Source organism: Phaseolus vulgaris, chromosome 2 (assembly GCF_051622355.1).
Source record: "Phaseolus vulgaris cultivar YP4 chromosome 2, ASM5162235v1, whole genome shotgun sequence".
NCBI classification, from domain to species: Eukaryota; Viridiplantae; Streptophyta; class Magnoliopsida; order Fabales; family Fabaceae; genus Phaseolus; species Phaseolus vulgaris.
Window position 1 is genome coordinate 47612469 of NC_143499.1, and position 71413 is coordinate 47683881.

General features: G+C 33.9%; 7 protein-coding genes across 12 annotated transcripts in view; 2 read left to right on the forward strand and 5 right to left on the reverse strand.

Moving 5' to 3' along the window:
* Nucleotides 1–7816, reverse strand: part of HEN2 (RNA helicase, ATP-dependent, SK12/DOB1 protein) — a 10125-nt gene extending 2309 nt beyond the window's left edge. For 2 of the 4 annotated variants that reach the window (XR_016518880.1, XM_068614963.2), the window contains exons 1-14: nucleotides 6629–7816; nucleotides 5499–5813; nucleotides 5318–5422; nucleotides 5161–5229; nucleotides 3482–3649; nucleotides 3324–3395; nucleotides 3115–3231; nucleotides 2683–2865; nucleotides 2414–2572; nucleotides 965–1054; nucleotides 774–866; nucleotides 318–471; nucleotides 79–227; nucleotides 1–2 (exon numbers count right to left, since the gene is read on the reverse strand). The exon at nucleotides 1–2 is cut by the window's left edge and continues 94 nt beyond it. Coding sequence is in view for 1 of the 4 variants with exons in the window: in XM_068614963.2 (XP_068471064.1) it covers nucleotides 1–2; nucleotides 79–227; nucleotides 318–471; nucleotides 774–866; nucleotides 965–1054; nucleotides 2414–2572; nucleotides 2683–2865; nucleotides 3115–3231; nucleotides 3324–3395; nucleotides 3482–3649; nucleotides 5161–5229; nucleotides 5318–5422; nucleotides 5499–5813; nucleotides 6629–7603 (2651 nt within the window). In the remaining 3 variants the exon portion in view is untranslated. The remainder of the gene's footprint in view (nucleotides 3–78; nucleotides 228–317; nucleotides 472–773; nucleotides 867–964; nucleotides 1055–2413; nucleotides 2573–2682; nucleotides 2866–3114; nucleotides 3232–3323; nucleotides 3396–3481; nucleotides 3650–5160; nucleotides 5230–5317; nucleotides 5423–5498; nucleotides 5814–6628) is intronic. The other 2 variants (XR_016518881.1, XR_016518882.1) reach the window with 2 other exon arrangements.
* Nucleotides 7817–23974: 16158 nt separating this feature from the next.
* Nucleotides 23975–24462, reverse strand: LOC137812769 (Mitochondrial outer membrane translocase complex, subunit Tom7). The gene has a single exon (XM_068614964.1). It carries the CDS (start codon nucleotides 24375–24377, stop codon nucleotides 24159–24161), a length of 219 nt encoding a protein of 72 aa, XP_068471065.1. The 5' UTR covers nucleotides 24378–24462; the 3' UTR covers nucleotides 23975–24158.
* A 4306-nt stretch (nucleotides 24463–28768) lies between these two features.
* LOC137812777 (Homeodomain-like transcriptional regulator) lies at nucleotides 28769–38755 on the forward strand. Its single transcript, XM_068614973.1, has 17 exons — nucleotides 28769–28941; nucleotides 29170–29493; nucleotides 30197–30255; nucleotides 30337–30567; nucleotides 30684–30761; nucleotides 30839–31055; nucleotides 31181–31281; nucleotides 32482–32568; nucleotides 32681–32812; nucleotides 32968–33108; nucleotides 34771–34893; nucleotides 34988–35440; nucleotides 35656–36024; nucleotides 36199–36816; nucleotides 37220–37324; nucleotides 37427–37628; nucleotides 38249–38755. Exons 2-17 carry the CDS (start codon nucleotides 29196–29198, stop codon nucleotides 38269–38271), a joined length of 3237 nt encoding a protein of 1078 aa, XP_068471074.1. The 5' UTR covers nucleotides 28769–28941; nucleotides 29170–29195; the 3' UTR covers nucleotides 38272–38755.
* Nucleotides 38756–40634: 1879 nt separating this feature from the next.
* On the reverse strand, nucleotides 40635–44980 carry NAP7 (non-intrinsic ABC protein 7). The gene is given in 7 exon segments (XM_090299161.1): nucleotides 40635–40924; nucleotides 41522–41670; nucleotides 42366–42469; nucleotides 43846–43936; nucleotides 43939–44145; nucleotides 44309–44530; nucleotides 44622–44980. Coding segments are annotated over 4 exon segments (744 nt in total). The 5' UTR covers nucleotides 44889–44980; the 3' UTR covers nucleotides 40635–40924; nucleotides 41522–41670; nucleotides 42366–42469; nucleotides 43846–43888.
* Nucleotides 44981–48969: 3989 nt separating this feature from the next.
* Nucleotides 48970–53232, forward strand: LOC137812778 (ethanolamine-phosphate cytidylyltransferase). Of its 2 annotated transcripts, none has more exons than XM_068614974.2 (10): nucleotides 48970–49347; nucleotides 49840–50267; nucleotides 50375–50610; nucleotides 50852–51003; nucleotides 51277–51348; nucleotides 51479–51546; nucleotides 51627–51747; nucleotides 52041–52100; nucleotides 52189–52311; nucleotides 52792–53232. In XM_068614974.2, exons 2-10 carry the CDS (start codon nucleotides 49909–49911, stop codon nucleotides 52861–52863), a joined length of 1263 nt encoding a protein of 420 aa, XP_068471075.1. In that variant the 5' UTR covers nucleotides 48970–49347; nucleotides 49840–49908; the 3' UTR covers nucleotides 52864–53232. The 2 variants fall into 2 exon arrangements, with proteins under 2 accessions (XP_068471075.1, XP_068471076.1); XM_068614975.2 differs by having other exon boundaries at nucleotides 49311–49482.
* A 2015-nt stretch (nucleotides 53233–55247) lies between these two features.
* On the reverse strand, nucleotides 55248–56945 carry LOC137812781 (DBH-like monooxygenase). Its single transcript, XM_068614978.2, has 3 exons — nucleotides 56646–56945; nucleotides 56396–56558; nucleotides 55248–55860 (listed from the first exon to the last, which is right to left on the reverse strand). Exons 1-3 carry the CDS (start codon nucleotides 56730–56732, stop codon nucleotides 55499–55501), a joined length of 612 nt encoding a protein of 203 aa, XP_068471079.1. The 5' UTR covers nucleotides 56733–56945; the 3' UTR covers nucleotides 55248–55498.
* A 1423-nt stretch (nucleotides 56946–58368) lies between these two features.
* Nucleotides 58369–70063, reverse strand: ISA1 (isoamylase 1). 2 transcript variants are annotated; one of them, XM_068614980.2, is made up of 18 exons: nucleotides 69327–70063; nucleotides 68798–68980; nucleotides 68543–68635; nucleotides 68299–68451; nucleotides 67733–67824; nucleotides 66910–67051; nucleotides 66710–66817; nucleotides 65812–65897; nucleotides 65427–65498; nucleotides 65215–65341; nucleotides 63195–63281; nucleotides 62277–62369; nucleotides 61794–61952; nucleotides 60498–60581; nucleotides 60055–60135; nucleotides 59893–59975; nucleotides 59697–59814; nucleotides 58369–59039 (listed from the first exon to the last, which is right to left on the reverse strand). In XM_068614980.2, exons 1-18 carry the CDS (start codon nucleotides 69675–69677, stop codon nucleotides 58776–58778), a joined length of 2376 nt encoding a protein of 791 aa, XP_068471081.1. In that variant the 5' UTR covers nucleotides 69678–70063; the 3' UTR covers nucleotides 58369–58775. The 2 variants fall into 2 exon arrangements, with proteins under 2 accessions (XP_068471081.1, XP_090155288.1); XM_090299162.1 differs by having other exon boundaries at nucleotides 68543–68676; nucleotides 69327–69865.
* Nucleotides 70064–71413: the final 1350 nt, after the last annotated feature.

The window sequence follows — 71413 nt, forward strand, 5'->3', positions numbered from 1 at the left end:
ATCTGACAAATGGTAATCCGATTTATATGTTAATTCAGAATTGCCAAAAGATTTAAGTAAAGTGATAAAAACACCTACTTCTGCTATCCTTCTTGCACTATCTTGAAGTTGTTGCAAAGGCCTTGCAAGCTCGGTTCTTAGTTGTATCTGCTCATTTGATTTATCTCCCGGGATGAAACAACTTGCAAGGGCAGCAACTTGATGGTGGTCAAGGTCATTAAAAGTACCTAATGGGGGCAAAGAAGAAAAACGCATTACAAAAATAATGAACTGCAAATTATACAGAAAGCAGAATGAGAAAACAAATATTAATTCACCATTAAACATCAATTCAGTGACAAGGAGTTCATCTCCAGTGTCAACCAAGCATGCTGCCCGTCCCTTCAACTGAACTACACCATCAGTATCAATATGACCAAGCTTCCTTAAGACTCGCGAGCGATTTTTTAATTCTTCACGAAATTTTTGTAGCTGAAAATTTAACAATTTTATTTCTATAAGCATTGAACCCATCAAAACAACAACCAAATCATGCAAAAGGAGATTCAAAAAAGTAAATGAAGGAATGTAGTTATCAGATATATTGCACTCTATTTGTCATCAATAAAATCTGCACATTAACAATCCACCCACTGATAAGTTGTTAATATGCATGGAGCCTCGTGGATATACACACAAAAATGCATAGCAGACACAGTTGAGTAGATTCACATTCAGTTCCAAACTTCTAAGATGTGATCTGGATTAATAAGTAAATCCAGCAAAGTCAATACCTGAGAATCCCGCATTTTTGTCTTCAATTGCTGAATTTCATGATTCACTTCTGCTTTCCTCTCAAAGCATTTAATTTGATCCACATCTTGGTGCTACTTGTAACAATACATTAAGGTAACATTAAAATCAAAGTCAAGGAAAATCATATTTATAACATAAAAGAAAGAGAAAATGGAGTTCATGAACAAACCTTATGCATAGGATGAGCAAACATTTTCTTCTCAATTTCCTCTATTTGATTGACTACTTCAACTATCTCAGAGTCTCGTACGTCCATGTCCTGAAAAATTTATTTTAAAGAATATGCAACATAAATAATGTTTGATTCAGTAGTAGAGTTAAACATCACTGAAGCTCAATAGTTTTCTGACTTGGTCTCTATAATAGTTGGAAAATAATGCGCCCATCAAATCTTTTGACCAGATATTACAAAAAAGAAAGATTTTATATTTTAATAGTAATCATGACATTAAATAATCTTAACCATTCAGAAGGAGAATGAAATAGAGAAGTTACAAGGTAAATGCAATGAAGGAGAATATTAAGCATGAACTTAGCTATTATGTGTATGTATAATTGTAGCATGTAGTCAGAGCTGTTGTGCACAGCTACCTCATGTAACCTTTTCAGTAAAGGCAATTTGCTATCTCTTGTGTTTCAAGTAGTTAGCTATAAATACTAAAGTCTACTTCTACTTTCAACAAATTAATAGAATGAATACCATTTAGTTTGTTAAACATCTCTCTCTTGTTTGATTCTTTAAACATGGTATCTAGAGCCATTTTTCTGAAGTCTCTTCCTCTTCCCATCCAAGGTTCCCTTTGCGCCATTCGCCATGGCTTCCACCTCAAACTCCTTTCCAACCTCCATTACTGAGAAGCTGGATGATTCAATTTATCTCCATTGGAGCCAATATGTTGAACTGGTCATCAAATCGCATAAGTTCCAGCTATTTGTTGTTAATTCTCACTGTAGAGGATCATGCATTTGATTGTCTTAATCCTGAATATGGGACGTGGGAAGTGCAATATCAGACATTACTTGTCTGGCTTTAGTCTACTCTTTCTAAATTGGTTCTCTCTGGTGTTCTTGGATTGACTCACTCCTATGAAGTTTGGGAGAAAATTCACAAATATTTGGTGCTGCACACTGTTTGTCTAGATTCTATGGGAGAATATCTTCTCAAGATCAAGAGTTTTGTTGATGAACTCGTGGGCATTGGGGATAATAATTATCCAGCTAGACGAGGAGTTTTATAATTATAGAAAAATTACCAGATCCAATATAATCAAGAATAACTAGAATATATATGTATTATTAGGAGCTTTTTTATTTATTCTTGTATCATATCTTTAGTATTTGGGGATATCAAATCTCTATGTATTGTATTGATTCTTTTTCTCAATATAAATCAAGCACTTATATTGTCTTGGAAACATACTGTTTCAACTCAATGTCTCTTTCTTCTCTATATCTTGACATTAATAAAAGCTTCTATCACACGTAAATAGCATGATTCTATTACCAAGTGAATAATTTTGATGACCAAAGTTGAATTATTTTACTATTTTAACTCTTGATAAAAACAAAACAATAACATACAACCAACTAGCTACATCTGTGTGTGGAAAATAATTACCTTTACAGGGTTAAGTTTTGGAATACCTCCTGGAAAACGATTTATCAGCTCATGTAGAGCTAGCAGTACACTCTGCCTTGCTTCCAGGGGTCGAAGATCAGAAGGTATAGATACCCTCAGTTTACCAAGAGTAGATATTAATGGTAATTGAACAGGGACCTATTACAAAAGGAGCAGCCAAGAAAAAAATAACAAGTTTTCAGATAAAGGGAAAGTTCCATAAGAAGACACTAAAAAAAATCATGTAACAGTTTGAAATATCGACTTACCACATGCATTTCACCTTTCTCTCCAGGGCGGGGTGGATATGGTTTTGGCCGTGAATTGTTTTCAGATGAACAAGGTGAACATTGAAGTAAAGTATCAACTATATAACCACCACCAGAAGGTTTCTTAACAACATTAACTACAACACCCCAGCCCCAATCAGTTCCACCTTCTCTGACTTTGATCTGAAAAGGTTACAAAGTGCATTCTAACTCAGTAAAGCAAAAGATAAGGAAAAGGTGTACAAGACAAAGTAAACAATAACATAAAAATTGAAAAAATGTAGACAGAGATTAAAGGGGTGCAAAAAAACCAAATAGATATATAATATATCTACAAATCAATATTTGCGCTGTTGCTAAAGAAAACTATATAAGCACAACATAATTCAAAATCATTTGCAAGCTGATTCATAATAATACAGTATCGCATACCAATCGACCAGGAACAAGAAAATAAAGGATTATTTCTGGCCGAATTATTTTTGCCATCATCTTCTTCTCCAACTGTGCTATTTCCAATTTTAACTTATGATACTCAGACACTTCAGCCTGCACAAATTATAATAAAACAAATGCCAATATCAACAAAATACCACACATAAATAAGAAAACTACACTACGTAACTAGGAACAAATATTACCTCCCCTGAAGCATCAAGCAAGGTTACCTCCTGCTCCAGATTTGACACCCTTTTCTCTATATCTGGTAAGGCCTGAACAAGAATAAGATGCTAATAAGATATAGATCTCGGTGCAACAAAAATTAATAAGATTTTGAAGGAAATGGTTCAGTATAAACCTTTTCATATTGAAATTGATGAAATGAATTTCGTATCACGTGTTCAGCAGTGAACTGACCCTCTGCACGGCTCATCAAATTTAAAATTGAGTAGTAGCTAAGCCTGAAAGTACTAACTAAAGGAGCAGGTTTACCCAAAACCATGTCTTTGAGGTTATTCATTTCCATCTACATAAAATAATCAGATAAAATGTATGTTGTGAATATAAAACTAACTAGTTTTCAAATAAGGAACTGTTGTATAGATAGCAGATAAGAAAAAATGAACACGATACACAGCAACAAACTTATAGTCTCATTGACATGCCATATGAGTGAGTTATAAACAAAACAGAAAAAAAAATATATAAATAATAGATTTCCACAGCACAAATAAACAGTTTAATTTGCTATCCTAAATGTAAGAAAGGAAAATAGAAGAGAAACAAATAAATACATTTCACAACAAACCAACCCAGAAACTTCATTGTTCATTTGGCGTGACAAATAATACAAATAAATAGTACCATGTGTCTCACTAACAAATTAACACTAATTAAACTACTTGTCTCAAATTAGATTTAAATGATTTACTCCAAAAAGAAAACTCCAACCAGTGGCATGATTTAATCAAAATACTTTATTAGTTAATTAGTTTCTGAGAAGAACTCTTTCACATTTACCAATTTAATCTCATTTTTGCTTTAAACACTCAATTGAAAGCTGGTTCAAAACGAACTAAACCTTATGCATTGAATCTACACCTGACCAACTTAATAGATTGAATTGTTTACCTTCTTGCATATTCATTTGTAATCAAAAAGTTTCCTAAACAAAATGCATTGGATCTTTCAGTGTGCAGTATTTTTTTGATACAGGTACGGGTACACAGTACATTACTCTGTCCGATGTGTGATATTTGGGGGTATGCATAAAAATACTATTAGGTTTGGGCCAATACTTAATATAAATTAAAAAAAAAGTTCAACTTAATTCCAGTTTAAATATTATGATTATATAAAAACACTACACAATATTTTTAGTCAAACTCAAATTGTCATTTTGAATATGTTAATGTTTAAACAAATCCTATTCTAGTGGTAAGAAAGACATTCAATGGTGTTCATAATTTCATTTTATTTTTTTTATTCTCAGAAGACATACAAAACGTGATATTATGTAAAAAAGTGATTACAATACTTGAACGGCATATACACACACACAAAAACTTCAATTGGTACCACAGAATGGCGGGACTATGTGACGAGATGGCTATCCAAGATTTAAAACATTGACGAGTACACATGTCCCAGCTCAGAGGTGAGTCAATCAACGTACCACAGAATCTTACACAATGTCCTTATTTTGTAAACCTTTTCCTCTTACATAACATCATTCTTTTTTAAACCTTTTCCAAGGAAACAAAAGAAAGGACTCTGAATACCAAGAATATATTTGAAATAAGCCAACTTATGTGAAACATAAGAGAATAGATCTGTATGATTTATATGTTGATGGAAGAGCAGGAATTAGTCTAATCTTTTAGTTAGGACACCAACAAAAACAAAAGCCTTACCCACACAAGTTGATAGAACACCACACAACAAGGCTAAGAAAAGATAGAGATCTAATTGTGGAATCTCATGAAAAAGCTCTCAAATTTATGCAACAGAAAACAAATTTGACCACCAATATCTCACCTGTTCATCAATCATTATGATACAGATTCCCCGCTCATCTTTGCCACGACGCCCAGCCCTTCCACTCATCTGAAGGCAGCAAATCAATAATATTAATGTGGGCACCAGAATGAATATTTTAACAACCACCATCACCCAAAAATATATCATCTCTCACCTGTATATATTCACCAGATCCAATATATCGGTGACTATCACCATCCCACTTCTTAACAGCAGTGAATACAACTGTTTTCGCTGGCATATTCAAACCCATGGCAAACTGAAAAAAAAATGTATCCGAGACTCAATCTAGAAGTAACAGAAAAAAAGAAATCAGAAGCTGGACAAAATCTTACTGTTTCAGTGGCAAATAGGGCTTTTACAAGACCTTCCTGGAAAAGAAGCTCAACCAATTCTTTGATAACAGGAAGAAGTCCAGAATGATGGACAGCAATCCCTCGCTGAAGAAGAGGCAACATCAGCTCAATAGCAGGTAAGCACCTGTCTTCTTCATTCAAACATAGCACTGCATTTCGAAAAACCTGCTCCACGTTTTCCTTTTCTTCTGGGGTGTTGAAGTCAAGCTTAGACATAGACATTGCATGTTGTTCACACTCTCTTCTACTGAAGCTAAAGATGATAACAGGTTGGAATTTCCGTTCCATTATCATCTGAAAAATAAGCAACACACTAGCTCAAATAAAGACTAAGCACAAGTTTTTTCAATAGAGTAGTTTATTGAGACAAGAAAAATAGGGAAATGAGGATAGGAAGTCCTCCTTAAGAAACGCAAATGTAGAAAATAGACCCCATCATAGTAAAGCTACTCAATCTCTTAACATTATTGTGAAGGACAATCATTTGAAAAGGCCATGTGCTTTACACCATATGGCAGGAAGCCAAACGCTTAAATCACTTCCATGTTTTTGGTTAGTTTATTTAAAAATCAAAGTGCTTTTACTGTTACACTGTTGTAAGAGAAATTTGAAAATAAAAAACAATTATTTACACTAAAAAAGGCTTTCTCAAAAATGCAATAAATTTTAAAGGCAGCTTTAGACTTCCAAAATTAATAAGGCAGACCAAACTACAAAAGACTTTAGAATAAAAGTTAAAAGAAAATGCAAGAAAACATCCCAAAGGGAACAAGAGACTTGGAAGGACTATGAATACATTTATGACTAATCTAAAAACAATGTAGATTCCCAACTTTTGAATTCTAGACGGGGAGTTCCAACACATCGTTTTACCTTATATTTATAAGTTGTTCATAACTTTCTATAATGCAGAACTTATACAAACAGGGCTCTAGACAAGTAATTATAAGATAAACCCAAATAAGTCGTAAGCGATCTCTCCCAGAGTCACCCTAAATAAATTAATTAATAAAAGCTATGAAAACTTAACAGAAGATATCAAGACTTAACATACTACTCATTTATGGTTAATAAAACTGACATGCTGAATAACATAGTGTCAAACTAACCTTAACAATCTTGTAAATGTCAGAACCACCAGAAGAAGCATTGCCACCTCTTCCACCTCTTCCACCGCTTTTCCCACCTCTCCTCCCATCAGCCAAATTCTGTTTCACGAAAGTATCATGCAGCTTCAGAAAATTGTCCTCCCTGAACTGTTCATTCTCATCCACAACCAAATACAACCCACTCCCTCCAATAGGAAACGCATAGTGCTGTAGCGGGGTAGGCCTAAAATCAGTGTACACAACGTGACAAGGCTGCTTGTGGATATTACAAATCCACTCCGCAAATTCCGTCGCATTCGACATAGTAGCGGAGAGAAACACCATCTTAATCGCCGGAGGCAGAAAGACTATACTCTCTTCCCATACAACGCCTCGTTCGCGATCCTTCATGTAGTGAATTTCATCGAATATAACCCACGCTACTTCTTTCAGGACTTCGGAGCCTCGGTAGAGCATTCCGCGGAGAATCTCGGTGGTCATGACGAGACACGTGGCATTCGGTGAGAGTGTGACGTCGCCGGTCATGAGCCCGACGTCGGTGAACTCCTGGCTGAGCTCACGGTACTTCTGGTTGCTGAGGGCCTTGAGCGGGGACGTGTAGATGACGCGCTGCCGGTCTCGGAAGGACATGGCAATGGCGTATTCGGCCACGGCGGTTTTGCCGGCAGAGGTGTGGGCGGAGACGAGAACAGACTCGTTGCGCTCCAAACACGCTATAGAGACCTGTTGGAAGGGGTCGAGGGCGAAGGGATAGGACTTCGCCATGGCACCATTGTGGAGAGGGTTCGAGAGAGTTCCGTGGAGCTCGGAGTCCTTGTTCGAGACGTAACCGCTCGGAACGGCGACTTCGTGCACGCACGTGCGCTCTGCGCTGCGAGCTCGTTTCGGCTTCGAAGCGGTGTCTGGGACTGCAGCTGGGAGTTCAGGTTCTCTTCGCTTTCCCAGCGACGGTGATTCCTTCTTCTCGTTCTCCATTTCCTTCGAGCTTCTGCGAGTGCTGCTACTGCCAAAGTTTGAATCTAACGGTGAACACGCGGGGAGTGTAACCTTGTTTGATTTTCAGGCCAAAACCCTAACTTGTGCGCGTGTCCACAATTTTGTTATTTTCAGTGCCTGTTCAGTTTACTAGCCTTCGAGCTTCGAGCTTGCTTCTTTGTGATTGTGGGCTTGGAGTGGAATGACAGGCCCAAAAAAATGATAAAATAATGTAATAAATATAAGACTACGGCAATTGCTTCCTGCACCATATCACTACCCAATCACAGGAAAAAAGCCGAAAATACCCTTAAAAAAATGGGGTACATATAAAATTACATTCCGGACTTCCTTTTCCAGAACACAACAATCTCTTCTAGATAATTTTTTTCGGAATGTATTATTTTTAGTTCTGGATTTTTTTATCCAAAATGGAATTTTGATTTTCTTTTTTTGGATTTTTATATCCAAAACACAAAAATCTCTTCCAGATTTATTTTTCCGGAATGTATTATTTTCAATTACGAATTTTTATTTCTGAAATAAAAGATATTTACGAAATTTTTGAAATTATGTTGGGTGCAGGTTCAAAAGTGTTGGGTGCAGAAAAAGAATTGGCCTAAATAAAGATGGATGTGATAAAGTTATAATAAATAAATTCTAACTAGTTTTATTTTATGTAATTCTCCATTTTCAGGATACTTTTTTTTTCTTTTATCAACAATGAATAAATAAAATTAAAGGGTATACTTCAGGGGTATCCTAACTCATATACATTAACCAGAAGTGGACTTCCTAAATTATCCACAAAAGAAACTCTCCTTTATGGTTGGAGCAGCACAACCTTAAAGTGAGAAAACCACACATGGAGCTCGTCGTTTCATCGATCGGCGATCATGTTCACCTTTGCATAACTTCGACGACCACCGACTACGCACGCATGGAGATCGTCGTTTCATTGACCGGCGATCATATTGGCTTTGGATAACTTCGGCGACCACCGACTACACACATACGGAAAACGTCGCTTTATCGATCGACGATCATGTTGACCTATGGAGAACGCCGCTTCATCGACCGGCGATCATGTTGACCTTTGCATACCTTCGACGACCACCGACTACGCACGCATGGAGATCTTCGTTTCATCGACCGGCGATCATGTTGGCCTTGCATAACTTCGGCGACCACCGACTACACACACCTTCGACGACCACCGACTACGCACGCATGGAGATCTCCGTTTCATCGACCGGCGATCATGTTGGCCTTGCATAACTTCGGCGACCACCGACTACACACACATGGAGAACGCCGCTTCATCGATCGGCGATCATGTTGACCTTTGCATACCTTCGACGACCACCGACTACGCACGCATGGAGATCTCCGTTTCATCGACTTGCGATCATGATAGCCTTGCATAACTTCGGCGACCACCGACTACACACATATGAAGAGCGCCACTTCATCGACCGGCGATCATGACATCCTTCCCAAATCTTTGGCTCTTGATGATAGCTTCGGTGATGTCCTCTGCCTTTCTCATTTGCAGCTGGTGATGCACACCAGAGGATTCATCATTCATTCAGCAAAAGAGCAATTGAATTGTTGTGCCTTATTTTTCAGCCATAACCACGATTTGAGTTGGGCATTGTGAAACACTTCTTCCGCATCAGCTAGTCCTTGATTGAACACCACTTGGTTTCTCTGCTCCTATAAACACCATATTATGGTTGCCCACACACCTTTCCAAACCTCGTTTTGTACCTTGCTGCTCTGCATTAAATGGAAACTCACAAAGTGGGCCATAATGTCATTATGTTGGACAAACACTATTCCACTCCATCTGAAGCATAAAGCCCATACATGTATTGCAATCTTACATTCCAAGAACAGATGCTGGCATGATTCCTCCTTTGTTTGGCACATCGGACACACTAGTGTGCTTAACACAACTCCTCTCCTGCCCAAAGACACCCTAGTTGGCATTCTGCCCATCAAAACCCTCCATGTTGTGGTTAACACGTTAGGGAACGCCTTAGCCTTCCATAAATACTTAAAGGCATCATAGTGTGGTCCCCTATCAATTTTATCAAGGCAAGCATAAGCAAAACTTGTAAGAAATTATGTAAATTAATTTCTATAAAGTGACTCACATGACTTAGAGTTTGGGCTTTGGGCCCAAATATGATTTAATAATAATAATAGAATTAAAGGCCCATTGGTTAATGTGAGAAATATATATCTGATGATATACCTAATGAAAACCTACATCTGATGGAGATTGGGTACTAAATGTTATAGGGTTTTGTCTCTGCAATTAATAGTTGTCTCACTGTTAACCATCACGAAAGTGTGTGACAAGAACGGAATTGCAAGAGATAGATTGAGATAAAGGAGATAAAGTAACTGCTCAATTAGGATCACTCATGGATCAAGGTAAGTGTCTATTCCTTATTCATTGTATGTTTTGTGTGAGAATCATGATATGATAAGATTTATTTGTGAACATAATTGTATGTGTTCAATTTACGTTTATTAATGTTTTGACTTACATGTGGTATCAGAGCCTTGTTGCTCATTTTTGTGATTCTCCATTAATGTTTTTCCAAAATTCAAAGAACCCTAATTTTAAAATATTTTCAATTTAAGAACACTAATTTTAAAATTAGGATTTATAGATTAAGGTTTCCATTCCTCTATAATAGATCCCTAATTGTCCTAAACCATCAAAATTAAAGAACCCTAATTTTAATTAATCCCAATTGAAGAACCCTAATTTTTAAAATTAAGGTTTATGGATCAACGCCATTAACGGCGTAAAACCTTTTGAACCCAAACGCAAGAAAGTGGCTGCTGCTGCTGCGGCACGGTGACTCATTGTGAGAGGGGTGGTTAACGGCATCCCTGCAGCTTAAGAAATTTTGCTTCATGAAAAAGAAGCAAATTTGATTTACTGTGCCTTAGGTTATCAATTTTATTAATATTATATTATAATATAATAAAATGCATGAAAAGAATCCAATTAGTGAATCTATGTATGAATTATTCACTGTCATCATGAAATGCATGAATTCTTTGTTGCACCCCATATTAAAGTTTAATCAATTGTTACTTTTCTGTAATTTAAGTTATGTTATAATGTAATTAAATTTACATTTAAATTAAACTTTAATTAATTAATTAAAAGTGAGTAACGAAAAATTATTTTTTGTTTTATGTATCATGTTTTAATGTAATTTTATTTGCATTAAATTAAAGTTTAATTAAAGTTTTAATGAAATTTTATTATGTTTTAATGTAATTTTATTTGCATTAAATTAAAGTTTAATTAAAATTTTAATAAAATTTTATTATGTTCATTAAATTAAAGTTTAATTAATTGACTGAAAGTGAGGAATGGAAAATTAATTTTCCGCTTTATGTATTTAATTTTAAATTGAAATTTTGGAATTACTTGTATGATGGATTTGTAATCACCAAAGTGATCAAATCTTTAAGTTTTATTTAATTCCAAATTATGGATGAAATTTTATTTCAATTAATGATATTATTTATGGAATTATTTGTATGATAGATTTGTAATCACCAAAGTGATCAAATCTTTATGTTTTATTTAATTCCAAATTATGGATGATGAAATTTTATTTCAATTAATGATATTATTTATGGAATTATTTGTATGATAGATTTGTAATCACCAAAGTGATCAAATCTTTAAGTTTTATTTAATTCCAGATTACTGATAAATTTTATTCCAATTACCTATAGAATGGATGCTAAGTTATTTATATATATGGGTAAATGGAAATTCATTATTATAGGGCATTATGGATCACCCAAAGGTTGATTAGTTGTCCTTATAATTAATGGATATGATTGTTGGTAGTGAGTATGTGTTATTAGTTTTGCTTGTATATCCAAAGATAACAAGTGTTTCTAGTTAATGCATACATCTTGCCAAATAAAGTTAATACTATTAGCATCATTATGTTTTTTGTATTAATGAATATCCCAAAGGAGAACATTAGTATACATAAAATGTTTTCTGAATCTGTATAGTATGTTTAGTTTATGACTCAAAGTATTAATGTTAAGCATGTGTGATCAAGTATTGTTCCTGTATCTTTATGCGAATGAGCATAGCAAGTAATATTAAGTCTGATCTTCCCAAAACTGATGGTGCAAAAGAATTTATGAAATTTGTGGAAGAGCGCTCCCAAACTACTGATAAGTCTCTTGTTGGGACATTAATGAGTATATTAACCACCATGGAATTTGATGGTTCTCGTAATATGCACGAACATGTCATTGAAATGACTAATATTGCGGCAAGACTTAAGTCTATTGGATCTGGTACTCTTTATGATGGATTATATAGATTGAATCTCGATAAACTATATGTTGAAACTCTTATGACCTCGCATCATAATGTTGGCACTAAACGAAGTTTGGTGAATGAATGTTCTACTTTCTTGTGGCACAAACGTTTGGGACATATTTCCAAGGAAAGAATGGAGAGATTGGTAAAGTATGAAATACTTCCAAGTTTTGGATTTTAATGATCTAAATGTATGTGTGGATTGTATTAAAGGCAAACAAACAAAACACACAAAGAAGGGAGCCACAAAAAGTACTTAGCTTCTTGAAATTATACACACTAATATATGTGGACCTTTTGATGCAAGTTCTTTCAATAAAGAAAGGTATTTTATCACCTTCATTGATGATTTTTCACGTTATGGTTATGTCTATGTACTGCATGAAAAATCGCAAGCGGTGAATGCCTTGGAAGTTTATATAAATGAAGGAAAGACAATTAGACAGAAAGGTGAAAATTGTCAGGTCAGATAGAGGTGGTGAATATTATGGAAAATATGATGAAAGTGGACAACACCCTGGTCCGTTTGCTAAGTTCCTTGAGAGACGTGGTATTTGTGCTCAATACACAATGCCAGGTACACCACAACAAAATGGTATTTCAGAAAGGCGTAATCGAACCTTAATGGATATGGTTAGGAGCATGTTAAGTGAGTCAACTGTACCTGTTTCATTGTGGATGTATGCTTTAAAAACTGTCATGTATCTATTGAACAGGGTTCCTAGTAAGGCAGTTCAAAAGACACCTTTTGAATTATGGAGAGGAAGGAAACCCAGTTTGAGACACTTGCATGTTTGGGGATGTCAGGCAGAAGTCAGAATATACAATCCGCAAGAGAAGAAATTGGATGCAAGAACAATCAGTGGATATTTCATTGGTTATCCAGCAAAGTCAAAAGGGTATATGTTTTACTGTCCTACCCATAACACAAGAATTGTTGAATCTGGAAATGCACGGTTCATTGAAAATGGTGAAACCAGTGGGAGTAATACTTCACAAAACGTGGAGATTAAGGAAGTTAGAGTACAAGTTCCTTTAACTAATACCTTTACTTCAAGTATTGTTGTTCCTAATGTAGCTGAGTCACTCAACGATGAAGAAGAACAACAAATTAATGATCATGAAGAAAACAATGAACCTGTAGTAGAACAACCACAAGAAATAGTATTAAGAAGATCTCAAAGAGAAAGAAAGTATGCTATTTCGAATGATTATGTGGTTTATCTACAAGAGTCAGAAAATGACTTAAGTATTGATAATGATCCAGTTTCATTTTCAGACGCCGTCAATGATGATAATTCTGATAAGTGGTTAGATGCCATGAAAGATGAGCTTAAATCAATGGCACAGAATGATGTATCGGACCTTATAGAATTGCCAGAAGGATGCAAGAGAGTCGGGTGTAAATGGGTCTTTAAGACTAAATGTGACTCTCATGGCAATATCGAACGTTACAAGGCCCGACTTGTTGCCAAAGGTTTTACTCAAAAGGATGGCATTGATTATAAGGAGACATTTTCACCTGTTTTTAAGAAAGATTCCTTTAGAATTATCATGGCATTAGTAGCTCATTACGATCTTGAGTTGCATCAGATGGATGTCAAAACTGCTTTTCTGAATGGGGATTTAGAAGAGGATGTTTATATGGACCAACCAGTGGGGTTCATTGAAGAAGGAAAGGAACACATGGTGTGTAAACTTAAGAAATCAATATACGGGCTTAAACAGGCTTCTAGGCAATGGTATCTTAAGTTCAATAATACTATTGTGTCCTTTGGGTTTAAGGAAAACATCGTTGATAGGTGTATATACCTGAAGGTCAGTGGGAGCAAGTTTATATTCTTGATTCTGTATGTTGATGATATCTTGCTTGCAACTAATGATCTTGGTCTATTAAGTGAGACTAAGAAGTTTCTCTCTAATAACTTTGAAATGAAAGATATGGGTGAGGCATACTATGTGATAGGAATTGAAATATTCCGTGACAGATCACAATGACTGTTAGGTTTGTCTCATAAAGCATATATTAATAAAGTTTTAGAGAGATTCAGAATGGATAAATGTTCGACATCTCCTGTTCCAATACAGAAAGGAGACAAATTTAGTCTCATTCAATGTCCAAAGAATGACTTGGAACGGAAACAGATGGAGAATATACCTTATGCATCTATTGTTGGGAGTTTAATGTATGCTCAAACTTGTACACAACCAGATATTAGTTTTGCAGTTGGTATGCTTGGTAGATACCAGAGTAATCCAGGATTGGATCATTGGAAAGCTGCAAAGAAAGTTTTAAGATACTTGCAAGGAACGAAGGATCACATGCTTACTTATAAAAGATCTGATCATCTTGAGGTGATTGGATATACAGATTCAGATTTTGCTGGCTGTGTGGATACACGAAAGTCTACATTTGGTTATGTGTATCTTTTAGCCGGAGGAGAGATTTCATGGAAAAGTGCGAAGCAGTCAGTCATCGCTGCGTCCACTATGGAGGTTGAATTTGTGGCATGCTTTGAGGCCACAGTTCAAGCTAATTGGTTGCGGAATTTTATTTTAGGACTTGGAATTGTTGACAGTATTGCCAAGCCGCTGAAAATTTATTGTGATAACTCCGCAGCAGTCTTCTTTTCTAAAAACGACAAGTATTCCAAAGGTGCTAAACATATGTAATTGAAATACTTTGCCGTTAAAGAAGAAGTTCAGAAACATAAAGTGTCAATATAACATATTAGCACTGATCTTATGATTGCTGACCCTTTAACAAAAGGGTTACCGCCCAAAACATTTACTGGTCATGTTGTAAATATGGGCATTATGTCTATTAGTGAATTATGAATGTTGTTAATGCTTATTTGACACTCTGAGCTCATTGATAAATAAAGTTTCTGAAATTTATGTTGTTTTCTACTTTATGTATATGCATGCAAATTATGTTATTATGGTGTGGAAAACAAATTATGTTGTTATTGATGACAATGACATTATGTTTGAACCTATTATGGATTTCTCACTATAAAGTCATATTAAGGAGAAAGAATGATATAGTAGTACATGGAAGGAAATGTGTTGATTCAAATGACATGTAACCGCCATGACTCTTATTATTTCTGTATTCTTGATTATGAATAATGATAGAACCAATTTATGTAAGGCCTTTTAAATGCGCATTTATGTAATTATTAAATCATGAAAGTATTATAACTCATATGAGTCAAGTGGGAGAATGTAAGAAATTATGTAAATTAATTTCTATAAAGTGACTCACATGACTTAGAGTTTGGGCTTTGGGCCCAAATATGATTTAATAATAATAATAATAGAATTAAAGGCTCATTGGTTAATGTGAGAAATATATATATGATGATATACCTAATGAAAACCTACATTTGATGGAGATTAGGTACTAAAGGTTATAGGGTTCTGTCTCTACAAATAATAGTTGTCTCACTGTTAACCATCACGAAAGTGTGTGACAAGAACGGAATTGCAAGAGATAGATTGGGATAAAGGAGATAAAGTAACTGCTCAATTAGGATCACTCATGGATCAAGGTAAATGCCTATTCCTTCTTCATTGTATGTTTTGTGTGAGAATCATGATATGATAAGATCTATTTGTGAACATAATTGTATGTGTTCAATTTACGTTTATTCATGTTTTGACTAACAAAACTGACATTATAACATCCAGATTCATCACCTGACCATACCTGTATATCCTTTACATCCTTAATGATGATGGATCTAGTTAAGAGTATACCGAGCTCCTCTTCCATCGGGATTTCCCACTCAAATCTTGCACGCCTCCATCTTAAACACCACCTCCACCTCGCGTCATCCCACATACCTACCTCCTCCACCTTTTGGCCTTGGTTCAACGACACAGAATACAATCTAGGGAACAATGTCTTTAAGTTGACATTTCCTAACCATACATCCTCCCAAAACCTTGCTTTATCACCCCTTCCTACTTTCCACCCCACAGCTTCTTGAAACCACCCATCTCCGTCGCCCTCCCCACAAACCTTCCCAAGGTCTTTCCACCACCAGGATTGTAGTCTCATAGATGTATGATTACCACCATGTTTCAGATCATACTTAGAGTCCAGGCATTCTTTCCATTTTCCTTTCTCACTCGAAATACACCGCCATCTCCACTTGGCTATAAGTGCTACATTAAACTTCCGAATATCTCTTATACCTAGACCACCTTCCTCCCTCGGTGTACATATAATTTTCCAGCTTACCCATGATATCGGTATCTTCTCCTTGCCCCATCCCCAGAGAAACCTTATTTGGATGCTGATGATACTTTTGCATACCGAGTCCGGTGCTTTGAAAAGAGACAGATAGTAGAGCGATATAGCCGTGATAACAGATTTTATTAAGCATATTCTACCAGCCATAGACAGAAAACGCCCTTTCCATACACTAAGCCTTGATTTCAGCTTGTTCAGAACCGGCTCCCAAAACTTCTTCTTCCTTGGGTTACCCCCCACTTCTAATCCCAAATAAGTAAACGAGATTCCCATTTGATCACAATTCAGAGTCTTTGCGTAACACTCCAAATCACATTAGGGGACATTGATACCAGCTATCTTCGACTTATGGAAATTGATCTTCAGGCCAGATGCCAGCTCAAATCCCCTAAGGATAGCTTTGAGAGTGACTATATTGGCATAAGAATTCTCACATAGGAACAATGTGTCATCTGCAAACTGGAGAAGACTCAATTCAACCTCCTTTCTTCCGATCTTAAGGCCCTTTAATAACTCAGCCTTCACAGCTTGCCTTACTAGCCCTGCCATGCCTTCAGCAACCACTAAAAAGAGAAATGGAGCTAAAGGGTCACCTTGCCTTAGCCCCCTTGATGGTTTAAATTCTTCCGTAGGACTCCCATTTACGAGTACTGACACCGTTGCACTTTCCATACAACCCTGAACCCACATAATCCACCTCTTGTGGAACCCCAACCTCTGTAACATATCATACAGGAACTCCCATCTTACTGAATCATACGCTTTTTCAAAGTCCACTTTTAAACACAGACCGCTCCTCCCTCCCCTCTTTAGATCCTCCACTGTTTCATTGGCCAAAAGGACACTGCCAAGAATTCCTCTGTTCTTTAAGAAAGCCGACTGACTTTCATCGATAACAGCCGGTAGCACTTTCTTAATCCTTTCCGCCATCACCTTTGCTATGATCTTATATACAGCTCCCACCAGAGAAATTGGCCTATATTGCTCAAAAGTGAACGGATCCCTTACTTTAGGAATCAAAGCTATGAAAGAAGCGTTACAGCCCTTCGGTATACACCCTTTCTCATGAAAAAGACACACCGCTGCCACAATGTCTTCTTTAATGAAATTCCAGCTTTTCTTAAGGAAATTAAAATTGAACCCATCAGGGCCTGGACTCTTTGTGCCTTCGCACTGCCACACTGCATTCCTTATTTCTTCCTCAGTAAAACTAGCCATCAGACTCGCATTGTCTTCCTCTGAGAGGGATTTAAACTCAACCCCATCAAGACGTACTCCAAAATCTTTAGTTGCTTTAAACCTCTTCTCAAAGATCTTCTTGGCTTCCAGACGAACTGTACTAGGTTCTTCACACCATTGATCCCCTACCTCCACACCTTTTACTTCATTCCTCAGACGTCTCCACCTCAAAGTTGAGTAGTAGAACTTAGTACATGAGTCCCCATACTTAAGCCAGTTTACTCTAGCCTTTTGACACATGATAGACTCCAGCTTCTTGTCAATATCCCTCAGACAACCAATCAACTCACACCTCTTAGCCCTATCACTTTCCGTGAGGTTACTGAGACAGTCTTGGTTATCAAAATTCGCAATTGCCTGCAATATCTCCCTCTTCTTGGAATGAATATTACCAAAGACATCTCTATTCCATGCTTTTAGATCACCCTTCATCCGCTTCAACTTCTCTTTACACTTAACGAATTCACACCCCTGTACATCGTAAGAGGACCACTTTTCCTTTAACATCTCACTAAAACCTTTTTCCAGCATCCAGGCATCGATTGTTCGGAAAGGCTTAGGCCCCCAATCTTTAACCATAGATTTGACCACAATAACACAATGGTCAGATACTTCCCTTTGTTGAACATATTGCTTGCTCATAGGCTAATGATCCAACCACTCTTCCGTAACAAGCACCCTATCTAGTCTGCTTTTCGCCGAGCCATTGGCTTTGAACCATGTGAATTTTTTACCCACAATAGGTATATCAAGCAGCAGGTTTGTATCAATGAACCTGTTGAACCCATCCATCTCACTTTATTGGTCTACCCCATCTTTACTTCCTTTCCTTTCACCTCGTCTTCTAATGGCATTAAAATCACCACACATACACCATACCATATCCTGTGAAGACGCTTTAATATTAGACAATTCCTCCCAAAGTATCCTCTTATCACTCAGATTACATGCAGAATACACATTTGTCACTACACATCTTATGTTGGTTTTTGAATAATAACCAAACACCACAATGAACCCCTTTCCCATGACATGACTATCGTAACTGTAGGCCTCTTTATGTCACATTGACAGAATGCTACCTCTTCCGTTATCACCTTCGTAATATAACCACCCAATATTGTTATTCCCCCACAAAGAGAAGCACTTAGCATCAGAGAACATTTTCGATTTAGTTTCTTAAATACAGACAAATTCCGCTCCTTCACACCCTATGATACGTCTCAAATAACTAGTTTTGATGCTCCCCCCATGCCTCTAATATTGAAATTCACAATTAACATTAATCACCTATTACATCCCCCTTCTTGTTGCAGTTGACCACCTCTTCATCCCTTGCTTCCATTCTCACATATTCATTAATGACTTCATCTTCATCTCCTCGGCATGCTATCCCACACCGCTTTCCAGATTCCCACAGGTTGATATGATCATCCGCAGCACGATAGGAGCACCAGCGGGAGTTGCACAGATTGATGTCCTTATCAGAGATTGATTCCATCGAAACACCGTCCCCACGAACCAGTTTTGCACCAGCCTTCTGAAGTCTCGCATTAATCCTTGTTGACCGTCTCGGATTGGGTACCGAATCCCCTAATTCAGACAAAATTTTCTTCTTTCTCCTTCGTAAAGGAGAATTAGACATACTTCTTGCCTTTAGTCCCCCCTCACCTGTAAATTTTATAGCGGATGCACACAACCATGTACCTCCTTCTATTCCGTCATCTTCTTGATTCCCTTCCTCTTGCTCCACACCTTTCCCTTTCTTCATGATTTTCGGCAACCCATTCTCAAGCATGGCTGCTCCCATTGGGCTACCTCCATAAAGATGCTGACTTGAACCATGATTTTCCTTACTCATCGGGCCTCTTACAAGGCTTTCCCCAAATTTACCTATATTGCCGTTGGCACCCCTACCACCACTAGCCACTTCTATTGACCATTTCGCAGACCCACTCTGTTCCGCTTCTATTTGGGCTGGGATACAATGGGCCTTCATCTCCCTTGCATAGCCCAACCCTACGTTGGTTTCTTTTAAGTTAGTACCACATTCTATGTCAATCACAAGTCTTGCCACCTCATCTTTTGCAGGGGAACTCCGTAGGACGGCGCCACAGACGCCTTCAGAATGGTAGAAGTCAACATCTTCAGACACCTTTTGCTCCTTCCTTGCTACATTCGTTATAGCTGTGTAACTTTTCCCCTTACATGTGATATTTTTCGCAGAGTAGCCCCTAGTGAGTGGCGTTAGCGGCTTTGTCGTATGCGAACACTGTTCATCTTCTTCCTTTGTCTCCCATCCTTCTTTCGCCCCGGTTGACCAATGGTTCTCCCCCTCCCACAGCCAGTGCTCCTCCAAACCATTATTGGCTGTAAAATCTGTTTCTTCTACGTAAGTTTCTGAGGAGGAAACGCTGTCTGATGATTCTGACTGAGCACTTTTAAATTTATAACTATCTTCACACCACATGGGTATCTCCTCCTCAATAAGAATATTGCAAAGCTGCTTATTAATTTGCACACATTTTGCTAATCTCGCACTATCAACTTTCAAAATGCGAACTTGGAGCCATGCATATGCCAACATCTCCCACGATTCAGTCACCTTGTCAATGAATATAAGTGAAGCCGAAGGGTTCACAATTCCGATCAACTTGGCAAAGCAATCCCTATTCCAATATGGCAGCGGTAGACCATAACATCTTATCCATACTATTCTATGACTCGAACCGCTTGATACCGTCAAAGGCATTATGCTGGTAAAAACATTGTCAAACCATTCACCATTTTGTTTAATAATCTCCTCCATACTCTCCCCTTCTCTCGGGGTAAGCATTATGAGGTTGTCCCCCATGGCCCTCAATGCAAGCATACTCATTCCCCCTTTCACTACTTCCTCCCCCAATTTGTCATTATCCATAGCGTCTCGAAGCTTCCCAATAACACTTCTTTCCATCCACGGAAAAACAGAGAAATGGGTTTTGATGCTTGGACCCTTCCATTGTTCCGAGTGTTCTCCCGTCACAGCTTCTGCATAGGATCTTCTCCCCTTCTTCTCCACCCAAGTCTCCTGGCTACTCTGTTTTCTGCTAGGCTCAGCTACGTTCTGGTATCGCTTCCTTAGTTTCGATTGTTTTTCTGTGTGGATAACCCTCGAGACCTTCGTGTCCAGTCTGCGTGATTCGGAGTAAGTTCTCTTATATTTTGGAGTGTTAACGTAAAGTTTCCTACTCCCTATGTACACCTGGTCCAGCTCTTTCTCCAACTGCCCTGCATTTCTAACACCGAAGAAGCTCACAAACTCAAACCTCCGTCCCCATTTGTTAAGTCTTTGTGGGATAAAGACCTCTTTCACTCTGGCCCATTTCTGAAAGATCTTGAACATATCGAGTTCTCCAAACTCATTTGGGAAATTCGAGAAGAAGAAAGTTATGTAGTCTTGTGCAGTACCGTTTCTTCGTCCTCTCTCCGTGCGACCTCTCTCCGTGCGGCCTCTCCTCTCCATCCTGTCCTATTTGCAGTGAATATATATAACAGTGTGAAAGAACTAAGAGGAGCAGGAAATGATGATGAATTTTGTATACGCAACGAATAAGGAAGCGTAGGTAGGAATTTTCAGGATACTTAAGATAATTTAAATATAAAATTTATCTCAAATAAGGTTAAAAGAAATTTATAAAATATAACATCTTTTATCTTAAATCAACAAAATTAAATACACTTCATTAATATTCTAAATCAAACTGACATTATATATTTTAAATGAACTGAACACACTCTTTTTGACACATTTTATTTCATTAAGAAAGTTATTAAAATCATTAAAATTGGGCGATTGGAGTTCTGTTTAATATGTTGTCTTCTAATTCTTTGATTTTCAATAAACTAAATGTAAAAAAAAAGAGTGTGTTAGTTCATTTAAAAATGTTGTTAACATTATTGCTTTTTATATATTAAATTTTAATAGTTCTTGACAAATTTTCTAGTCTACATATCTTAATTTTAAAACTATCTAATAAAGCATTCTATCATACAATATTTTTTTAAAATATAGAAAAATGATAAATATAAGAACATCTTGTAGCATTCATCCACATTGAAATAATATTAAACCATTGAAAATTTTCACATATTTAAGAGCTTAATGCCACGTCAATGAAAAAGTTTTACACAAAATTAATAAAAAAAAGGTTGGTATAACTACCAACAAAATTTTAATATTAATTGGGTTAGATGTTTATGTGAATTTATTTTATATGATTAGTTCCTAAACTATTTTGTTTGGTTTAATATATACAGAAATTACCAAAAATTGTTCAAGTGAGTTATTCAACATTTTGATCCTTACATGTTTAGGATTGGAAAAAAGGTTAGGTTGTACCTTTTATTTTCACACAGCAAATACAAATATACAAATAACTCTAAACAAACTAAATAATAGCGTTCAAAACTATTTGTTCGAATATATTAATCACCATTTTTAATTACACAACAACGATAATTGACCTTCTAGCTCGTTTTCATCAACCTATGGTTGGCATAAAGATCACACGCAAATTCTTCCTACACCTAATATTTTTAAATCTGCATCTAATATATTTTTAAAACTTCAAAAATATCCTTTATTTATGAAAATTCAAAATTAAAAATAATACATTTCACGAAAGTAATATCTTTTTTCTATTTCAGACATAAAAAACCAGAAACAAAAATCAAAAGCTCAAAGAAAATTCGCAATTAAAAGAATAATACATTAAGAGATTTTTGTCTTTTTTACTGGAATTTGGTGCAGTGATATGTTGTAGGAAGCAATTGCCAAGATCACAACACCTTTTCTACTTTCTTGCACCTCCATATGTTTGCACCTCCATATACATTCTTTTGTCATGAAAATATATTTTTATCCTTCTTGTGTCATCCATATTTTGAATTATATAATCTAAAAATTAATCTTAAATTTAGAAATAACTTAATGATTATGTAATCCAAAATATATTTTTAAAAAATTATATTCTGAATTAGATAATCCGAAAGTATAGATTTGAGAGTAGCTTTCATATTATATAATCTGGACATGCATTTAAAAAAAAAAGTTTATGGATTACATAATCCATAAGCTATTTTAGACTTCAAAATTATGTAATCCAAAAATTAATCATACATATGAAAAAAGGTTTCTAGATTATTTCATCTGAAAGCTAATTACAAGTTAAAAAAAAATAAATCTGAGGGACATTTTTGAAATATAAAAAATCTATGGAGGTGGGAGAAAAACATATATGGAGGTGCAGGAAGAAGCAATCAGATCACAATCCCAATTATTAATTTTGTAATGATAACCTATTTAACCAACTGTAAACACATTAGACCCTCATACCATCTTTAATTAGGCTCAAAATTTAGTAGAAAAAAAAAAACTTTTACACCCCAATAATAAAAGTTTTATTCCGTAATATCTAAAAGGTCTCCTTTCTGTATAGAAATGCTAATAAAATTTCACATTGGAAGAAGAAATAGCCCATTTATAGTCGTCATGCATAAACTGGATATCTTCTAGGCCCAAAAATATATTTTTTTCTCCCCTCATAAGTTTACCTAAATCTGAATATGAATTTCATATACAAATTGAGCATATTAAATTACTTGTTATAATATTTAGCGGGTAGAAAAATTGAGCCTATTCACTATATACTGTATTGCTTGAGAAGTTGCCAAACTTAATAATGCTTAATTCTAAACACAAGTTAATCTTTTAACATTTTCTCGGCGTGTTGGTGCAATAGCTGTTGACATTTGCAGAGTCTTGGAGACCCTGGCTTGAACAACATGCTAAAACATTGCGTTAGAAAAAAAAAACATTCAATTTCAATTGAGTTAAAAACCATGCCCATAACCATGAAATATCATATTTTAATGTGCAAATATAGTTATCCTAGCCTGGTTGGTTGATCAATAAAATTGGTATAGATAAACTGCAACTGCATAGCTAGAATTTTATGCCTATACAATTAAGCACGTCTGTGTTTCTAAAGCATAAAGATGGTTAAATTCCGAACACTGTTTACGAACAAAATTGGGTTAATACACACTCACTTGAAATGTGTAAATTGAATCAGAGATTTTTGTTTGATAAGACTTGTTTTGCTACAAAAAATAAAGTCAAGTGCTCAAAAAATATTGAGTAATCACTACTTTTTTTTAGTGAAAACCATAAAATCGAAGATATAAGGATCGATTTTGCACACCAAATATCAGCAAACATGATTGCCAAATCCAATACCCAAAGATCGTAAAGATACGGACACGGTAATTTCTTGCTCAACCAACCACAAAACACGATACTCTAGAAGCCACATACCAGTTCAACCAAAAAAACAAAACAACCCAAGTTCACATTCTATTGATCAAGCATCAAACAACTATCAGAAAACGCAATCATTGGTAGATAAAAACAAACTAAAACACAGGCACGATGTTTGAACATTGTAACATTGTAATCGTAATAAAAGGCCGTTATTTACTACTGCGTCTTCGAAAATTGTCTCGAACAAAACAAACTAATCCACTCTAAAACCAATCCATGAAGTTACAAACATGAAAGACGGGTTAAGAAAAATAAAAGAAAAAAAGAAACGACGTCGCGTTGATGGTGGAAGAATCGGAGAGGTGGATCAGACGGGGCTGAAAAGCTGCGAAAGTGCAGGCTTAGGGTCAGAGTTCATACCGATGATGATGACCAGAGGGATGAAACCGTAATGAGTGATGACCTTTGCTTTTCGCATCGTCCATGTTGTCCACTCCTTCAGAGACTCGCTCACGGATCGATCTTCTTGTGCCTTCGATCCCTTCGAACTCTTCCCCTTCGCCTTCAGAGAAATCCTTGATGCCATTGAAACTAAATTCCCCTTTCTCTCTCTTTCGTTCTCTTGGTTTTTCTCCCTCCAAATTGGTCTATTTGGGGGACACCATAAACCCTAATTATAGTGGCCCTGTGGTATCGCTGGCACACTTGTCGTTTTACTCTTAAACGACAAGGGTTGCGTCCTTTAATGTGAAAATGCTTTTACTATTATATTATATGAAAACAATTTTGAATATTTTAATAATCGCTCTATATTTGCAGAAGTGTTAAATATATTTTGTACTGTCTTTACTTTTTATTTATGAATTTATAAATAATAAAATATTTGTAAGATAATTTTGAGGTAATATAATACTACTTTTTACATTTGGACTGTTGGTTCAAGCATCCAACAAATTTGTACATGATTTTATCATTGACTCAAAAAAAAAAAAAAAAAAATTTGTTTTTCTGGAACGTTTTTTCATAAATATTTTTTTTTGCATTTTTTAATTGTTTTTTTCTAATGATTTTTTTATTTTTTACTTCTATTCCGAAATTTTATAGCTGAAACACACAAAATTTATTCTAGATTTTTTTCTATAATATATTTTTTTAATTTTCAATTTTCAATTCTAGAACAAAGGTCAATTTAAAATTTAAAAAGTTGATTGGGCGTAGGAATTAATTGTCCTAAATTGGATGTCCTTAATCGGAAGACACACGTGAGTTTTTTTCTTTAAAAAAATAAAAACCTAACATGATTTGCACTTCAAAATTTAATCAGCAAAATATTAAGAGATTAATTTCTTTTATCAGTAAAACTAACATGATTAGCACTCCAAAATTAATTTTTATTAATTTTTTATTTGTTTATGAAGTACTTTTAAAAATTATAATTAATTATGAAGTATATAATATGTTGGTAATGGTTATTTGGTTTTATATATTTTCTCTAGTTAACTTTAATTACTAATATTGCTATTGTTAATAAAACGAGTTTCTGCAAAAGGTTGTAATTGAACATGAGTTATTCCTTGTAGATTATTCTCACAATTTTGACATTTTAATTATAATGAATAATTTAATATTTTAAATAATTAAGATAATTTAAAAATCATTTTAATCATAGTGTATATATGTTAAAGAATGTAATTGAATTATAGTGGATATCTTCACGAGTAGATTATAAAAAATTATAATGTTAGATCGTTTAATTAAATATTCACTAGGATCTTTTGCATTATGTTCGCTACCTTGATAATACAATTAAAGTTTTTTTTGTCATTATTTACCAAGGGACATGAACATGATCTTCTCCAATCAAGTTTAAGTATACATTTTCTCTTTATCATTTATATTTGTTAATGAAATGCACACTTACAAGATTTATAGACTCCAATAATATTGAAGGATTATTTTGCCAATACGTAAATAATATAATAAATGAATATTAAATTTTTAATCAATAACTTTTTTTTATCAACTCACCTAATTATATCAAGATAATTCATATAACAAATAATACAAAGTTTTGATCAATTAATAATAGTATCTCCATGGATCGTATTTGAAGAAAACAAGATAAGCCCACACAGAGGTTATAGATGTTATTATAAAGCAACATCATTTTAAGTGTGTATAATGTTTAGACAATAAATATATAAAAAATATCAATATGAAATTATAGACATTAAAATTTCACATATAGCAGGTTTTTAGTATTTAAATTGACTTAAAGTTAACTTAATAAATAATAATCAAAATATTTTTCTCTAAGTGAGATTCTAAAATGACTCTCAAACTCAGTAATGGACAAATTCGGTTGAATAACTATTATGAAATCATTATTTTCATTGAAAAATTTATTGTATTTACTAGTAGAAATTGATATTTCAATTTTTAACATAATTAAAGACAACAATGCATTCGACATATTTTTCAAAGTTATTGTCTTGTATTCACAGCAAAAAATTGTTTGGCTTAAATATAATATTTTATTTTAACTCATTTGTTTAGCATATGCTATAGGAAAAATCATATGTTGCATTACTTCTTCCTATGTTATATTATATTTTTCTAGACATAAAAAAAAGTAATGGTCGGGAGAGACTTACATCCCCATAAAACTCAACTACAACCTTATACTTGTTGTGAAAAGACAAAAATATCATTGCTTATATTGCTTATACCATTGCATCCTTTGAGGATTTCCTTCCTCCATTTATGAGTGGGAGAGGCTACCATAACATCATCATTGCATTGGTGTTGAAGAGGTAAGTTTTTAAGGTGTATATTTGTTCTTTGTGGTTCTCTTTGCAATCTAGTTTTCGAATTCATAAATACATTCGAGATTGTACAAATTGGAGTGTACTGTTCATTTTTTTAAAAAATAGTGATTGTTTGTTTGATACTGTTATCACCAAATATATGATTGAGACTAAAGTTGAATCATAATGTCAAGCGCAAGCTAGATAGAGACCGACGATGTCAAGATGTAGAACAGATAGGGAATAAGTTTTCACCCTTCCCATTGATGAGGAAATTGGAGTAGGATTTTCGGGGGGACTTACTGATATCTCGTTGTTGCAGAGTTACGCCAACCACATGGTGAGTAGACTATGGAAAAGCGAGGATCGAGGATAACTAAAGTTGGTATTTCACGGACCCAAACTCAGTAAGTTTGAGATTCTCCATCCCCAAATTGAGGTCATAGTGTTTAAGATCGAATTGTTGTCACTGTGCAAACTTAATTACGAGAGCACTGATAAAGATTTCATATTAGTCTTTGTAAAGAGAATGCAACACCAACAATTTTTACCTCCCTATTTGCGAGATGACCATCATTATGGATGATGTGTCCACATTTCTCCATCTCCCTATGTATGTGACATTAGATTTCACATTAATGTCGTCATTGTTGATTGAACTTCTTGTGGTAGATTTTGGTGACGTTGCGATAAAGTTGAGACAGTGTTGTAGTGTTCACGTCCAACCAGACTGATTACACGAGGTGCACAAGGAGTTCATCTTACACCACAAATGGAGTTTGTAGCTCAATCTTATTTGTTACATCTGGTTGAGTGCACAAATTTTGCTAATAAAAGTGTGACATTAGTTAACATGTCATACTTGTCGTTATTATGCAATTTAGGATTTTGTGGTGGGTATGCTCAAGGAGATACCGCACTTAACCCACATGTACGATTGGCTAGGAAATGCTTACTTTGCACATCAAAATAATTAGGAGGTTACGTCACACCATTACCATTACATGTAAATAATACACATAATTTGAATAATTTAGGTTTTTTTCCAATTAAATATATTTATAATATCTAGTTCAAAGTGGTAAATGTGTGGATATACGGACACTTCCCAATGATGGACATAAGATATATCACTCCCACATACTAGTAGTTTCTTCCTCGAGCGTGTCATTACGTCCTCAAAAACCATAAATGTAAAATGGACGTTATGCACGAGCAGATCAATGATCTTACCCATGCTGTAGTGCTTTGGATTCCTTATAATGATCATCGACCTAATTGACCATTTAAGGTGATAATCATGTTATCAATATATATTTGGTTCAGAATGTGCTCATAACGTTGTTTGCTAAAGCATGTGTTGCATTGGTTTGGGTATGAGTAGATGATTTCTCAATCTTCCCCACTTTCTATGGAGGTGTATTTGCTATTGTTGATGATCGATTGTTGCACTTTGTCGACCATCTTGTTAGTGGTGCGACACTGGCTTCACAACCACAACATGTGCAATAGGATACATGCATTAGTTTACATCAGTGTCACATCTCTACATACTTCCTCAGACAGACAAAGATTGACCATATGTATTGCCGTGTTGTCAAGCATATAGTCCTTATGATGGTCAGACACGACTGTCGCCACAACATGAGCATGATTGTGCGGTGAGTTGTTTCCATTATTATGTTACCATGTTTTTTTGTTTTTAGTTTTCAAGTACCAATGCACTCGTTGAATGAATGCATGATATATTTAAAAAAATTGTTGACATTTTGCAGTGCATGATCGACTGTGGACTTGTGAAAAAAGGCACTCCAACATAGGACGAAAGCCACATACTACACGGGATAAACACCAAAACTTAGGTTTTATATTTTTAAATGATATTGTACACACATTTTTTATTACTAATATATAACATATTATTATCATTTCAAAATGTTTACTTTTTTTAATATTATTTATAATGAACAAATATTTGTTCTATTAAATAAATTATTTATTTCAAAAATTAAAAGATGTATTTAAAATAAACTAATTATGTTTAAAATTAATTAAGATAAAATATAAATATGTTTACTTTTTTTTTTTTTAAATAATGTATGTAAAATAGGTAAAAATGGATTTTCAGATGGCAGTCGAGTTTTATGGGGGTGTAGAATGTAAAACCCTCGTTGCGAAGGGGTTGTTTGGCTAAACTTAGAGATATTTCTCTTCTTCCATAAAACCCAAAACCCTACTTCTCCTGTCATATTATCCTCACTCTGCTTCTTCTTTCACTTCTTCAACTCACTTCCTATCCTCTCTTTCATTTCATATACGCATAGTGGTCAAGCTCCAATCGCGGTACCGTTATCGCCTCAATCTTCTTTTCCTTCAATTTTTTTCTCTCTCCATACTTTCTTCAAACACTGCCATAACACTGATTTCAACCGTCGTAACCGAATTCAACGAATACGAGCATTTGATCGCAGCAATAAAGAATTGCATCTTCTCCGCAAATTCGGTTCGCAGTGCATTTCAGCGTCATTTCTGAACTCTGATTCGAGTTTCTTCCATTTTTGTGTGGTGCAGATGAGAAGCACCGAGCACTGAGGGTAATGGAAGGCCATGATACGCGGAGGGATAATGGTGGAAATGGAGTGGTAGTGCCGCCGTGTACTTGCTCGCGCGACGAATTTCGCACACGTGGCGGTGGAAAAGTATTATCGCGAGTTGCTGCTGCTGCTAGAAACTGTTCTTCTGCTTCAAAACATGACATGGCTGTGACGCGGAACGTTAAGAAAAAACAAAAGCGTAAAGGTCTTCAGGAGCTGTTCACAGCCGATTACATCGTGAACAGAGTGTTACGGAAGGATGGTCCTCCGCTTGGTCAGGAGTTTGACTTTCTTCCTTATGGTGCGTTTTGAATGATTTATAGTTATTCTACTGTGCGCCGAGCGCTTAATCCTCTGTTTTTTTTATTGTATCTGGTAGTCGTGTAACGATGATGTTAGATGGGAGTATAAGGGAGTGCCTTTTTGGTGATCAGATTCAGTGGATTTTTGTGTTGTTAAATACTGTATATTGCGATACATGAATGCGTGGATATTTTACTAAATTTTTGAAGAACAATGGGGTATAGATGGAAATTGGAATATGATTCTTTCAGTAAAGAACTTTGAATTACATGAATTAATTTTGATTTCCAAATAAACACCATCCCTTTCTTTGATTGGAATGAACACGGAAGGGAGTAAATAATAGTCGTTAGTTAAGCATCGTATTTATACATGTATTCATAGGAAATATGAAGTTAAATAAAATATTTATTTTGGTTTGATTATTAATCATACCAAATGTTCTCAAACATTTTTCTTTCTGACAGAAGAAAATAAATTGTTTGGCCTCAATTCAATATCGAGTCGCAAAAATGGGCTTCCCTATTTTTTAATTCATTCCGTTGTGCACTTGTACTTAGCGAGTATACATTGTTTCTTCCCGTTTAGCCATTTCTGTTATTATTCTAAGTATACATTTAATTCTATTTAGCCTTTTGCACCTACCTCCTATTATAGCTTTTATAACGAGCCTTGTTTCCATTTCCTCTTTGATTGATTAGGACCCAAATACTTCACTTCTGCTTGTCAAGAGGACCAAGGATCTTCAAAAAGGAAGAAGGTAACTTTTAGTATTCCAAGAAAGATTTGTGATGTTTCTGTTGACACTCCTTTGCATTTATCCCAAGTCCTTTTTGGTCAGGGTTCCAAGAATGCAATTCGAAGTCTCGCTGATTGTAATATGAAAGCACCTGTGAAGAAGCATGGTATTGGCAAAGGTCTGATGACAGTTTGGAGGGCAACAAATCCTGATGCCGGAGACGTTCCAATTGGTTTTGGTGCCGATGGCCAAGAAGTTCCTTTACTTTCAAATTCTATAGGTCAGAAACTGATCCATGAGAACAACAGGTCACGGAAAACAGTTAACAGGAATGTAAGCTATCTGAACCCATAATATTATGCACGCTTTCTCTTCTTCCTATACAAAACATGAGTGAGCTTGTTAGTTCTGGTTTATAATAGTAGGTCTGGATTTTTTTTTCTGAACAGGTAATGCCAAAAAATAAAACACAGAATAAGAGAAATAAATCACAGGATAAGAGGAAGACTTCCATGCAAAGAAGAGTGGTAACCAAAAAGTTGAATGTGAATTTGTGTTTACTGTTGAATGGTTTGGCAAGTTTTTTGTTTTTCTTATCTGGCAGGGGGAATTGAACCTATATGTGACTCAGAATCAGTCACCAAACGAAAACTGTGGACTAGCTCTGGATAATTCAATATCTGAAGAGGGAGTTGATCGCGTTTCAATGTTAATTGATGATGAAGAGCTAGAGCTGAGGGAGTTACAAGAAGGAACCAATCTGTCTAGGTGTTCTAATCATCTTGCGGCCAGTGGCATGCTTGCCTGCTCACTGAGTAAAGGTAATGTGGAGGAACAAAATTTGACCAGCATTCCTTGTTATATTCAAATGAGTAATGATGTTATGAAGCTAGAATGTTCTGATTCTTATTAATTCCATTCATTAAATGCATGTGGCATGATACAGATGCACTAGTGAAGTTTCCTCCAGATACCGTCAAGATGAAGAAACCTATCCATTTGCAACCTTGGGACTCCTCACCAGAAATTGTGAAGAAATTATTTAAGGTGCATACAATCAATCAGTTGTGACTATATGCTTATGTTATTGCACATGTATTATTAATGGTACTTTCTGTGCAGATGTGTTTCTACACTCATCCACTAAAGTTTCTCTTCTATAACATGCATTTTTACTACTTAAATAGCACACATTGTTGCCATGCCAGAAAAATGTAAAAATTTAATCAAGATTGTCGTAAAAGTAAATGGAAAGATGTAGCACTTTATATCAATAATTATATAGTAACTTTTTCAAGCAAATTTACTCAGCATTGACGTGCTTTCTATGTGATTCTCCTTGTGAGTGTTTCTGTCGTAGCTCAACCTTCCTGTCACAATATCATTTTTTGCCTCCTTTGAAAGTTCCTTTGCATCATGGATAAAAAGGTGTGCAATCACTAATCACATGAAATCCGATAAGCCATGATCTGTTAGTAATTTGATGGTATAGAGACACAAGGAAATTTTGGAGAGTGTTTTGAGAGAATTCAAAACTCAGTTCCCTACACCTCTGTTGCACCCTGTCTGTGAAAGATATGAGAGGTGCTTTAGGTGGAATAAAACTGTTTTCAGACACCAACATGATCAAAACATGTAGAACACTTAAAAACATTGTAAGGCTGTTGGTCGGAAAGGAGGGGGGACGAGGAATTCTACTTCTAGGATCACATGGTGTGTTTTTCAGCAGCCACTGAAAATGGAATTTTTTATTCTGCGGAGCACCAAACCAGCCATGGGAAGAGGCTTGCCTCCTGTTATTGTACTTGCTTCTTTACTGTATGAGACCATGACTAGTTCTCTTTTGAATCCCTCCTACCATTATTGTTTTTAACAGAACCTACCTAAGTCTTGAAGCTCAACATTCTTTCTTCTCTACATACTTTGTTTATGGTTCTGGAATTTAAACATGTGATGGACATGATAGGTTATATAATGTGAAAGTGAAGGAAATTCTTCCTGATTCTAGTACTTTATTTGTCAGACAGATCTTTATGGGTTTTTGTTTAAATTTGGATGAACTATTACTGATTTTTTGGATTTATTAGTTACAGCCTGCTGGATTTATTTTTTGTGACAAAAAGTTTTTTCTTTGATTAGCTAATCATTGTTAAGGTGTACTGAAGTTACCATATAGCTTCATTTTAATTCTTTTTTTTTTACGAGAAATAACTTTAAATTGACATAGAACTAACTTTATTTTGGCAGGTTTTCCATTTCATTTATACATATGCTATAATTGTTGAGATTTGTCCCTTCACTCTTGACGAGCTTGTTCAAGCTTTTCATGACAAGGTTATAAGCCATCTGTGACCCATGCTTATACTTTGGAAGTATTTCCAATTTTTATTGTTTGATTGTAATTTTAACATCCAAAGTATCTCTTTTTACTGCATGTGTTTTCCAGGACTCAATGTTACTTGGCAAGATTCATGTGGCCCTTCTCACACTTCTTTTATCTGACATTGAAGTAGAGCTTACTAATGGTTTTTCACCTCATTCAAATAAATCTTGTAACTTTCTTGCATTACTTCACTCGGTGAGTTGCTTATTTTCCTTACCTCATTTTGGGAGTTCATGGATTATTAAGTACTTATTGTTTTATAATATTTAATATAGAATGACTTATTGTTTTATAATACTTTAGGTGTTGTACAAGTTCATTACGTGTTTACTTTCATAATGATTTGGCAGGTTGAAAGTGAGGAATACTCCCTGGACTTCTGGAGAAGATCTCTAAATTCTCTTACTTGGATTGAAATACTTCGTCAAGTGCTGGTTGCTTCTGGATTTGGTTCGAAGAAAGGCTCCTTACGCAGAGATGTCCTTAACAAGGTATTCCAAAGTCCAAATATACCTATTCTACATCTGATCCGACTTGAATATGTTTATGCTTTATATTAGTGTTTTTTTTACATAAATAAGATATTTGAGAGGCTTTTGATTATTATTGTATATTTTTTTATATTGCCATACTATAACACATCCTAAATGGTGAACAACATCTGTTTTCTTGCATATTGTCTTCTTAGACAGACTTTTGAGGTAAAATAATATTTAGCTTAGATCACATATATTGTAGATGAAGGCTATACATTCATGGTGTTCACTTAGCCATGGAAAAATTAGGTTTCAGAAATGCCTGTCTTTCTGCCACCCTCAACTTCAAGTTCCTAAGAGAGGGAGAATATCCTTGCCCCTTCCCTCCAAAAATAAAATAGCATCGTCTTCTATGATTTACTAATTACTATCCACTCCATGGCAGTATTAGCAGTAAACCTTTGCTGAAAAGATTCAATTTCATCAGATTCATGAACTACTAAACTGTTGTGATGAAGTTGTTAAGCATGTACTTTTGAGTGTGTTTGACCAACTTATTTCTTAACGTTTTTTCTCCTTAAGAGAAGTTGGGCCAAAAGAATTTTATGTACAAGTTTTTCATTAAGGTGCTTATTTTACAATATAGATATTAAAACAGTAGCCTTTGGAAAAAGCTCCCTCAAACAACTTGTGATTGGCTGCGGATCTTTTCTGCACCAAGGCCCTTATAATTCCATGACTTGCATATTTTTATTTAATTTATTTTCTAAATTGTAACTTTTTGTTCACTTATAAATCGTTTGTACAATGATTTTTTATTTTATTTCACTCTTGTGAATACTGATTATTTCTATGTTTCTTAAACAAAATATGAATTTTTACATGTATAGAAATTAAAAAATTTAAAGTACTTGTACTTTTATTATTTTTATTTATTTTTATTGTTAAGATATTTTTGTGTAAATTAAATTAATTTTGTATAATATTTTTATTCTATAAATATGTTTTTTCACTTGACAAGTAACATGTTTTAGATGAATTAACATTTTAAAAATAAATTACCGAACAACTTTTTATTGTAGCATAAAAGGTGCTTGATTTTTTAAGTTGTAATTTTCAATATTAACTTAAAAGTAACTTTTAATTTAAAAATAAGTTGGGTCAGACATACTCTCAGGTTTCCAATTCCAATAAATTCTACTTGATTCTCAAATATCTAAACCACTGATTTTGGCATCTAAGATGAAATTATAGTAGTTTCAATTGATATAGCTTGGATTAAGTCTGTAAATACAGAGCCTTAGACGGTTAGTTAAATTGAGATAGTTAGAATAAATAAGGCATGTTGCTATGAGGAGTTGAGAGGAGTTAGTTGGTGAATTATCATTGTGGCTAAGGGGAGTCCTGAATGTCCAGTGAATTTTGTTATTTAATAAACATTACCTTTTTCATGCGCATAATCCCAATTTCTGTTTTCCGGATTACTGTATTTCGCTCGATTTAATTCTGATCCATCGACAGTGTAAAATATATACTATATCAGTAAAAGATCTATTGCCACCTATTTATTTTTTAGGGTTTTTGAGTCAGTCAATAAGCTTTTCTTGGATGTTAGTCCAAGTTTTCAGTACTGAATGTTTTGGTTTTAAGGTGTAGTCTTACATTTTTGTTTTGTAGGAATTGAATCTTCTTGTAAACTATGGTCTATGCCCTGGCACCTTGAAGAGTGAGTTGTTTAATATCTTGTCAGAGAGAGGAAACACTGGATGCAAAGTGGTTGAGCTGGCGAAGTCAATGCAGGCAACTAACTGTTGTTTTCTGATTCATTTTTTAAAAATTATATTCTTTGTCTATATTACTGATGAATTTCAACTGTATTTTTGATATCATATAGAATGTTGAATTAAACCTTGCGAGCACTACAGAGGAGCTTGAGTCTTTAATTTGTTCTACGCTTTCAAGTGATATTACTTTATTTGAGAAGATTTCATCAACTGCTTACCGACTGCGTATGAGCACAGTTATGAAGGACAGTGATGAATCTCATTCAGATACAGAGGATTCTGGTAGTGTTGACGATGAACTTAATGACACTGATACATGCAGCAGTGCTGATGATTTTGAAAATGATTCAATAGATTCCAGTATAAGAAAATTGAAGAGTGTAAACAGTCATAAAAATAATATGTTGAAAATATACACTGAAATTGACGAGAGTCGTCCGGAAGAAGCGTGGTTATTAGGACTCATGGAGAGTGAATATTCAAACTTAAACATTGAAGAAAAGTTGAATGCATTGGCAGCTTTAACTGATCTTGTTTCCTCTGGATCCAGCATTAGGATGAAGGTAAATAATTAACTTCTAGGCAAAGGTTGTCATTGAATAATCTCCACCTCCCTTTAAATTAAACTGGGATTTTAAATTGATGAAATTGAAGTTACAGGCTTTGGATTGTCTCCATTCTTCTTGCATCCCCTCCCAACTCCCAACCATCCTCTAAGATGTTTTGTGAAGTGATGTTAGCATGTTAAGTTGTATCGTGAATGATCTGTTTTGTACAGGATTTGTCTAAAGTCACAGCTGATTGCAATTCTAGCATCCAATTACGAGGGTCTGGAGCTAAAATAAAGAGATCAGCAGTAAAGAAACCTGGGCCACTTTTGAACCATAAAGTACACTTGAATTCTGATCCCTGTACTGTAGACTCCTCATCATTATTTTCAAGATTCCACAGTTTTGAAGCTTATTTCCAAAAGGGAAAAGATTCATCTATTTCACATCCCGTTCAATCGGTGTTTTTGGGATCAGATCGTCGGTACAATAGATATTGGCTTTTCTTGGGCCCATGTAACGTAGATGATCCTGGTCACCGGAGGATATATTTTGAATCTTCTGAAGATGGTCACTGGGAGGTTATTGATACTATGGAGGTGAATTTCTTTGGATTTCTTATGTGTAAGAAAATATATTTTAGTTACACTTATTGGAAACATGGAAAAGTAAACAACCAAACATGCATTTGTCTTGTAGTCCTCGTGTGTCTATTGTTTGCATTACTATTTTAGTGTTACTCATTTGTATTTGGTTAATCTGTATCTATGCAGGCGTTGTGTGCTTTGATGTCAGTTCTGGACGACAGAGGAAAACGGGAGGCTCTTCTTATTGAATCATTGGAAAGGAGACAAACATCACTATGCAGAACTATGGCAAAGATTAATGTTAATAGTACTGGAATGGGTTCTATGTCTCATTCTGATCAATCTGAACTGGATATGGTCACAGATGACAGTTATTCTCCTGCATCTGATGTAGACAACCTGAACATGACTGAGACTGCTAAAGACTCTTTGCCTTCAGCTGGGGCTGTGGTAATTGAGGCTGGAAAGAAAGTAGAGGATCAAATTAAAAAATGGATCCGTGTTCAAGAATACGATTCTTGGATTTGGAATTTTTTTTATTCGGATCTCAATGTTGTAAAATATGGTAGAAGGTCTTATATGGACTCTCTTGCCAGATGTAAGAGTTGTCATGATCTATACTGGAGAGACGAGAGACACTGTAGAATTTGCCATATGACATTTGAGCTTGATTTTGACCTAGAAGAAAGATATGCAATCCACGTAGCCACATGCAGGGAGAAAGAAGACAGTGATGCATTTCCTAATCATAAAGTGCTGCCATCACAGATTCAATCTCTGAAAGCTGCAGTTTATGCTATCGAGGTAAGTCGTCATTCATTTGCTTCAATTTTGATCATTTGATGCTTACTGGCATTGATGTCTTGTTTTGTTACATTGGATCTTTTAAGGCACAAATTCAATGCAATTGGTTGGGCTTTGTGCGGGAAAATTGATACTTCATTCTTTGTGCTACTTGGTTTTGTTTTGAATAGGAATGTTCCAATTCTAGAAAAAAATTTACTTATGTTACTTCTAATTCTAGATAAGCATGATAATGATAGTAAATTGATTTCAAATGTGTTGCCCTATCTTTTTATCTGCCTGTCCAACTACTTTCTGATGTTCTGTATTGAAAACATGACATTTATACAAGTTTCTTTTAAGCACGTGGACATTTTGAAGATTAATTATCTTTTCCATTACTCTCACCCCACTGTTTGTACAGTCTGTTATGCCTGAAGATGCCCTCGTTGGTGCTTGGAGGAAATCTGCACATAAACTATGGGTGAAACGACTCAGACGCACCTCAACTTTAGTAGAGCTTTTAAAGGTTATTGTTTTGACTTTATGTTTGATAGAATTTCTGGAGTGTCTGACATTCTATTGCTCTTAAATTGACTTAAATCTATGTTATGAATTTTTAATTTTATAGGTTCTTGATGATTTTGTTGGTGCCATCAATAAGGGCTGGTTGTTTCAATGCAAATTTCCAGATGGTGTGGTTGAAGAAATCATTGCATCTTTTGCATCTATGCCCCATACATCATCTGCCCTTGGCCTGTGGTTAGTGAAGTTAGATATCATAATTGCTCCCTACCTGGACAGAGTTCATCCACTGAAAGCGCAAGGAACCAGTAAGAGTTAAAGTAATTCTAATAAATTACATGACATGATATGATTATTCTGGCTGTTATAGTTTGTTGTTTCACTTAGTTTAGATTTTTGGTTATCTGCTTGAAAATTGAGGATATATCATATATATGCCCAACGCTCTTCTGATTTTTGTTCTGTTGCATTATAAAATACCCAGTATGGTAATTCATTTCATAAAACTTCATGCCCTCAAATCTCATCATTCCACCCATCATTAGATAATCCAAAGCTAGTTTAGTTTCACACCTGTGAAGCTTGCTGCCGTATTGTGTTCATACACGAGTATGTGCCAACATCTTGCTGATGCATAGTTGAATTCAAATTTGCACATTCTTTGTGCAAATTGGTGGTGTAGGATGTACCTAACTCAGGCCGCCTAAATTCCCTCTCCCTTTTTGAATTATTCAAAAGAAATACTATCAATTACCAAGACAAGCATGCAAGTCTAGATCGTCAAACAAAATTTGTGTCATATGACAACTTAAAATGGCTGGAATGTAATTTATTTTATAGTGTTTTCCCCCCTTTTTTTATTTGGGGTTGTCCCAGATGTTTTCATTGTACTGTGCCCATAAGATATTTATTGGGGTCTCTCTTTCAGGTCAACATGGTCCTTGGCGATAAGTTTGCTTACATTTGTTTAATTGCATTCGTATGTTGGAATTGAAATCAAGAAACTACCTGTTGACGCCCGGGTGGATTTATCTTGATCAAAGATTCAATTGCTTCCTAGTTTTTAGATTGACTACAAATACAAACAGTTTGGCCAAGGCTTAGCACACGTCAAAGTCCATGTTTCTTGTATCCTCCCTCTTACCCTCCTTTTTCCCTTATACAAGCAATCTTGTTGGACACATGTATAGCTTTAGATTTTTTTATATAAAAAAACTAGGTAGCTCCAGTTTTTTGGTGCGTAGTCCCACTCGGTTTCTACAAGGTCACCCCTTTTTCTTGCTTCTTGATGTTTCTGCTCTTCTCGTTTGAGAAATCAATTTTGTCTTTGTACCTTACAGATTAATAATGTCGTACTGGTTGAAAATAATTTGTATTATGAGAGGATTACAGAGTTTCAGGCCATTTATTAAGTAAAAACAACATGCGAGTTTAAGTACTGTTTTCTTTGCTTTAAAGTTCCTAAAAATTGAGCTAATGAGTTACCTACCTTACTTTCGTGTTTTTTGATCGCGATATGGTGTTATTATTAGTATTTTACCTCAGAAATAATTTTTATATTTAATGTATAGTATTCATATTTTCCCACAAATAACATTTATTAAAGGCATGACTCAGTCTATTGATTTACATTTCTCATGCCTCTGTAGTTATTAGAATAATTCATTTAAATGATTACAACACAAGAAATATGCAGACGAGAAATTCAAATGAATGAGAATATAATAAAAATGAGTGAGAATGTTATGCAAACAAGCTACAAAATTAGTGAATAAAATTTGTTTAAATGAGTGGCGGGAAATAATGTACATGAGTGAGAATGAAAGATCATTGAAATAAAAGTGGAAAAACACATCATGATGGTTAAAGGAAAAGATATAAACAAATGAGTGAGAATTTGGGGAAAAAGAAATTTAAATATGACAAAATGTACAAATTCGAAAATGATGAGAAAACCATGAAGTCATTTTTTTACAATAAATTAGTATAAAATACCCATTGATTTTGTTGATTAATCTTCATTTAATAATATGATTGTCCATAAATATTTTTTTTAACTGTGTTCTTTCCGTTTATAAAGTTTAAACTTGTTATCTTATTCAAGATATCTGAATCTAGTTATACTTAATGTTGGTAAGGGGAAATAACTCAAAAAGAAAGAAAGAAGTTTGTAACATAAATATATTAAATACAACAGTGAATTATTTCTCATCACATTTATATCATTAGTTTAAAAATATTTATCAGTCACATTACTCTCTTTTTTACATTAGTTAAATTAAGAAACAAACTTATTTCACGCATTTATTGCAATTTCAGCTATAAGAAAGGATTTAAGTCAGTCAAAAGATCAAAGTTTCATCGACGATCATTTATCATAAAATCCTTGTTGACTACTTATACTATCTTTAAACTTTGTAATCTATTTTTCTCACGACTGTACCTTACCTTATTCATGTTTGAATTGTTTTAATAATTTTTTCTCCATATCTCACCAACATCTCCTTCTCTTGTATGTTCACACATCCATCTTTACATTCCATTTCTTTATTTTCTCCCTCTAAAACCAACATCTATCATACCATTTTAATAACCTTGTTTATATCCTATTTATCACATCTCATTAATTTTCTCCTTTTTTTTCTAGTATTCATACTTGATACTTAAACTTAAAATTAGTATGACATTTTCATTTTCTCCTTTTTTTCAGTTTAACATCACATTCACATTGGTTCTTTTTAAGACTACAACACATATACTGTATTTTACCCCAACATAATCGAATCGTTTATTTCCAAAGTTTTCCTCCAAAAATCATGTTCCCTAGAGTCCTAATCAAAACTACATCATTAACAAAATAATATAAAAATGCGAGTCAAACATTCCCTTTTCCACCTTTAAACATTTGATTTGATTCAAATCTCTTGTTTTCTGTCCCTTTTTGACAATCTTTTTATATCTTTTGTTCTCCATCCATTCTTTATTATACGATCTTTGTAAAACTCTTCAAAAACTTTAATTGTGTTTCACTCAGTTTTTTCCTATATTATGCCCAATTTTTTGCACAATTACACCCGTTTAAAATTTTGAAACATTCTCTTTCTTTCTTACTTTATCTTGAACATTTTCATTACACTACCAAATATCCTTGTCTCAGTCCAAAATGTGATAACTAAACAAAGTTTCGTTAACAGTCGTCCCTGTCTTCTTATACATATATTTCATCACGAATACAGATGAACATGATTCCAAATGCAATAACTTCAAGTTCTTTAATATGCCCACCAACAAAAAAACAAAAAAAAAAAAACAGCTAAACTGCAAATACCGAAACTAAAATGTGCTAATATCAACGTTGATTGACATACATTACAATCCTTGCTGCATTAGCAGCAACATTTGGCTGTGTGATCCTTAAGAAGGCATTTAACAATTCAAAACAAAAATTTCAAAACCTCTATTCAATAATTTCGATATTTCTATACCAAAGCCAACATGAGCTTCAGACACTCTACTTCCTCGTTTTTAAAAAGGATCCCAGAAAGATGGAAAGGAGCAATCAAAACATTACTGCAACTGTTTCACTATAACACTTCATACATATCTGCAACACAAACACAGCTATTTTAAGAAAGTTTATCGAGAATGTCATGTTAATTGAAAGACTTGTATATTTTACTGCTCAAATATTATTATTCTGGGAATTTTACTTTCTATACCAATTTTTGTAAAGAAAGCATCATTTTGTTACCAATACAGTGGTAAAATGTGTAGAAGTTAAAAAATCAGATGGAGAAAGAAATGTGCAAAAAAAGACTTCAATGGTAAAAATTTACGAAATAATAATAGTTGCATGATAAAATGTACAATTAAGCCCAACTGAAACACAGTAATAGTATTACGCGGCTTAATAACAATCTTTCTATGACAAATGACTCTGCCAAACATCATAGTAACTAAGTTGCTTGATAAGGTCAATCAATGACAAAGTTTCATGATTTATCTTACCGTCAATTCAAACATATTTTACCCATATCAGTGATCATTAAATAATAAATATTAAACAAATTTTATAAGTCCATATTACGAAACAATATTTAAAAAAACTTGAGGGTTTGAAAATGATTATGATCAAATAAACGAGTTGAAGTGCTCAGCATTTGGAAGAGACCTTTCAAAACTGAACGTGAATGGATTTTACCTGGTAGTGCATCACATCTGCGTTGAAAATATTTTTCTGATCCTTACAAGTACAGTACTGATGAAATGTGAGACTAATGTAGATGCACTGAGATTCAACATTTAAAGATTTTCTTATCTTCCAGGATTTTACTACCGGGAAAAGCATATCTGTAACAATTTAAATTTATTAAGTATTCAGAAATAAAAGATTATTGCTAAAAGCCTCCCTATTTCTAACATTGCCATCAAAATGCTAAATCATGAAAGTAAATACATTTATTGAACTTTTAACAATACAAGGCATGCTCATTGGTTGAAAAATTATCACTAGTTAAATTAGTGACATTAAATACAACCATCCCTTAAACAATTTATGAAATAGAAGTTAAATGTATGGCATTAATAATTAGGCTTAATCAACTTTACTACTTTTATTGGTCTTGATGAACTATATGTTAGTTTTTCTTATATGGGAGGACGAGGTAGTATTCAATTACTTCCATCAATGAAACAAACAAATTTCCCAAACTCATCCTTGCAGGAGAAAGGCTATTAGATGAGTTTACAGAATGCCAACCCATTCAGTACGTAATCTAAGTATGGAGAAATAACCAAATCAAACCAGAATGAAGAAATGTTTCAAATTAACATGAAAACAAAATACATTTATGAACCGCCCAAATCAGTACACCTTATTATGTCTCTCACTACAATCGGTAAGAAAATTTTCTTTATTTCACATTATATACTGTCAATTCCCCACTATGCTCTTGCAAGGGATACTCTGTGCAAATATTATAACATGAAAAAGAATTTAAACTGAAACAAGATCAGGAAATTCATACTGAAGTCAGATAAAATACCGATACATGCTGTATTATGGTAAAGTGGAGACAGTTTCATATCCCTCTGCCTCAATAGCTTCTACCATTGATAAGTCACCTGTTCTTGCAATTTTCCCTTTGTCCTGATTTTTTTGAGAAAAAAAAAATCCATTCATATTATTTCACACACAGCTTACAGCATAGACATAATACATATATACACATTCAGTTTCTCATACATGGTCTAAAACTGCTTTCTAAGAAAGATAAACAATATTCTATCAGAAGGCAAGTAAATATCTATTAACTTGCAAACTTAAACAAGATATAAATCAAATATTTAACGACATGCTCTTAACTACCAAAATACCAAAGATGACAACTACTTAACAAAATATTTTTCTAAAGTGTCAAGAGTTAGTAGCATGCTATAACGGCTCCTAGAGGCTATATGCACTACCATAGAATTGCACTTTCTGTAGCAATGGTATAGCAAAGTTATGCTGAAGCTGTCCAAAATCCTGAGATTGCTCACCAAAATTAACATTAAAGGGTCATTTGTGGAGGAGGTAATTTTAGGTAAAAAAGGGATTTCAGCTTACAGAAATTCCTTTTAAAGTTCATGATTACCATGATTCACTTAACTCCTCCCTCCTCTCTCATGTCGTGACTACTTCACAACTTCTTTTTGATCCTCTGGCGACTTTCAGGCAACCCAAGATGAAGCTTATTTGACATCTAGTTCTCACTCTTAGTTCCACATTTCTCTAGTTTTCATTGTTCTCATATTCTTATCCATCTCTGTTTTCAGTGTTATTGTCACACAACTGAGTTCCTTTTTCTGTTTTCTCTAGTTCCCTTTGTTCCATCAGTCCATGTTCTCCGTTCATTGACTCTATAGTCTAAGTCTCATGTTCTATTGTCATCAATCACCCACAGACCCAAACTAATTGTAGCAGTAGCAACCGGAATCTAAAACAGTAGAATAGGCTAGCACACACACAAAGATAATAATATAACAAGATTCAGCAATGTTCCTATGTCCTTGGAAACAAAGCAGTTGTCTTTCAACTGTTGATTAGAAATAGGGTTATTTATAATCGCTCCAACATCTACCCACCCATAGATATGAGTCGTGCACAACACTAAAGCACTCTCACAGCATTCTTCGTTACTATTTTACTCAAGGTTTTCTTAAAAGCTAAAACCTATAGCTTAATAACGAGCATGTCTAGATACTTTAGTACCTTCTAATATTTGATCATTTGCATTTATATAAACTGTATAAAATATTTCAAACTAGTCATTATCCCAGTAAGCCCTATATTGTAAATTATTCAGTTTCATCCGCTATCCTGGGATTGTTTACAATGCCAGTGTCCCAATAAAAAGGGAAAAATAATGTGATAGAACTAGCATCACGATTCCAATAACGAAAAGTGAAAACCCATGCATAACACGTATTCCAACTCCAAAACTTGCAATGACAATGAAGATGATTAGTAAGTCTATAAGTTACCATAACATGGACATGTGTAGGATTCAAAAGATCCAGAATCCGTCTATAATGAGTTATCATCAACAAAGAATTTTGTGGGGTGAGAATCCGATTAACAGCATTGGCAACATCCCTGAGCGCATCAACATCCAACCCGGAGTCAATCTCATCCAAAATAGCCAAATCCGCCCCCAAAACCGCAAGCTGCAAGATTTCATTGCGCTTGCGTTCACCGCCACTAAACCCTTCATTCACATTCCTATTGAGAAAATCAGGCTTCATATTAACAAGCTGAAGCTTCTCCATCAAGTAAGAAAAACACTGCACCGCAAAACAATCACAAACATAACATGTAATATCAACAACCAACCCCATAACAACATATGACAAACACAGAGTACTATTCCGATAAACTTCTTCACAAACACTCAAATTAAATGACTTAAAGTTAAAATCAACTTATGTACTTCATCTTTTACAGTACCTCTAGTGGACCAAGCTCAGGTAGACCAAGCTTTTTCCTACGAGCATTGTAGGCCATGACAAGAAACTCATCGTTGGAAACACCAGGAATCTCAACAGGGGATTGGAAACTCATGAAGAGGCCCGAAAGAGACCTTTCTTCGGGTTCCATTTCAAGCAAATTCTCCCCTTTGAATGCAACACTGCCTCCAGTAACTTCATAATCCGGGTGCCCCACCAGAACCTACACATTGTTCAATTAGCATCATCACATTTCAACACTAAAAAATCCTTTTTTTTCAATTGAATGAAAGAGGGTAGGGTAGATGAGCAACCTTGGCGAAAGTGCTTTTGCCAGAACCGTTTTTTCCCATGATGGCGTGGACCTCTCCTTGGTTAACGGTGAGGTTAACGCCGTGGAGAATCTCGACGTTGGACTCGACGATCTTGGCTCTAAGGTCATTGACTTGGAGGAGGGGAGTGGAGGCAGCGGCCACGCAAACACGGTGGTTGAAGCGGCGGAGGGTGGGGAAAGTGGGTTTGGTGGATGGTGGAAGAGGGACGAGGGAGGGAGAACAATGGGTTGGTAGGGATAAAGCCATGGCTGCACTCGAAAACAGAGAATCAAACTCCCCAAACCCTTTTACCACCCACTGCTTGTTTTTTTCGGAGAACTCATTCCTCCCATTTTTATTTTATTTTATTTTCCTCGCAACTTCTCTCCAAGTAAAAGGTTTATTAAATACATTGTTGGCTTAATAACTTTTTTTTTACCCTATTTTTTGTTTAATAAGCATGTTAGTTTCATAATTATTAATAAATTTTAATTGATGGGTGTGTTAAAAAAAATATATTTAAATATATGTGGCCTTACCTACGTAACTGTTATTTTGGGCTTTTGGCTACAACATCCATAAAATTGGGTTTGATCAGGTTTTAGACTACTGGATATTGAGTATGAGTTTTTACTTTTTCTGTGAGTCATGATCAATTCTCGGCTTAGGATTGTTTTCAGATAAGTGGGTGTACTTGTAAGAGTTACGATAATAAAGTTAGAATCAATTTATTTAGTTATCAGATAAAAATTACTCTAGATAATCTATTTATAGTACTCACTTATAATTATTAAATATACTCTAAATTTTTTTTTGATATAATATTTTCTTATATCTTATTATTTATTTATTTTAGTTTAGCTTTTATCATTTAACTATCTTTCGGTATAACTAGTGCAATATGTTTTTGACCCTTTTGTTAATTTTTTCTAGGTGAGTTTCATCTTCCTTAAAAAGTGTGTAGTGCAAATCAACCTAATCTATTTGTTGATAAAATTTCTTTTCAAAATACCTTATTTGGCATGACTTAAGTGTATCTTCAAAAGTTCAGGATAATTTAACATTAATATTGAGATTAATATATACATATATAATATTAGGTTTAACTCGTTAGGTTTATATGATATAAACATCATTATGATAATTTATTTTAGAAACATTTTATAATAAAACATCTAAATATTTATTTGTGTTTTTTAAATCAGCTAATTTAGTAGACTTAAAATAACCTTCTCGGTAACACAAATTTTAATAAAAGGAGTGACTTAATATTTATAAAAGACCGCATCAAAAATTTATACAAGTATAACATTTGAGTGTGTTTTTAAGATTAATATTAAACTAAGAGTTACAGTCTAATAAAAGATTAATTCATCAATACACATACATGATATCTATTTCCATAGGTTAATACATGTTTGAAAACATTTTCATTTAATTATAACTATATATATATATATAATACTTATCAATTTTTAAATATATTAATTTCATTATACAAAAGTCCCTGTTATATATATATATTTTTTTAAATATCAACTTAAGAAAATAGAGTCACTTCAACATGAATTTCTTTTTAGTTATCAAATCATTATTTCGAAGAAAATCATGGTCGATTGAATGATCATAATGTCATACGAAGAGTGAAAGTTATCTCAAACTCTTTAAAGTTTTTTTAAAAAAAAAAAAAATCCTTTTTAAATGAAAAATATAGAAAATATTTTTTTTTGGATAATCTTCTACAATAATCAATTCCATTTACATTTTAACATAAGACTCGATAATAAAGGCAAGCCTTCTATCTCTAACCTAATTCATATAAAACTTCAATTATCTAATTTAGAGATGTTTTAATAATATTATGTTTAATAGATACAAATAATCTATAGTTAAAATACATTACTCCAAATCTCAAAAATGTGTTATCATTATATTACAAGACTTTATATTATCATACTTTGGGACTATCTTACCTAACGATTATGAAATTATAATAATAGACAAAATATTTTTAAATAATAATCTTTTAGATAAATAACTAAAAATTAATATTTTAATTTATATAATTGACTTAACCTAAAAGTTTTTTCATTATTAGTTTTAAAATCATTTATAATAAATATAATTCTCACCTAACTAATTAAGTGACAATGTAAACTACTCTTATTTATTTTAGGAATGAATCATAATTAAATTCATTTTGCATAATATTTTTTTTTTATAAAAATAGACTAATCTTGATGTAAAAGAACTTATACATATTTTTCAAGTTAAATAAAGTAAAAACATAACATTTATGACATGGATACAATATATTGTTTCAATAACTATAAGTGTTAAGAATCAACTCATAGTGTTCTGATTCATTCCATAATCTTTTATATAACTTTGTTTCGAAGTTATTAATTTAAATATCTCTAATGTCAAATATATAACTTTGTTTCGAAGTTATTAATTTAAATATCTCTAATGTCAAAGAAGTTAAGAAGATGTGTGTTATGTGTATTTACATCACCTCACGTATAGTAAATATATATTAGGGAGACTAGACTTTTTCTCTCCAAATTATAATTTTTAGGCAGATCCATTCATCACGAGATTCTATCATTATTAAATTAATCACATATAATTGAGTACAGTATCGTACAATATTGCATATAATTGCGTATAATTTGATAATTATTACTTACTTAATACTCCCCGTCAAGTTGAAGTTGGTATGGATTATCCGATTTGTAATTTTTCTCGCACTGGCAGTCTATCTAAATGTTTTTGTGGGTTCATGAAATATTGAGTTTGCTGCTATATGTAATGTTGTTTGATTGTCACAAAAAAAGTTGAGGTGACAAGTTACATGACACCTTTAAATCATGCAACAGATATCGCAACCAAACTATCATGATCTTGACACGTTTGTCTGTTTTTTTTTTACTTCCATGGGATAATAGAAGAACCAACAAAAATGCAATACTGATCTCCGAGTTGTCTGACAACCTCCCCAGTCTGAGTTGCAATAAGTTGTCAATGTCAGATGGTTTTCGGAACACCGGGACTCGAATTGCGGCATCAATGAGGTTTCCGTGGATCTGTATCAGTCGTCCCCCACGAGTCGCCTCTATTTGATTGAATCACTTAATAACTCCCCATCGTCTGGTGTGAGTTTTAGGTATTGCTTATGAAATATCAAGCGCATATTTTGTTAGTGACATGTAAATACCAACTTTGGGAAAATTAAATCCCTACAAAATATTTTTTAAGTGTCCAACATCTCTAATGCGAAATTGTTGTAATAGATAATTTTAAGACGTTGAGTTTCTGTCAGATCATTTCCTATCAAAATAATATCATCCACATAAAATCAAAAGGAGAGTAAATGACGAGTTATTCTTGAATAGAGGTAGTCTACCATATAAGATGGTATGTAAGAAGAAAGAAGATGTGTTTATTCTCTTGTGTATGTATTTACATAAGTTCTTCCTGTTTAGGAAATATATACCAGTGCAAGGAGAGACAAAACTTTCTCTCTCCAACTTACAATGTAATTAGGCAGATCCACTCATCATAGTATTAATATTGTATCATTATTAAATTAATTGCATATAATTGGGTACAGTATAGGACAATATCGTACAACATGGTACATTATCGTACAACATCGTACGATATCGTACAATACAATAATTACATATAATTTGATAATTATTATTTCTTTAATAGTCGACATGTACAATTAATTGTTTTACTAATTATTTAATAATTTCATAATTCATTTATAAGTTGTTTGAGGAAGAACCAGGGAGATTAATTTCTGATATTTTAAATGAATATTTGTTGTTTTTACATGTAAATTGTCAGAATGAATAGTGTATAGATTCTTATAAGATTGCATTAATAACCTATAGTACCATGGTATTTCATATTTCCCTTTCACTTGAGTTGGCTTATATATATATTTTTAAATTTAAAGTTTGTATTTTTAAATTTAAAGTTTGTATATCTTAAATTTAAGCGAAATTTGATATTTTCTAACCTAAAATAAACTATAACAATTTAATGTCCGTTAGTATATTTTAAACATTTATTTCATAAATATAATATAATTTACCAGTGTTCAACTTGATAACAAACGTACGTAAAACTAAAAATTAAAAAATGTAATATTTTATTAGAGAGGAACAGCCACGTGGTTAAACATGCATTGAAATCACGGGTTCAATTGACTAACTGGATAGAAAAAAAAATTGTGAAAAGGAGAAATAGAAAGCACAGAAGCAACACACAATTAGTATAGTCCCTAAAGTTTGTACCAGGAGACAACTATTTAAGCACAACCACACATATGAGAGGAGGGTTCCACTCGTGGGACCAATGCTTAAATCAGATATATGAGATATTTCATTTCTAACTAAATGGTATTTTAATTTTAATTGGAAGAAAATAAATGAATTGGTTTTCTAGAAGAATGAATGAAGGAGTAAAAGAGTAATTGGAGGTATATAATTGAGTGTTAAGTTTGCGAGGTATATAATTGAGTGCTAAGTTTGCGATATTTATATTTCTGCTATTTAATATGTGTTTAGAAAAAGAAACGCTTATTTTGTTTCAGACAAAGTTTTGTTGCAAACCAAAAAACTACCACTAGCTTTCCTCCATACGAATCAAAGGAGGAGAGAGAAGGAGCGAGGAGACACAGACACAAAGGGAAGGAAAAAGCAACGAAAAAAAGGTTCAGATTCGATCTCTTGTTTTGTTTCTTCCATCTATATTCGTTTTTTTTTGCTTTCGGCTGATGCATCCCGTACCATCTTCATTTTTCGCGCTTTGTTACTCCTCAATTCTCTCGTTTTATACAGGATCTCAGGTGGGTTTTCGTTATTTCTCAATTTGTATTTATTTTGAATCTGCGTACGCTATCGAAGATTCGTTCTAACTCTTAGTTTCATTTCGGCAAAGCTGCATTTTTGTGGTTGCCATGAGCTAGATCAGGGATATGTTAATGCCCCAATTCTTAATTTTCATGTTTTCCATATGGGTTTTGCATGCAAATTGTTGTTTAATTTGGTTGGGGGTGGCAATTGAACATTTTTCTTTGCATTTGTGAAGCATAATTTTCTCCGTAATGTTAGAGGGAATTGGGCATGGGGAGTGTACATGTTAGGAGGAATTTTGTGAGAATAAAATGGATTTGATTCTGTTTTGACACGATGGTTGGTTGCAGGTCTGTGCCTCCTCATAATAACAAATTTCTGAGAAAAAAAAGGAAAAAGAAGTAAATAAAAAAAAGGACATGGATTACGAAAACAACAGTTGGATTTGGGAGGGGGTAAACTACTACCCCCGTGTGTTTGGTGGTCTAATGGTTACAGCAGCCTTGCTGGGCTTGTCAAGCAGCTACTTTGGTGGGATTGGTGTTCCTTATTTGTCACTGCCATGTTCTTGGTCTAATTTGGGGATTTTCCACAAGAAGAAATCGGGGAAGAGGCGCATTCGGGTTTACATGGATGGATGTTTTGATCTGATGCATTATGGCCATGCCAATGCTCTCAGACAAGCAAAGGCTCTAGGAGATGAATTGGTTGTGGGTCTTGTGAGTGATGAGGAGATCGCTGCCACTAAAGGACCACCCGTTTTGTCTATGTCTGAGAGGTATAAAATTTGATGTTGTATAGTCTTTTCAATTCTCAAAGTGATGTATTCGTGCCTCTGCTTTTGTATTGGTGATTCTGAAAACTGAATTATGGATTATCTTCCAGGCTGGTCCTTGTCAGTGGATTGAAATGGGTGGATGAGGTCATAACTGATGCTCCTTATGCAATCACTGAGCAATTCTTGAATCGTCTCTTTCATGAATACAAAATTGACTATGTCATACACGGTGATGATCCGTGCCTGCTTCCAGACGGAACAGATGCATATGCTGCAGCAAAGAAAGCTGGTCGTTACAAGCAAATTAAGCGTACTGAAGGAGTTTCCAGTACAGATATCGTAGGTACTAAGCTTCTATTCATATCATATCAACATTCATCCACGAGTTCTATAAACTATGACATCATCTGCTGAGGGGAAATAGGCTTGCAGGAAAAATCTGGTGTGATATGTGTGTGTCTGAAGTTGTTGTTCTTTAGATGAAAAATATTGCTGCTGAAGTTCTCTAATGTTGGGGCTTGAACGATTTTCATAAATCATTAAGCTAATAATATGTATTGGATTTAACAATGCTTTTTATACAGGAAGAATACTGTCTTCTTTAAGAAATGAAAAAAGTTGTGAAGATCATAACGGGTGTGAGGTAAAACCTCAAGAAGAAGACCAGTCAAAGGCTTCCCACATAGCCCAATTTCTACCAACTTCCCGACGTATTGTGCAGTTTTCAAATGGCAAGGTATTTTTGGTTGCCTGTGTCATGTCTATTCTTTCAAAGAACACATTTGTTTCACAATTTTCTCTGGTGATTTTTAGTTGAAAATATTCCTGCTGTTTCTTTAAAAGCTACACTAAACCATACCAAGATTTACATGGATTTACTTAATGCAACAAAAATTATTTAAATTACTTGACAATGAAAGGGTTCAAGTTGGAAGCAATTTGTCTTATTTGTTACAGTCTGCAGAGCTTTTTTATGTGATTTATTCATTGTCACGTCATCTTATTTTAGGGTCCTGGACCAAATGCACGTATTGTATACATTGACGGGGCATTTGATCTCTTCCACGCAGGCCATGTTGAGGTACAGATAAATATTTTATTGGTTGTAATGTATTATCATTTCAGTTGACTGCTGAAGCTCATGACATGTTCAATCATGCTGGTGCCATTTTATTTATTTGTTGTCTTATTTATTTTCCGTGTTCTTTCAGATACTTAAGAGGGCTAGGGAGCTTGGAGATTTTCTTCTTGTTGGAATCCACTCAGATGAGACCGTGAGGTATATATTTACCATTGAATACGAGTATTATCCTGGTGACGGTGTTAATGATCGATAAGAAACTAACAACTTTTCTGCAGTGAGCATAGAGGAAATCACTATCCAATCATGCATCTGCATGAGCGTAGCCTTAGTGTGTTAGCTTGTCGTTATGTTGATGAAGTTATCATTGGTTCACCATGGGAAATTACAAAGGACATGGTAAGTCTCTCATTCTACATTTTCTGGATCTGATTTAAGTAGTTTTACCATTTCTTTTTGAAATTGTTCTTGATGCATTGACTTGTGGTTTCGTGAAACTTCATTTGTATTATTTTAAAACACATACACTGCAAATACAAATTTTTTGGTAATTTGAACCGACTGGATATTTTCATTATCATGAGGTCTATTTTTTTTTAACACATTCATAGCTGCATCTGAAGAGTTGTTGCACATGATTTGAATTTATTGTATATTTTCATTATGACGATGTTTATTTTGGAATCAAACAGATAACCACTTTCAATATCTCACTAGTTGTGCATGGTACTGTTGCTGAGAAGTCATTAAATGTAAGTGTGCCGCAGTTTCCAGTTCTCACTTGGGATACGATATCATTTTCCTATTTTCACATATTACTGAACAAGTTTTAACATGCAGTGTGAACAAGATCCATATGAGGTCCCTAAGATCATGGGAATATTCCGTTTACTGGAAAGCCCAAAAGATATTACTACTGCCACTGTAGCTCAAAGGATAATGGCTAATCATGAAGCTTACGTGGTAATTTCTTCAATACAAATTTTTATTTCCATTTTTGCTTCTCAATATTTGACTAACCTTCAATATTTTTATGACATAGTTAATCGGTTATTCTAATACATTAGGCCACTATTGAATTTGTCAAAGGTGCTGTTAGTTTTATAATTCTTCACAAGTGCATAGTTTCACCTCTCAAAGTAAAAATTCATTAAAAAACTATTTCACATTCCTGAATTGTACTCCAGTTGATGGGGTCTGACATGAACCAGCCAAGAGTCATGCACATACTACTGAAGCATTTGAAATTGAAACTGTTATATGTGTGTGTTGAGATAAACTTGTAGTGGGTTTTGTATTAACCGGCTTATGGTTTTATCAGTTCCTATATTTTGACTAAAGAAGTTCACCTATTGGAGCTTTTGTCCCTTTTGCTTTTCCTTTTCAAAATTATGATAGATGTTTCATCCTCTAATATCTGCCTTGTATTCTTGTCTGATGCAGAAACGCAATGCTAAGAAAGCTAGGAGTGAGCAGAGATACTATGAAGAGAAAAAATTTGTCTCTGGAGACTAGATTGTGTATAGAATGTGATCTTGCACGTTAGTTTGGTACTGCTCTTAAAGCTTGGCCCTGTCACAAAAATGCTACATACAGCATGAATCCATACTTTGTGAAGGACAAATACTGCAGAGTGTGTATGACGTAGGAGTGGCCATAACTCAGGAATACCGATGTACTTTAATGCCCTGATGTTTTGTTTTTGTTTTTTTTTTCCAGCTGAAAGCCATCCATGTGGTTTGTTCACTAGTTTTATGCCATTTGGTTTTTCTGTGGTTTTGGTGTTTTTAGTGTACCCAATTGCAGATTCCTTACTCTGATAGTAGTATATTGTGACTATCAGAAGTTATACGCATCACTAATGGCTTTCTTTATTTATTTCTACTCTGCAGAGTTATTTTGATTTGAATGTGGAAAACCTGTTCCATTATTTTTTATACATGAACCAATAAAAGGAAATGACAGCAGCTTATTTTTTTTTTTATATCTGTACCGTTCTTAGGGGCTTAAGTATGGGTATTTAGCAAGTCTATATCAGAAAACCTGTTGATATTATGTAAAAATATTACAATAACTAAGGAAACTGATAAATTCTCCTAAAATTTAGAGAAATATTTGAGTGAATATTTTCGTATTGTAAAATGGCAATATTTTTTTTTACTAAAATGACATTTATTATAAAATGGATAGGTATTAGTCGATTTAAAAGGTAATTCCAATTTTGGCGGTTGTTATTAGTTTAGTGAAGACTATTACAATAGTTTTTCTGTGTGGTAACTACAATATGTTAAATAAATCCTTAACAATTAATATTATTGAATAATTCAGTTTAATCTTTGAAGTTGCTATTTATTGTTAGTTTGATCCTTAATTAAATCGCCATCAGTTAACTTGATGTTTAGCATAAAAAACTAGATTGAGTATACCTTAAAACTTGAACCAAAATTCTAGTTCAAAACCGTTTTAATTTTACACAGTTAAAGTTAGTTTATGTCTACGTTATGCAAAGAATTAGAATATAAAAATAATTTTTAATAGGAACAAAATAAAAGTAGTGATGAAACTAATGGAGTGGCTTAATAAATGCACTTAGATCAGATTACAAAAAGGAAGACCTTACCATAAAAAAATTAGAAACGGAAGAAATATAATTTCTTTATTATTGATTGAATGTATATGTACACAAATGACCTATTTAACTCCCTTTACTAACACAATTAACTACTATAATAGGTTAACAAATATATATGAACTCATTAATCTGCTTTTTAGGGAGATCTCTAATTAAAACTCTTCAGAAAGAATAATAATAATGACAATCATATTATCAATAATAATGACAGCGGTGGCCAAATGATGATAAAAAGATAATAATAGTGATAAAAACAATAACAACCATATAATTGAAAAGGCAAAGGCAGTAAAAATAAACATAGGACAAAACTAAAGAACAAATTATAATTGAACAGTAGTATTTACATTCTATCAATAAAGATCTCGATACATATAATAAGATAACAACTTAATAGGATAATTAGTCTTTATAATCTATGAATAAAGATCTCGATACATATAATAAAATAACAATTCAATGAAATAAAGATGATTATTTGATAAATATTTGGTGAATAACACAATAATAAGCTATAATGGTGACAATAATAACCACGATAATGATACAATAATAATAAACTTGTAACAATAATATTAATAAAAAATAATGATAAAAAAATCATGACAAGTAGTTATTACCATGACGTGGATAACCAAAATGATAAAACTAATAATACTGCCAATAATATGAATTGTAGTGTGACAGTAGTAGTAGCAATAATACGATAAAAATAGCAATACGAAGGCTCCTATTACATATTCTATCTACTATGGCCTTCTAATCTAGCTCTTCTTTAAAATAAAAACATACACCTTGTTAAGAAATATGGTAGAAAATTATATCTTTCTATAATTGAGATCATTTTTAAGATAAATATTCTAATTTTAGTAATAACAAAAATAGTATAAGCAATTAGATATAAATTGTCAAAAGAAAAGTTCAGATATTACAAATTTAGGAGATAAAGTTAAAATAATTACAATAATTAAAATAGCCAATTTTAATTATATTCTATTTTCAGAAATTTAAATCTTTAAATTATAGTTTCAATTATTTCTATTTAAAATCTCAACGGAATATAAGTCTTGATATAAAAAGATATTCATATTTAACGAAGTTAGAAATAAAACAAAACCTAAAAATCAAGAAGCAGAGTAACCAATAATAAATTTTTTCCAAACCCTAAAATTTTAACTTGTTGATTCACAGTCATCGTTACTTCATCGTCGATCTTGTGGTTTACAGTTTACACACTAAAGATCATCCCTTCGCCAGCAATTGGAAATTGGAAAAAAGAAACGCAATTCATAGAAGTGGCGACAAAAAACATTATACACATTCATTTTCCTTTCTTTGCGACACTTGAATGGCCTCTTGCAGAAGATGAGAGAGTTTCCCATAGGGCAAAAGAAAACTACAACTAACGGGTTCAGTCTAGTCTACTAACCCTTATCCTAAATACGGGAAAAACTTGCTTATCATCAAAGAAGATAGTAAGTGGTATAAAGATAGTAAGTGGTATGTAACAAACAAATCTCAGCGGGTCCAAGTGATGGGAGTTGAGGTGTTGTGAGGAAGGTGAGGAAACAAGCAGTGTTGCTGGAATCCCTCTGTAATTCCAGAGTGTGTTGTTGGGTAGTGAATGTTTGATGTGAAAGTTTTAGGGTCAATGCCAGTGTCACCTTCTTGTTCAATATCCATCATCATAGAACCCACACCTTCTTCCATTTCATCAGCTTCCATCAACTCGGTATTTGAGTCGTCAATATCATGAACAGAGGAGGACTGGTAAGAAGGAGAAGGTACCCAAGGCACGAGAGCCAATTCATCATTAACCTTATCACGTGACTGTAACCCTGTCACAAAGCCATCACCCAGTTTGGACACGAGATATTGGTCTGCAATAATATTAACAATAATTTGATCAGTTATCAATTAGAATGATGATATCTCAATTAAGAACACTAGTAAATAAAATGGCAAAAGTAAATTAGATCGATTGTGTTTTAGGTTTGACATCCTCAATTTACAGTCAACGTTAGTCTTAACCTCTACATTTTCAAAACGACAAAAAATTTGATACTCATGTACCTCCCTGATAAGAAACTAGGTCGCGATCTTCAATGCACTTAATTCTAGCCGAGGATGCAATTAAATTTAAATTTCAAACAATTCCGATTGAAAGACAATGGTAAGAAAGAAAAAATGCATTCGATAACCTCTGGCTAAAAGGATTTTCGTATGAGTCATAATGGGTGAACTTCGTCTCTTAATCTAGCATCCTAAGTATCATAAAGAGGAATGAAAATCATCTATTATAAAATTGCAAGCACTAAAATCAATATTATCAAAAACCTAAAACGAGTTTTAATTGAGAATTGAAAAACCTAAAACACATTTTATCGAACTAAATCAACGGAAGAAAACACTTACTGTTCGTAATTCCATTGATAAGGTCAGAATCGACGGTGAATGAGAAAGTGGAAGGGGAATGAGCGACAGGTTTGAAAAGCACGAGAGCTCTCTCATCGTTAGGAGACGGAGACGGCGACGGTAACGGTTCGTCTTCTTCGACAATTGGCGGCAACTCGGCATCCTGAAACGATGCAAACGGAATCGACTAGTTAAAAAAAAAAGTTAGGTTAGTTGCAAATGGCGAAAAATTGAGAGAGGAAGCACTAACGAGACGGCGAATCTTGGTGGCGGGAGAACAGAGAGGGAAATCATCGTTTACTTCACCTTTCCTCTTCAAGAATCTGTGTAGCGCCATGGAGATGTGAAGCTAAGGAACGAAACCAACGAGTAGAATCAGCGACGAAGATTATTGTGCAAGGTAGTGGGATTTTGGGTTTGTTGTGTTATGGTTTGGTGAAGAAGGGAGGGAGTGGTATTTATGGAGTGGGGTCTAGATTTTTCTGGAATTCTTCAGTGTTTACCTTTACATTCCTAAACCCTCCACACCTGACACCACTTCTCAATCCACGTGTCATGATCCTTCTTAATTTTATATATTTATTTTCCTGTTAGATAAAAACGTTAAATAATATTTGAACTGAAAATGATTATTTCATTTAAAATATTTACTTTCTAAATTTATTATAATCTCCAAAAATTATTAAATATTCAAAGAATAAAAACTAAATTTTAAAAATACACCAATTATCATGTTTTTTTAGGAACCCGTCATCGTCTTAAGCGTATAATTATCACTGTATTGATGATTGAGAATCTTAAAAAATTATTATGATAATTAAGTTATTTTATTACGTGATAACTGGTTTTTTTTAAAAGGCATTTCTACTAAAATTTTAGTTATTTGATGAATAAACAAGGTTTTAATTTTAATTTTGAAAATGTTTTATAGTCTTTCATTCTGAATCAGGGACGTAAGATGATTTATTCTCGCTGTCACGTCATACATGACTATATAATTTTTATATTTTAACTTGATCGTCGATTAATAAAATATATCAGTGATTTTAAAGTAAAAAGATATTAAATTGCAAGGAGTATTTTTAAAAATAAAAAGAAAATTGTATTTAATTATTTTTAATAAGAATACATAGTTTTTAAGTTTCTTGAACAGAAAAGAAAATCACGGATATTTCTTATTGAATTTTCCATCGTACATTCATATTAATATTAGATAAGAGACGTTAACAAATTGTTTACACTGAAGAAGAGAAAAAAAGGAAAAGATGATAGCATTGCTTTTGCTGAATTTAAACAAAAGATAATGACTAATATGGGTGGTGTTATTTTCATCTAATACTTGAATAACCTCATTATACGATACGACTTTACTATGTTAATAAGAAAAATGTTAGTAAATATGTTGTTCTAAATATTTTATTATAACTGATTAAAGTTTACATTTTTTAACAAATTTTGGTCAATAAAAAAAATAGCAAAATATGCGTTGATACACTTCTCCGATTTAAATGACTTTCTTTTCTTTTCTGCAGACACCATCTTCCTTCTCGAGTACGCATTAGGTAATTCCTTGGCATTGATAATTACCAAATGCCCATGACTAATTTTTTTCCATTTGCTGTATCTAATGTCTTGAATCACTTTAATATACTTTCACTTTTTCTCAAACTTGGACAACTCACAATTGTTGATAAAAAAATTCAAAGAGAATGACGTCGTTGGGTCAAATATCTTACCATTAAACTTCTCTATTTTTTCATAATTTTGAATACTATCCATATTTTTATTTTGTACTTTTCAATGCTACAAGTCTGGATATCAACACACGCCACCTAAAACAATAAGGCAAAATAAAAACCATGATGCCTTGCATATGAACCCATTAAATTTACTATTTTATCAACATATCTCAACCTTCTCATGGAAAGACACTCGTCAATTGTTACCCTGTGTTGATGTGGCTTTACATGAAATAATATGCAACTCATGCTTCAGAAGTTATAAATTAGAACATTTAATGGAGATCTTGGACACATTGCGTGTAATCGTTTTAGAGATTAAAAGGACAATTAACAATAAAAAAAGGGAGGCCAATTTAGGGCCAATGACATGCCTTTACACTTTGGGCACTCTGGGTGAAAGGCATTACAAAAGCATGGAGCAAACTCACTCAAATATATTGCACTTTTCCATCATCGTATAATTACACCACTAACAGCTTTTTCTTCTCCTTATTGTTTCCTTTCCTTTGTAAACTGAAGAAAATTTTGGATGCATGCTTTATTCTTTATGTACCGAACGAACGATTTCTTTTATGGTTATACTAGGAACAGAAATATATTTAGAAGCTGATAATAATAAGGAAACAGGACTCTCCAAGCTACGCATTTTGATCTGGAGTGCGCAAGAGGATAATGGAGGAATAACTAAGCATGGGATACATATTGGCGTCCAGAAAGTGAGCATACTGTTGTATAGCAATGTCTCTTCCAGGAAGGTCAGGGGTGAGGAAATCAAATGGGATAGGCTTGCTGGTATCTACAAGAGGTTCCCATCTGTATCCAGGACGCTCTGGCAATGTAATTGTGAAGGGTAAATGACTCATATTGAAAGCAACGTAAATCTCTCCCTTCACCGAGTCTACCTGGATTCGAGTTCATGCCAAAAAAGGGTATTAGTCACTAGTGAAGTTTCCAATAAAAGAACGTATAGGATTTAACATTCTCGTTAAGACAAATACTAGTAAATGAAAAAACTGAGATTAAAAGTTCTACTGATGCTAATCTGAGCATGACATTGACAGCTTTGTATGAGGGTATTGGTTTAAGTCCAGGAGCAGCTCAGCCTATATTTTATACCGTGAGGCAATATACCACATTCGATTATTTGGACTTTCAAAATCAAAATTGGGGCTAAGAATAAATTCTTCTTCACGTGTTCAAATAGGAACCAGAGAAGTAGCAAACAATCATACAGGAGTTTGAAGTCAACTCGCCATATTTGTTCTGCCAGCCAATCTTAATGTTCAGAGGAGACTGCTAACCGTACATTATTTGTCCTTACAACAGAAGCACCATAATTATTCCTCAACCCAGCTAGGCAGGCACATACTGCCATTGCCAGATGCTGAGTTTTTCTGGTAGACTTCAACTCGGACTCAAGGTTTAGTTACTGGAAATACGTCCAAATTTCACATTTATAGGCCAAGGTTAAAAGAAATAGATCCTAAGATGTGATTCTTATAGCCTTTCACCAGTAACAATTCTTATACAAAGCAATATGGCCAACAAAATCATCTTACCAAGGTAAAAGCCACAAAACGGCTAGTTTCGGACCAGTCTGGCATTCCAGGAAAATGACCATGCCACTGCAGCCTCTCTGAAGTTGGGAAATCATCTAAGCCTAGCGATTCACATTCCCTGCAGGATTATAACGTTGAAATAAGAGAAAAATGCAAAAGTCCAACCAGAAAGCAATTAAGCTGAAGAAGTACTTACTGGCGAAACTTAGTCACAAGGCAACAAAATCTGAAAAAGTCTGATGAGGACTCTTCCTTTTTGTCCCATTGGAAGTAATTAAGCTGCAAAAAGGTTGAAATCAATAGGATTGAATATATGGTGGGGAGTGCATTGAAAATTCTTAGTAGATAAGAGGATCACATAATTATCATGACAATAGGTATTGTTGTTTCCGCCTTTTGTGTGTCCATATTCATCGCCCATATATATCATTGGAACTCCCTGATAAAATAAACTGAAAGTCAGTAAGCAGAATTCGGGATGCCAACATATATATAAATAAAGAATAATTTGATCAATTAAAGGCCAACAGCATTAAACTACAGTAAGTTTACATTTTAATTGCTTCTCCATCTGCTTTATAAAAGTCATATTATATTTAAAATCCAACTAATTACCACATTCCCCAATTATTGAAGTAGCAAACAATACTTTATAGTACCCTTAAATGAGTCTTTATATGTGCTTCCACACCATATAGAGATGTACAAAGCAAAACTTATTACTAACTAACATGCAACACAAAGAAGTCCTTTCAGTCCAAAAAAATTTGAAAAATAACTATTCTGTTAATTGGGCCTTACCTGGGAAACCATGAGAGAGAGAAACAAATTCCGCATTTGTCGTTTCCTCAATTTCTTCACTGAGGTACTGACAAACTCCCCCTCCTGCATTAGTTACAAAAATGGAATTAACATTTAATACAAAGTTCATCCATGTAACTTTACATAAATATTCTAATACTTTGAGCAAAAGTTGTTTTAAGGACCCCCATAAACAGTAAGTGTAGAAATGCATAAACATATAGGGGGTAATAGAAGAAAACTTAAAAACCCAGTAAAGGCCCTGCAGATATCAGGCAGGAAATGGGGCGAACGCAAATTTTCTGGACTTAAAGCCTAGTGCACAATCTAAACAAACTTTTATTTCAAGCAGACAGTAGCCACACTATATTTTCGTAGTAAGAAACACAATCATATAGAAAACATGATGATGGGTCAGAAGTTAGAAAACATTGTCCTATAGCAGTTAAAGGACCTCATTCATAAGCAATGGCTGATCCCCATTCCAAGGTACGGGGGCAGTTTCCCCCACAAAGCAATTTTTTTACTTTAATATATTTAATAATTTTTATATTTGTCGATTAAAAAAATTGGTGATTTTGCATTCATTAGACAATTCCTTTAAAATGAATGTAAAAAGTTATAAGAGATAAAAGAGAATAGTGTTTAATTTTACCACTTTACCTTTCTATTTCTTTTATAGTATTGACAACGCAAAAATCATACAACATTCTTATAATATGAAAATGTGTACAGGATAATTGTAATTTGTAGAAGCTTAGGTATTTAAAAAATTTATCATGTCATGACGTTATCTTATGTTGTAAAAACTTGAAATATTATTCTATATTCTAAATTTTTACTTTGCCCCCTACTAAACGAAAAGTTATGGATCCATCACTGTTCATATGATACATACAATTAATGGAGAAAGTGGAGAAAGAAGAATCAAGAAAAGCTTTGTAGAAGGATTCTAAGCAAAGTTTAGAATGATGGGAGTACACTGGACAAGTTTGTCAGTGAGTATGAAATCTGTGACTTACTATGAAAGAAAGACTATATTAGCCCCATGGAGCCTTTTTATTCATTTTCTGTGAACAATTTTGACCTACATATTACAACTCATCTACATAAATCTAGTACGTCCAATTCATAACTGCTGAATATTGGGCTTTAGATCTTTCCATGGACACTGTAATATTAATGGCATTCAGGTTGCTTAAAAAATATTGAGATGAAGAACCTGCATTCATTGGAAGGAAAAGTAAAAGGAAGACACTTTAAATGCAACTCTGAAGCAGGTTTCTAAACATATACCTGTCCACAGTTCCAGCTATTATTATGATTTTCTCCATCATTATTGTCTTCTCCATTTGACAAATTATGCTTGTTGGTATAGGTCACCAAATCAGCTAGCGTGAACCCATCATGAGCACATACAAAGTTAATACTATTCCACGGTTTTCTTCCTCCTCCCTGGACCAAAGATACAAGTAATGTAATCTCCACTACAAGCAAGAAGAAGGCACAAGAAAAGAACATGGCAATAAAATACCTAAAGATACAAAATTTAGCTGAAATAAATACTAATGTCATGAGCGATAACAAAATATGTATCGAGCAAATCTGAAGACAGCCAAACAGGATGTTTTCTGTACAAATTGGGAAAAAAAACAGACCCATTGAAATAATAATGACACAATAAATCAATAGTAATTATCACAATAGTAAGAGTATATGTGGGAGTTTATATACAAAAGAAACAATTGTTGTAGTTGTCAAATGAGACAGCAAATAAACCTGATATAAATTAGGACTCCCACAAAGGCATTCAGCAAATGCTCCAGCAAAGCCATCTGTACCCTTGATAAACTGGCGCACCGTGTCTCTATACTGCAAAACATTAGATAGTTCATAACTCATACGCATCACCACAAATACACTGTATAATTTACAATTTGTGGATCATGTATTTATTCAGAACATAGGTGAGCATATTGGTTAAAGAAACATACATAAATGAAAAGCAAAGAATTAACATGGTTGGGGGGAGCTTGCAGAGGAGTGAAAGCATTTGGTTGAAGATAAACAGTTCATAGACTTTGGTTAAATTCTCAGCGTTTTAGCTTGCGTGAAGGAAATCAAGAATATTCTCATTAAATGCATACATATGACCATTTCTCCCGTTGTCCTAGTAATTGATTGTACATATTGCAGACTGGTCTGGAAAAGGAGAGAATTCATTGTAGTTTAGTGAAAAAATAATTGACCACATTTATGCCAAGTTCATAGTCCAACCTTTTATTCAAGATTGATTTGAAAAAAGCCATGCATGACACTTTTGTGTAGTTTACAGTGATCCACTCATTAAATAGCAGATCCTGTCATAAATTAAAATTCGGGAAATAAATATTGAAGACATAAATTACATACAAAGTTTAACTGCATTTCAGTGTTGACAAGTTCATATAATTTAAAACCAGGTCATTTTCAATAAAAGTGGAACCTGATGCAATTATTCTTGCAGTTTCACTTAAATAGGCTACAACAGGATGCATATAATATGATGCAATAGAACTGATGCTGTTATGATATTTGTGTCTTTTGTTATCAAGTTCTCTTTTTCCAAAAGATAGGTCTATTTCAAGCTGTGCTACTGAATGCTTTTGTTACAGCAAAATAACAGGGTTAGAATCCAACAGTTATGTTTGCACTGACCTTCCCATTCCATTCTGACCAAATACCCCAGTGAGGGAAAGTGCCAACTTGGTAGAGGCCTCCAGCATCCCAGGCTTCAGCTATAAGCTACATAAGAGAAAATTATGAAGCTTGGCCTGTTAGCTAACTGCTTCCAAATGAGTGAAAAACTAATCTAAAAAACAGATAATGATGATTGCAATCAACCAACAAAATACTAAAGCATGACCAAGTCCAGTGAATTGTGTTAGGCACACAATATAGATGAGGGTGAGGCAAGACAGTACACATCACCTAGAAGGAAACACTACTTTAAATAGCTGCCTTTAACCTGTGACATTCTAATTCAAAGGTGAGATAAGGTAATAAAGACCAACAGTTAGCACCTATTGCAAAACAAATAGCAGCTCAATCACCTAAATAATTTCTATGACCAGTTTAGCTCATCTCTTTTTAAATTACCCAATAGTATATTCGTCTATTTAAATCAATGGACTTTCACTTGTGATACAAGTTCTAAAGCTTAAGTATATTAGAGTATGTACTTAGTGTTAAGATCTTTCAATGGGGATATACCAAGGAGATTTGGTACCAATGAGCCATGAGCAAAAACCTTAAGCCAATAGGTTTGCGGATATTTTCTCCTTATATGTTGCTCTTCTTGTTCATTTTTATCCAATGTGGAACTTTTAACTCACACTTGGCTCTAACAATCTCACCCTCTAGTGTCAGTCTCTTTCACATTAGTACATTCATCTCAAGTCAGGAAGACTTTCGACACAAGAAATCCACAAACCTAGAATTTTTCACCCACTTTATATCATACTCGTCTAAGTCAGTCACCAAGACGAACCAATGACTTTGATACCTATATAAGAGATCACTTAGTTATATTTTCTATGTAAATATTGTATGTACATAGCTAGAGGTGTTAGTTATTTATTGCCAACAGCTATCTCTTGTATCAATGCAATAAAACAACAACTATCTCTTCTGTTGTAAGCAATTAGCTATAAATACACTTGTAAGCTTCCTCTTTCACAAGTTAATAAGATGAGTATAGTTCAGTTTGTTACAAACTTCTCTCTCATTCAGTTCCTTTTACATGGTATCTAGAGCTAAAAGAAATTCGGACAACTTTTTTTCACAAATTCGGGTTCTCTTCAAAACGTCTTATTTTCTCTCTATGGCTTCCGCATCACAATCCTTTCAAAACTTCATTATTGAGAAGCTTGATGGTTTGAATTATCTCCATTGGAGGAAACATGTTGAATCGGAGATCAAACCGGATAAGTTTTAATGATTTGTCGTAAATCTGGTAGTTCCACCATGTTATCTCATTGAAGAGGATTCCAACATTTGATCATGTTAATCTTCAGTATGTGTTGATGATATAATAATCACTAGGAGCTCCATTGCTCTAATTTAGTAGCTTAACTCCATGTAGCCTTTTCTCTCAAATAATTGGTTATCTAAATTATTTTCTTGGTCTTGAAATCAAATATTTACCTGATCATTCTATTTTGACTCAAAGTAAATGCATTTGAGACTCATCACAAAGCACATGTGGAAAAAGTTCATTCATTTCTTTCCCTGTGGTTTCTAATAGCAAATTATCTAAATTTGGGGCTGATCTCTTTCTAGATCCTACTTTATATTGTTTAGTGCTAGGTGCTCTGCAATATCCCACTCTCAACCAGACTAGAAATCAGCTTGGTTGTTAACAAATTATACCACTTTATGGTCAAACCACTGGAATCATTGGTTTTTCAACTGAACTATACTCATATTTATATGTACAATCCCAGATAACTTACAGAAAATCCCAATTTCCAATCCAACAGGGTCCGTACTATCATTTTGGTGAAATCTGTTTATTTCTTGGAAATTACCTTAAAAATGATTCCTTCATTTCAGATGTTACTTTGGTACACTTCAAAAATTATTTTGGAAAGCATGGAATTAGGGATACATTGTATGTCCACAAACTGATAACAAACAAAGGTACACAATTGATTGAAAAAAAATTAAGTTGGAAAACCTTCACTCCACGAAGTATAGGATCGTTACTGATCAAGTCAATTAATGGTGGACTGCCTAGAGGGGTTCCAGTTGTCAGCAAGTCACCTTCTATTGGAGCACCAAATACATTAGTTGCATCCCAGAGACTGGTAACAAGCAAGGAGAGGAAATAAAAACAGTAAGATATATCAGTCTCCAGAAAATTTTTAGAAACAATGCACTATATACTACCTGCTACTCCTGGTCATAATGGAAGCAAGATCAAAGCGAAAACCATCCACATGCATTTCCGTAACCCAATATCTATTGCACAAGAGAAAAAAGTAAAATCTTCAATTTAGCAACTTGTAATAAACCCAAGTAAATAACAGTTGAAACAAATCTCACCAGACTGTAATAAACTGAAAGAATATAAATCATGTACTGCATAAGAGTAAAAGGTATGGCATTGTTAACCTAAATTATATAAGTGAAACGCCCATAGGCATGAAAGTCAACAATCTTTAAAGAACTGATTTTAAATCAAGAATTGAGACATATAATATACAGAAAGAGTTTTAATATTATTTATAAAAATATCCACGAGAAATATATTTCATATTCATTGAAATCATACCTTAAGCAGTCCACTATAAACTGCCGGACAACTGGATGGCTACAATTGAATGTGTTCCCACATCCAGAATAGTTATAGAACTCCCCCTAAAAATTCATAAAAGTAGATCTACTAAATCTATTTACATTAACCGTGATATATAATTAGAATTAGAAGAAAAAAAAGCTTACAAGAAGAAATTCAAAAAAATTGAAAATATTCAGAGCTACAAAAACCTAATCTGCAAAATTAACTACAATCTATAAGAAGTAAAGACGCAGACCTTAAACAAAATTAGAGTTTTATTCATATCAGAAAAATTGGAAATAGTTTTACCAAGAATCCCCTTCTTATAATTATACTAACTTCAAGTGTAATATTTGAGTTCTTCCTCTTCCAACAACAACAAAAGCCTTTTCCTACTCGATGGGAAAGTTTTGAGTGATTACAAGGCTTGAAATTTTTTAACTGATGGGCCATTTACAGTAAATAGGAGAAGGAAAAAAGTGGAAGGGACAGTTGAATCAGCTAAGAGAGTCAAGGAGTTGGGCCTGATAATCAAGACCTACGAGTATATGAGAGAAAAAAGAAGCTGGAAAAAAAAGGAGGTTGTGGAGAGAGAAAAAATAACAGCGAGAACAGGCGGCATCAGAGGAGTACAAGAAGAGGGGTTCTGCTAATGATTAAGAAGAGGAAAACTAAAGGAGGAGGAATGGAATGGCACGGTAGAGTGTTTGAGGATTACAGATGGTCCAGTAGTCTTTTGACTGACTAAGGGAATTTTCCCTGTAATTTGGCAATTATTTCATATTTTTCATAGTATATTACTGTTCTGTTTATCCAAGGAGCTGAGTTCTGCTAGAGAAATTCAGTCTTAACCCCAACTTACTAAAGGAAACAGGGAGCAAATTGAACTCACCTTGGGTGCTACCATGTAATAAATACTGTTGTCAACACCTCTGAAAGAAATAATGGGACCATCCTCATTCCCTTCAGCTGTATGATTGAAAACAACATCCATGATAACCTGAAGCAGTAAAATAGCAATGAAATCATAATTTCATTTAAAAATAAAAAAGAAGCAGAAACGAGTGAATGAAAATATATATTTTTTGTAACCTCTATTCCTCGTTTGTGTGCCTCTTTGATCAGGAATTTAATTTCATTAATCCCATCACGGCCACAATTTCTTATGCCTGCAGATGAGTATCTGATCATTGGAGAGAAAAAATTGATGGTTGAATAGCCCCAAAAATTGACCCTACAGCAAAGGATAGCATTATCATATAGTTAAGATAAACACTAAGCGAAGTAAAAAAAAAAAGAATTGTTAAAGAGCCACATATGTACCATTCAATGAAATCATGAAGTAATCAAAATAAGCTATCAGATTGGAAAGAAAATACGATATAGAACTTCACAAGATGTGAGACATCAGGGGTTAAAAAAGCAATCTTAAAAATGAATACCAAAATATGACTACAAGTTAGGGCTACTCATGGATAAGTTATTTCAATAACTTAACCATAATCATATAATACCCAATATGACCAGTGGTTATTATAACTAAACTATAATGAAGTATGAAAATCTGGCTATATAACTAGCTAAATAACCAGGTATATATCCCTAAACCAGTTATATAGCCAGTTCTGGATATCTAACAGGTTTCAAAAAATATTTTTTATATTTAGTACATTTTTCACAACTAATAATTGTTCATAACCGGTTATGGTTTAGTTATAATAATCACTTGTCGTGTGTTAATTTTATCCCCATTTTTAATTAACTGGTTAAGTCATAACCAGTTAATTATGCTTATAGTTATTCTTCTATAACCGATTATTAAAATCACCCCTACTAGAAGCTGACTAGAAGATTCCAATATAACCAGAAGTCAATGATAATAATAAGTATTCCATCCACAAAATAACTCCCTTACCTGTAGTCCCCTTGTACAGAATTGTAACTGGAGTATTCCAGCTCATTGAATTCATGACATGGCATTAATTCAAGACAATTTACCCCAAGTTCCTGCAAAAACAAATAAGGCCAAATGAAAACAGTTTCACTATGGATTAGCAAACATTTTATACATTCATATCTGCTTTGTGCAGTAGCGCAATATAGAGGCAAAACAAATAATGTAAAACACCAAGCTCATGAAAAAAAAATATTGTAGATTCAACAGCATGGGAGAATAATATGGGTGATGAACCTAGATGACAGTATGCCTGTCTACCCCTGACCATGACTCCAATTCAAGTTCATTTAAAACCATGCATTGTGTTATCTTGCTGAAAAGTACGTCTATGGCTTAGATAAAGACACAATTCTTTCCTTATACCGTTGAGGATTTCATTACCATTAGTTCAGAAATGCACAATCTATTAGATTCAACAAAAAAATTTTAAAAAAAAATACTGGACTACTTTAACATAATAAAGATTGGTATAAGTGTCACAAGGAACTCTTCAAATTATCTTAAAAAATTATCAGAAACTTCACCTTTAAGTGGTCAAGCTTCTCCACCACACCAAGATATGTACCAGGGAACTTGGTGTTGCTCGACTCATGCTTTGTGAACCCTCGCACATGCATCTCATATACAACAAGATCCTTTTGTGGATACTTCAGAGGCAAATCTCCTTCCCAATCAAACTAAACAAGTTGCACAACATGAATAAAAAGTGAAATATAATTTCCAAAAAGTTACAGTACAAACGAAAAACCATTAAAACAAATAAAGCACCTCATCATGATCAGAAGGTACCATGCCAGCCATCTGGGGCCAGCAGTTACCATTAGGCCCCAAAGCCCCAAACTCCCCTCTGCTTATTACTGCCTAGAGAAATGGGTAATATATGATTAGGTCCACTCCAATAACTAAAAAAGAAAACACAAAAAAAACATCAATAGATGGAGTTTTGTTGCCCCACTCTTCACCAGCTTTCCAATTTTACAAAATAATCAAAACAAGAAGAGTGCAAACTGCAGAGGAACTAACTTTTGCATAAGGGTCCAACACTATACGAGAAGAGTCATAGTAATGCCCCTCCAGAGGAGAAAACTTGCCATCAAATTTGTATCCATAAAGCATGTCACTAAAATCTCCTTTCAGGAAAACATGCCAGATGCCTCCAGTCTTATTTATCAACGGATCAAGAGGTACAGACTCCGTCACTCGATTCTGCAACAAATAAACTCGAACTGTCAACACCCACAAACTCACACCGAATTACGTTTTCAGAAGCTTTAGCGTGTATTTAGTTGATCCTTCCCAGAACTAAATTGGAATAAAAGTGATTTTAAAGTGAAGTGATTTATTCCTAAAGCAAGTTAAGACTACAACAACTCAGAATAAAATTTATTACTTAAATTGCTTCAGGTTGAGACCTAGAAACGTTTCGTGGACAAGAAACAAAACATGCAAACATTTTAACGTGATTTTAGAGCATCGAACGTGAATCCAAATCCACAATTGGATTATTAAACTCATTCTCGGAAATTGGGAGATGCAGAGAGGAGTGACTCACATTCTGAAAATCGGAGAGAGTAAACAAACAGAGAGTGGCGGAGAATGCGTTGAGAGAGTAAATGGCGAAATTGACCCCTCCGTCTCGAACGGTGGCACCGAAGGGGGAAGCGTAGCCTCTGGAAACTTGAAAGAGACTCTCCAATTGCGGCTTTTCCACCACCGCGGTTTCGGTGTCCACAGCGCCGCCATTCCGAGCAGCGCGAGTCCTCGCCACTGTGCGAATAACGGAATCGGTCTCATGCAATTGGGAGAATCTGTAGTTGGCCAGAGAAACTCTAACCGTGAGAGCGCATTGAGGGAGGATGGTGAAGGTGGGAGCAGAGAGTGAGGGCAAGGAAAAGCACTTCATTGGCGTGAATCGTTGATCAAACAGGTGCGGTGCAGGGGTTTCAGAGATGTGGAGTGTGATGAGTTCTAGCGAGGGTGAGGGATACTATGGACATTGTTGAATTGAAATATCAACATGCTTCTTCTTCATCATCATCATCATCATCATCGTTTCTTGAACTGAACACATTTTCTTAACGCATATTCGACGCCTTTTCAATTCAGACAAATGACGTGTTTGTTCGCGATTTCTGGTGGGCGCCACCACCTTCTATTCTTTGCCACCGCTTGTTTGTTACTCGCGCTGCACTCTGTTTCGGAAATAATGTTTAGAAGAGGAGTGGTTCTTGTAAAGTATTTTGTTAAGGACTCCTTCTTCTTTCCGCGCATATTTCTCCACTGCACCCCTTTTTTTTCTAAATTGTTCATTTTATCCTTTTTTTTATTTACTTATAAGTCATTCAACCTTCAAAATATTCATTCATGTCCTCCATTATTATTCTTTAACTGTGAAGGTTTTACATGTTACAAGCTCGTACACTCCTCTTCGTGTGGGTGTCCGATACTCGTATGACACCTATAAAATACGTATTCGTGAAGTGTCAAATTCAAAAAATATTTGTTAAATTTATAACAATTTTAATACGGTCCTAACACACATTAATTTTCTAAAAATCAAACTCTATTGTATAAATTGTTATTATGATTATAAAAATAAGAAACAAATCATTGTGAATCAGTCATGAAAAACATTTTTTTGCTCCAAAAAATAATCTGAAACATACTTGTGTACATAAATCTTTATTGTCAATTTATATAATTCATAATTATATGATATATAAATTTGTGTCATCGTATCCTACATTTTAGAAATTTTATGTATATCCGTGTCCGTATCCTATCAATGTCTGTATCAGTATCTATGTTACATAGGATACAAGTTACTTAACTTTTGTGTGTTATTTGCAAAGGATTTGGCCAACACTAAACATGACATTCATCTTCTAAAATCCAGTATAATAATTTCATTTTATGAATTATACAATTTTAAAGAGAATTATTTTAAATTATATAATTCGTAATTATAATATATTGATTTTTAAATTGTACAAGAGATAAACACGCCTCTATAATAATTTCAAATAGTGTAATCCATAGTTATAATTTTAATTTTTTATTATAAAATTTGTAAGTTATTTCTCGAGCCCTCAAATCTAACAATATAATTATGAATTTTAAATTCTTTAATAGATGTATTACATAAATAATTTGACTTTTTCCTACACAAATAATAGTGAAGGAAAAATAAATGATGTAAGTGAAAGAAAAAAAAACCGTAAGGAAGTATTCAAGAAATATTTTTTGGGAAATTCTCGGTTAACTCGGTAATTTTTTCGTCCACAATTTGTTTTCTTTCAATTTCAACAATATTATTCTTAATAAATGTATTACATAAATAATTTGATTTTTTTTCCTACACCAATAATAGTGGAGGAGAAAGAAATGACGGAAGTGAAATAAAAAAAAAAGAGTAAGGAAGTATTCAACAAATAATATTTGGGAAATTCTCGGTTAACTCGATAATTTTTTGTGTATAATTTTTTTTTTAATTTTAACAATATTATTTTCAAAATTGTTTTTTTTACTGTCTAATATAATGAATTTTCTTTTCAATATTTTTAGACACGTATTTTAATAATGAAATTGGTCTATTAAACGTGTTATGACTAGAAAAATAAGATTGTACTTATTTAAGGT

Excerpts from the sequence above, each read along its gene's own strand:
- LOC137812769 (XM_068614964.1), bottom strand. The coding sequence starts at position 24,377 with ATGGCATCAAGGATTTCTCTGAAGGCGAAGGGGAAGAGTTCGAAGGGA.
- LOC137812777 (XM_068614973.1), top strand. The coding sequence starts at position 29,196 with ATGGAAGGCCATGATACGCGGAGGGATAATGGTGGAAATGGAGTGGTA. Across the intron at positions 32,569-32,680 it reads TTCAAGCTTTTCATGACAAG|GACTCAATGTTACTTGGCAA; the intron begins GTTATAAGCCAT and ends TGTGTTTTCCAG. Across the intron at positions 37,325-37,426 it reads CTTTAGTAGAGCTTTTAAAG|GTTCTTGATGATTTTGTTGG; the intron begins GTTATTGTTTTG and ends TTAATTTTATAG.
- LOC137812778 (XM_068614974.2), top strand. The coding sequence starts at position 49,909 with ATGGATTACGAAAACAACAGTTGGATTTGGGAGGGGGTAAACTACTAC. Across the intron at positions 51,349-51,478 it reads TCCACGCAGGCCATGTTGAG|ATACTTAAGAGGGCTAGGGA; the intron begins GTACAGATAAAT and ends GTGTTCTTTCAG. Across the intron at positions 51,547-51,626 it reads CACTCAGATGAGACCGTGAG|TGAGCATAGAGGAAATCACT; the intron begins GTATATATTTAC and ends ACTTTTCTGCAG.
- LOC137812781 (XM_068614978.2), bottom strand. The coding sequence starts at position 56,732 with ATGGCGCTACACAGATTCTTGAAGAGGAAAGGTGAAGTAAACGATGAT. Across the intron at positions 56,559-56,645 it reads CCACCAAGATTCGCCGTCTC|GATGCCGAGTTGCCGCCAAT; the intron begins GTTAGTGCTTCC and ends GCATCGTTTCAG. Across the intron at positions 55,861-56,395 it reads TATCAATGGAATTACGAACA|ACCAATATCTCGTGTCCAAA; the intron begins GTAAGTGTTTTC and ends ATATTATTGCAG.
- ISA1 (XM_068614980.2), bottom strand. The coding sequence starts at position 69,677 with ATGAAGTGCTTTTCCTTGCCCTCACTCTCTGCTCCCACCTTCACCATC. Across the intron at positions 67,052-67,732 it reads TCTGTACAAGGGGACTACAG|GGTCAATTTTTGGGGCTATT; the intron begins GTAAGGGAGTTA and ends CCTTTGCTGTAG. Across the intron at positions 59,976-60,054 it reads CCTATTGTCATGATAATTAT|CTTAATTACTTCCAATGGGA; the intron begins GTGATCCTCTTA and ends ACCTTTTTGCAG.